The sequence below is a fragment of the Triticum aestivum genome, chromosome 5B (genome assembly GCF_018294505.1).
Source record: "Triticum aestivum cultivar Chinese Spring chromosome 5B, IWGSC CS RefSeq v2.1, whole genome shotgun sequence".
NCBI classification, from domain to species: Eukaryota; Viridiplantae; Streptophyta; class Magnoliopsida; order Poales; family Poaceae; genus Triticum; species Triticum aestivum.
Genome location: NC_057807.1, coordinates 172,592,258 through 172,664,346, shown reverse-complemented (window position 1 = coordinate 172,664,346; position 72,089 = coordinate 172,592,258).

Here is a 72,089-nt window from a genome sequence, read left to right as displayed (position 1 = left end):
ATCAGTTTGTCTAATTCACATCTAGATGTTATTTAAGGATATCACATCTAAGCTCCCATAAGTATATAATGTAGCAACAAGAAACAAAAAAAACTAGGACAAAAAAATAGCCTACAAACAGAGTGGACATCAACTTAGATGTGACATAACTATGTCACATCTAGATGTGTCCTAGACAGACCCTTAAAAAATTGTCTGCCAGTTTTCGTTTCTTTTTTCCGGGAACGCGCGTATTCTATTTAAAACCACTGCTATGGAGAGATTTTTTTACTCCATTATAGCCTCTTGTTTGATAGAGTTTCTCGCGTCTCGCTCTCTCACCCTCTCCATATCAAAACAAGATAGCAGTGTCCACTCTATCTCTCTCCTCACCGGTGGTCACAGATCCGGCCGAATCCCGTCCGCTACGGGAGGTGAGGAGGTGCAGCGTTGACGTTGTCGCCGTCGGCGACGGAGGAAGCCGATGCGCACCGTCCTCTCGGAGCCGGCGCTAGCGCGGACGAAGATCCTCCGTGCCTTGTTCGCTGCCGTCGTGTGGGAAAATCTCGCCCGCCCGCCTAAGCGACATCTCGCCCACCTGAGGTATAACTTCTTGTACTGGTCCAGCTCCCCAGGTCGCTGCGTGCGGGTTTTATTTTATGCGACTACTCCCAAGCTCCACATGTATAGTAGCTAGGGTTCATTGGTTGGTCCAACATCACCTACTAGTACTATTATAGAGGAAATGCCACTCAAAAAGTTGTCTTGATTTATGCCTCGGTGGAGGTATACATGTTGTTTCGACAAAAAGTAGTCATTGTCCATATGGTGGTAGTACTATCACTGGTTAAATGAAGAAATGGTTTTTCTCTCGGGTATCCTGGTTTACTTCCCATCAAGATAATTATGATGCTTCTGTTTGATGGTGTACTTTTCATTAATTCTTATTGACAATTGAGATGTATTTTATAATCTTGTAAAACAAAGTAACAACACTATATCCCTTTTTTATATTTTTGGAAACAGCGATGCATATCTCCATACCTAGGCATGTCTTCCTTAATTTTAGCGGAACTGCACAAAATTGGATGGCCATTGTTGTTCCACCTCACTGTCCTCTACCACGTGGTTCTTCCTTCCTCGAGCTTGATTACTGAGAAGAAACAGACCACAGTGAGGATTTGTCAAACTACATAGGTGCCTCACCCAAACTTGATGCCAAATGGATGATGCATCACCATGATGACCTATCAATGCTCATGGTTGCGCCTCATGGTTACGTCGGCTGGTGAAGCTGATCGATTTTCAATGAAAAACAACCTATCTTCCATTAGTGCTCTTTGCTTGTTATGCACAAAGATGATATCCTTCGTCAGTTCACCTTGGTTGCGTTGGAGACGCAGTCGTCTTTCACGTTGGTGCAATTTTATCACACAATTGGCTATGAACCAAATGTTTCCTCGAAGAAGGATCGACGTTGTACTAAGAGCATAAGTTTTGTATTGATTTCTAAGCCTTCTCACAACTTTGTCTCCAGCTCCCCTGTAATTTTATTTGTCCAGCTATTAACTTTGATTTAAAAAATGGTGTGGACTAAAAACCCGGATGGACGTAGTAGCCCTCCATTTTTATTTACTCCGCATATTAGATTTGACTGAAGTCAAACTTTGTAATACTCTCAAACCTTTCCGATAATTGAAATTAAAATTCTTTATTTGTACACACTCTCACACGTTTCCGATAATTTGGCGCATGTGTGGTTGTTCACTTAAGGGAGGGTAGTGTACCGCACGTGAAGGACAGTAAGTGCGACCAGGACGTGTGGGCGTGGATCGTTAGTTCATCGGAAGTAGTACTCCCTCCGTCTTGGTATGTAGTAAGTCATCTTACGAAAACCAAATAATTCCAAAACACTTAGGTGCGGTGCATTAACTTCTACCTCGTTTTTTGTTTCTTGACATTTCAACCCATAAGAGATAAAGGGTGTGCATGCTTTTAATGACTTGAGACTATCAAACACGACATGCAGTGGTTAATTCATTGCATGCAATACTATTAATTAGCAAATAAACATTAAGGTTTCTTGTTTTCCCCTACTCCTTGGTCATGGTGCATAGCCTAAGATGACTTACTCACCTAGACAGAGGGAGTAGTAGTTTTCTTCACTGTACGTTAAATAAAGAGTTTCATTTCGTACTTACACAATTTAAAACCATTGTTATGGAGAGAATAAGAAAACCACTCCACTATATATTAGTCGTATACATGAGAGTACTATATGGATGCAGCTTCATTGACTTGGTGCACCTGCCTTTGGGTTTATGACAAGTGGGCCTAAAATGTGGCTGGCTCACCTGTCATATAGCCAAAAGCTGGTGCAGTGAAGGCATCAGAGCTCAGTCTGTACTACAGTAGTATATATATATGATGGATCCTCAGCGCTTGTTCGCTAGGGTTTGCACTCTCCACACTCTCGCCGCACTACATATATGTATACATGTTGGAGGCTCAGCGTTCATTTGCTAGGGTTTGCTATATTCACAGTCTCTTACCCTCTCTTCACCAGATCTAAACAAGACTGCCTTTTGGCCTCTTGTCTCTCTCTCCCCCCTCAAAGCTGGCGAAGGAGGCGTCTGTATCCCGTCACACCAGGAAGGGGAGGAGGTGCAGCGTTCACTCTATCGCCTTCGGCGAGGGAGGCAATCCACTGCCGGCTGCGCTGTTCTCTTTCACCCAGCGCCTGTGCGGGAAGGCCACTGACCCCTTCTTCCTCGCTACCGTACGTAGTGTGGGTGGATCCAGCCTCCCGCCGCACGCCTTGACACATCCCGACGACCCTAAGGTATAAGTTTCTTTGAAACTATCATTGCTCTAGCTGCATGTGGATCTTTTTTGATCTGTAGTCGAATCTAGGTCTTGCTTCTAAGAGGAAAGAAGGGTGCGGTGGGCTGGAGCAAGAATCTAGGACGTGGTTCAATGAGGAAAGGAGGGACAGAAAGTAGTATAGACTGGCTATCCAACCGCTTTGTTGGTCGAAAAGGGAAAAAGGGGGTAACCCAGTACACACATTTGTAAGGAACCGATATCTTTGTTGAAAAGGGAAAGAAACTGGGGGGTTGGGTAGTTTGTGCAGGACTAGATTTGCTGCCCTCACATAGGAAAAAGGTTCAAAGAGAACAAATATGGGACCAACGCATATATGCTGCTTGGCTACATACTCTGCATCACCCATTTATACGTGTGGACGCACATGGTGCTGGCATGTCCCATACAGCTATTTTGTTGTTGTTAATCTAAGAATGCCGCCGGAATATTGAAGCAATGCCACTGTTAAAAGTAAATTACATTTTTAACGAATGTTGTTTCAAGAGAATGTCTCTGTTAATATGAATCAATGCAACCATTTTAGAAATGCTACTATCCTACTTTGTTTTCCATCCAAGATAAGTTAGATGCTTCTTTCTGTCACCGTTTGTTTCATCCTCCTTTATCGGCAAGTAATTGTTTCCTTTTTTGCCTCTGTTAAAACAGGGGTATCGATTCAACTTGGTGCTATTGCGACATTTTGCTTCGCTACTCGAAACACTTATGTTTTAAGAGTGTTTTGTGCAGTTCAACTTGAATGTCACACCGGTGACTTTGCTTAATTTTGGTGGAACTGCACAAAAGGAGATCGAGATTTGTTTCCAGTCTTCGTGGCGAGTTGTTTCAAATCTTGGTCTCATCCACATGATGTGCAGTGTGCTTTGAGATGTTGTGCTACTTGTTTTGGTACTGTTTTAAATAAATGTTGAATTGAAGCTATTGTATTGCTGTCTTTTCCCATTAAGTAGTGAACAAAAATGGGACCAACCCAGACATGATGCTTGTTGCTTTGTTACAACAAATTCAGCATCACCCCCTTTATAAGCCAGTAATTGATGCCACTCTCAGAATTAACTACTGAATCTTATTTCAAAACTGCAACACTTGTTAGGGATTGGCGGGATTACCATTTTTGTGGCCGCATGTTTCATCCTCCTTTATTAGCCAGTAATTGATTCCTTTTTTGCCTCTGTTTAAACAGGGATATCTATTCAACTTGTTGCTATTGCGACATTTTGCTTCGCTACGTGAAACACTTTGCTTGATTTCAGTGCAACTGCACAAAACGAGATTGGATTTCCTATTCGTGTTGGCAGATTCGTATTTTATCCTGGTCTTCTCATGAAAGGTCAGTACAGGCCTTCATCCACATGATTGTGCAGTGTACTTTGAGATGTTGTGCTACTTGTATTGGTACTGTTTTAAATAAATGTTGAATTGAAGCTATTGTATTGCTGTCTTTTCCCATTAAGTAGTGAACAAAAATGGGACCAACCCAGACATGATGCTTGTTGCTTTGTTACAACAAACTCTGCATCACCCCCTTTATAAGTAGATGGAAGCACATATTGTTGTTGTGCCCACTCTCCCCTGGAACTGTTTATGCTTTTCGTTAATCTAATGCCGCTGGTAAAATTAAGCAATGCCACTCTCAGAATTAATTAACTACTGAATCTTAGTTCAAAACTGCAACACTTGTTAGGAATGGTACTATCCTGCTTTGTAGTTCTTTCTACATGTTTAACCAAGGTATTGTTAAGATAATGTCTCTGTTAAAATGAATCAGTTGCATTGTTTTAGGAATGGTACTTTTCTGCTTTGTCGTTCTTTATACATGTTGAAACAAGGCATTGTTAAGATAATGTCTCAGTCAATATGAATGAATCACACTGATGGAGAATTGCTACTCTCCTGCTTTGTTTCCCATTAAGATAAAGTAGATCAGTAGATGCTTTTCTTCTGGGAGTACAAGTCATCAACCGTTATTTCTCAGTAATTGTTTCCCTTATACCTATTGTTGCTTACAGGGATATCAAAATTAAAGCTCGGTTTTATTCCGACTTCGATTTTAGTTGAACTGCACAAAAGGAGCCAATGTGTCCAAGGCAAACTGCTGCATTACTGGGTCCAGTTGGTCGTTCCACTTTGCAGAAAGAAGCAGTCACTGTTTGCGCTACATTACAGAAGGAATGACCGAGAAGCTTTACAGAGTATTATTAGACGCTGGTGACATGACTAGTCTGCAGAGAGCATTGGCAATTTAACAACACGTGGAGTGCACTGGGCAAAAAGTGCCCAAACAAGTACAAGAAGCTACGACAGGACTCCACGATCATAGGCATTACATATTTTGAATGGGAAAAGCTTGTCAAAGTTTAATCATTGATGTTAGCAAGAAGACGTTAGTTTAATATATTGGAATTGGAAAACCTTGTCAAAATTTGCTCATTGATGTTAGCCAGAAGACATGCATTTGATATTTTTGAGTGGGACGCCCTTGCTGTGAGCAGCGTCGATTGTTTTTTCCTATTCCTGTGTTCAGTTTAGAAGTAAATAGTTACTCTGCTGAGATATTCCTGTGTTAAGAGTTTGTTCTGAATATTGTCTATGTAATGCCAGGCCTTGTGTTTGATTGCAAAGTTGAGCTTGGAATGTTGTGGCATGCGGCATCACGAGCTGTTCACCGTGCCTCCTGAGAATAATGCTTCGTATTGTTTTGCATGTCGATCTAATGCCAGTGATTTGCTTGTTAAGAAGATCATCCTCTTCTGTTGTTTCCGTGCTTAAGAAGTTCATCGTCTTATGTTTCATTCATAGCCTATACGACAAGTCGGGTAGGTTAGACGTGAAACCATATGATCTTCCGACCAACTCATGATATTAGGCCGTGATTGGATCGTCGTTTTCCAACCAAAACCGCTTGTAAAACTGACGCTTGTAAATAAAAGCAGATGGTCTCGGGCGAAGCGCTTGGTTGGTCGATTTCGACTAGTAAAATATCGGAAGTACTTCACACACGATAAAAACGCTGAACGACACTCGGACGATTGCTAATCCAGCCGTTAGCTGCTGTTTCAGCCTTGCCCATGGATGGCATGATACGCACGTCGTGCATGTATCGTCTGGTAATGTCGTCCATATAGCAGTGCTCGTAAAATATACACTGGTCTCTCAAATTACACGCGTAACCCGCCGGTTTTACTTACAGACCTCGGGCCCTCGGTTTCATTACGCCTGTATTTTACGCGTTGTTTCCGATGACGAGTAAATTACACTTGTATGTTAATACAGGTTTGAAATAAACCAGAGCTCCCAAGCGCGGCCTTACCGTTTCATGCCGTCTCAGTTTCTCGAAGGTGCTCATAGGTGTCCGATGATCCTGGCTTCCTGAATGAGCAGCGGGCGCTGTATCAGACCATCCGTAGGGCCCGCGAGGCCCTCTCGTCGTCCTTCGAGTTGTTGCGCTCGCCGTGGCGCCGAGCATTGTTAACATCGTCAACGAACATGAGGATTCAGGAGATGACTTTATTTTGACTGGATGACACTAGGGACCCACTAGGGCCATAGCCGTACGTACGCAAGTGCCTCCTTATTATGTACAACTATATTTTTTTGCTTCCTCCTGGTTTCCTGACATCACGGTCCCACACCATTGTCAACCTATGTAGTCAATATAAACGAGAGAATTGCACAAGGTGCGGCCGACAGCTGGGACCAAGCAGCTCGAGCAGTATTTGTGTTTTTGAGGCGTGAGCACTGCAGAGTTTTTCTTGGCGATGATTTCGTTGTTGTTCAGAGGAGAGCAGGGTATTAACTGGGCGGGCTGTGGCCCGTCTAGCCCAGGCCAGATATCCAGCCCAGATACTAATTTTTTCAAGATGAAAATGGCTAGCCCAGCTATACTTTTTTTGAGGAATACCCAGGCAAGGTCAACTTGTTATTCTCCGCCCCGTTGGGCTGCAAATCTTTCCTAGGAGGGATGCATTAGGCTTAACAGGAAAATGGGCTTTAAAAAATAATAAATGGGATGTAATTATAAAAACTGGGCAGTAACTATAAAAAATGCACCAAACACGAAATTAGTTTATAAAATATTATTTATGGATTTTGAAAATCTTAAATTTTCATTGTTGCGCGCGCAATGTTTCGTTGGATTTTTACGTAATACAAATTTATATTTAATCTGACTAGAAATTTCGGGATAAAAATATTTCGGATCCCATCAAAATGTGGGAAATTTTATTGAATTCTGTCTTCAACGGTTGGTTGAAATTATTAATCGTTGTCCTAGCTAGAAAATGGGTTGTACTTCTAACAAACTGTAAATGGGCTGTAGTAAATTCCATTAGAATTCAAAAATGGGTTGTACATTCTTACAAATCGCAAATGGGCTATAAGTTCTCTGCCACACACTTGTGGGCCTACTAAGTTGATGCGTCCCCTAAAAAATAACTTGACGCGTATGCAAGGCTTTGTCAACTTATTATAGTCAACACACGGTTCTAGCAGCAGTGGCCGTTGGATGTCTATCCAACGAATGTCGTGCTTCTTCTTCAATCTCGGATATTCTTAGCTTCGGCCGCCCAATAAATGATTCCTCCCCCTGACATCTGGGGCACACCATTTTGGAGGCTGACCTATGGGCCTACTAAGTTGGAGCGCACCAAGGGCTTTGTCAACTTGGTCAATATAAACGATTCTAGCATCAGTGACCATACAATGTCCATCCAACGGCCGTAGTGATTCTTCAACCTGTGGTCTTTCTGCTCCAGCCGCCCAAAGCAGCGCCGGTCGTGCCGCCTGCTCCTGCCTATCATGGCCAGCTGTGCTGCCGCGGAGGCCTCACCGCCCCCATACTACTCCCACCGCTGGCTAGGCCATCCCTCCACTCACCCACACCCCCTGTTATTCTACGGCGATGGCAGCCTCACGCCGCAGCCGAACTAGTGAACCCTCATACTCCTCTCCGCGCGGGCTTCCACTGTTGCGTCTTCCCCGGCTCTGCGTCGTCCCCTTCCTAGGCCTCGCCGACGTCCACTGCCCTGGTGCTCTCGGCGTGGCGTGGTCAACGACCGACTTCCATCGGAAGAGTACTGTACGTGGAGAGGCTGACAGCTGGATCCATGGCGGCCGCAAAGAAGTGCCTCCTTATTACGCGCAAAATAATTATTCCTCCACCTAACAGCAGGGACCCACCAGACGGGTCACCTTATTTTGTGAAAAAAAAAACGTTTCCCCACTGACTGCTGGGACCCACTGGACGGGCCACCGTATTTTGTGAAAAAAACGTTCCCCCCGCTGTCAGCTCGGACCCACCGGAAGTGCCTCCTTATTACGCACAAAAAATGAATACTCCCCCTGCTAGCTGGGACCCACCTTGGTGGGAGGCTGACTTGTGGGCCTACTAAGTTGACGGGGACGGAGGGCTTTGTAAACTTAGTCAATATGAACGATTCTAGCTCCAGTGACCGTACGATGTCCATCCAACGCCCGTAGTGCTTCTTCAACCTCTGGTCTTCTTTCTCCAGCCGCCCAAAGCAGTGCCGGTCGTGCCGCCTGCTCCTGCCTCCCGTGGTCGGCTATGCTGCCGTGGAGGCCTCACCGCCCCCTACTATTCCCACCGCTAACCAGGCCCTGTGGCGACGGCAGCCTCACACTGCAGCCGAACGAGTGAACCCTCATACTCCTCTCCGCGTCGGCAACCACTGCCGCGTCTTCCCCGGCTCTGCGTCGTCCCCTTCCTAGGCCTCACTGTCGTCCACCGCCCTGGTGCTCTCGGCGCCGCGTGGACAACGTGGTCAAGGAACGACTTCCATCAGACGTGGACTGCACGTGGTGAGGCTGACAGCTGGGTCCATGGCCGCAGCAAGGAAGTGCCTCCTTATTATGCAGAAAATAATGATACCTCCACCTGACAGCAGGGACCCACCAGACGGGCCACTGTATTTCGCGAAAAAAACATTTCCCCCCTGACTGTTGGGACCCACTAGCTACATCTTCGCACGCAAGGAAGTGCGTCCGAAAAAAAACGATTCACCCCCCTGACTGCTGGGACCCACCAACTACATCTTCGCACGCAAGGAATTGCCTGACAGTCGGGACCCACCTGGTCGAAGCGTACGTAGCATTGTCATTCTGGTCGCGAACGTGTACGTAAATATATACTGGTCGATGTAGAGGCGCGCACGTGTCGTAGTAGAGGCGCGTACGTGTCGTAGTAGAGGCGCGCACGTAGCATGTACACGTACGCACAGCGGCTAGTGTGCAAGAAAGACAATACGGCCACGTATGTGTACATATGGGCGGGGTCTTGAACGCCTACTCGCGCATACGTACGGCCAGGGCTCGTGTACATGGCTGGGTCGGAACGGAGAAATAGCGTGGTCGTCGTGTTCATGGGGAGCCAACCGGCTGGGTCAGAATGGAATGCGTCATCGTGTTCATCTGGAGGGCTTGGACGGAACAAGCGATGGAAACGAGGCCTGGCGTACTGCAGAACGGAGGAAACGGCCTTGTGTTCAACCAGCCACGTTCGAAACGGGATCCTGTTCATCGGGAGGGGTCTGGCGTACCGCAAAACGGAGGAAACGGACCTCCTACGGTCGAAACAGGGGTCCTGTTGATCGCGAGGGGTGTGGCGTATCGCAAAACGGACGAAACGGGCTTGTGTTGGAGTGCTACGATCGAAACGGGGGTCCTTTTCATCGGGAGGGGTGTGGCGTACCGCAAAATGGGACTCCACGGGATACTGTTCATCTCCACCGTCAACCTCCTCCAGCCTCCACGGGCTACCGTCAACCTCCTCCAGCCTCCACGGGCTCCTGTTCATCCAGCCTCCACCGGACGCTACTCCACCGGCTACTGTTCAACCACCCCTCCACGGGCACCCCTCCACCGTCTACTGTTCATCTAGACCTCCACGGGGTCGTCCTGTTCATCCAGCCCTCCACACGATGGGGTCCTATTCATCAAGACGCAACGCCACCACTCACTATTCATACAACCCCCCCCCCCCGCAACGCTCACTGTTCATCCAATCGATCGGCTTCAGTTAGCAGCAGCAGCGAAGGAATCGCTCGATCGGGTTCAGTTAACAGCCATCAATCGATCGCTCGGGTTCAGTAACGCGTAACCTGCAGTGCAATTGCTCGGGTTCAGTTAGAGCCCAACGCCTTGCTCGGGTTCAGTTAGAGCCAACGCCTCGCACACACACGCGTACGTGTACGAGAGAAACGCACATCACTCAGCCCCCGACCACCCACCGTAACCGGGAACTCCCTGAAATTTTCCTCGCCCTCGCTTCTACCATGGTTTTTTCCGTCATGGGCGGCCCAAAGAATGTCTTGCAGCTACGTCTCCGGCCCGCCCAGGACGAAAAGCCCATTTTCTGTCATGATTTTTTGTCATAGAAGTAGGATCCCACCACATCTATGATGACACCGGGTTTTGTCACAATTATCGTCATAGAAGTGTCATATGTATGACATGAAAAAAATTCATTCGGCCCAAAATGTCACGGATGTGTCTTTTTTTTGTAGTGCATGCGCCTCGAGAAGCAGAGGGACTTCGGTGGTGTTTAGGTGTCCTCTGCATGGGCATGTCCATTTCCCAGTGCAACATGACCATTGGATCAAACTTAGATGGTGCAGATTAGTCACTGTAGCACAAAGCGTTTGGATGTGTTTGTTTGCATTCTCATCTCAATATAGTTGCTCCCTCTTCGTGTATGCTCATCTCAGCACCCCTCTTCATGCATGCTCCTAGTGTATTTGTGTTAACCTACCTGTGTGGACTCATGCACCCTTCATGCACTCTACCAAACACCCAAAAGTGGGTCGATAAGGGAACTTTTGCTCCCATCCCATGCATCCTTCATAGACCCTGCCTAACATTGATTCGTGCATCATATGGTACATATTCCATGGAGTACTGTAGCACCGTACTCTCTGTGCAATGTAGACCTAGTTCTGCTAACATTGATCTCACCGTTCATTCTCGACCAAACAGACAAAAAAGGGGTATGTTACATTAGTGTTCATATAGTTGACATGTGCACAACATCATTTGTTATCATCATATCTTACTACAATAGCAACAATATTATATAGTACTGAGATATTTACCACTACACATGCCTAGTAGTAGGAGTACTATGTAAGTTCAAGTGGTTGCCGTGTTTCGCACTCCACCATTGTAAGAGTGGAAACGCTTGCTATAATCATTTGTTTTCTTGAGAAACAGTGGACACGCTCACCATGCGGATCCTCCTCGACGGCCGACGGGAACCTTGCTACTCACTTTCGCCAACGTGTGGGATAGCCAACATCGGGGTCCACTTGCCATGCACTAAATTACTCAATAGTAGAGTGCACAACTGCACGGCAGACTACCCCAGTCGAAGCACCGCAGTAATGCCCAATGAGCTGTCAAATCACAAAAAACCCGACCTTTCCGGCAGTAAGTTGGATAGACGAGGCAACCATCATTTCACTCTTCTCCCTCAGCTTCCTCTCTTGAAGAAAACCCCAACTCGCTTCTCCCTCATCATGTTCCTTATTTCTTCAACAAAACCCCAACGCGCTTCTGCCATTGTTCTTCTCTCCAAAATAAGGAAGGTGAGCGCATTAATGGTGTTGATTCTGTCAAAGGCCCAGTCTTGCAACCCCCAGACTGATCCTATAACTCCCTCTCTGTTCTTCTTTTGGGTTTGTGATTATGGTTTCTTTTCTTTTATTTCTATTTGACAGTTTGTTGATGGACCCTGGAGCACCGACCAAAATGATGTCTATGGCTCTGTCCAAAATCGTCGAGGCTCAGGGTATGAAAAAGTGCAAGCACCCCGCCGAGACTACCGTAGACAAGCTCAAGGCTATCACCCTGTCCAGGCCCCCCTCTCCGGGATCCCTCATTAAGAAACTTCAGGTAATATCTCTTCTTGACGATCCTTTTGGCGATCTTGATCGTGTTTTTTCATATAACACGCAGTACTAGTACTAGTAGTACATTTTTTTGGGTGATCTTGCATGTGATATTTGTGTGCCAAATGACGGCTCTAAATTGCTCTTTTGACCAAAACATGCGAGAGGTTGACATACATATTATTATTGCACATAACACTGATTTCTTATAGATTACTTTCAACTACTTGATGAACATCAATGCTAGTTGTAGGAAATGCACTATTTTAGCTCTCATGCCTTTGAAGAGAGTATATTAGCCTGAGTAAGTTGTGTTATGGATAATTCAAGTAATCCCTCTGCTCTCATGCCTTTGAAGACATATTCTAGTGTTTTTGTTCACTCATTTCTATGCATATATATAGTGTCATATGGAGTAAAATATCGAAACTCATCTTATATTTCTGAACAGAGGTAGTAATAAAATATTTGGTTTCTGTTTGAATTACAACTAGGTCTGCAGTGGAGATGAAGTTCTCAAAGTCATGTCGTGTGAACTAGAAGATCTGAGGATGAGTTGTACTAATAAACTATCCAGCTGATGTGTTCTTGTCGCCACGTGTTGTGAACTAGTGTTTTCCTGTAGCATTGTTGTCAGGCATGTTCTCCAGGGTGTACTTCACCACAACAATTTCCTAGTTGTGCCTTCGATTATGAAGGGTGTGGTTCTTGTAAAGCTTCCCGACTTATCTGAGGCAGACTGTGTTCATCGCCATGTTTATGAGTGAAAGACCACTCTGTTAGGTTCTCCAAGGTTGACGAGATCGCGTTGGTGCCGGTAGACATCTCTCATGAAGTTCATGGCCTAGTCAATTATGTGGGGTACATCCCGTAGGTCGGTGGCAAGAAATAGTCTGCAGAGTTTAATTAGTGCTACTTTGCTTGTCTGTAGTAAGTACTATTGTTTAGTACTTGATTTGTGTGTGAACCCTGTATTGTTCAGTACTGCCGCTTTTGTTGTGTGGTGAGTCCTGAGAATAGTCTATGTTAATGTCTGTCCACTCAATTTAGTCTGTATATTTTGAAGTATCTAGATCATCTTTTTGTGAGGACGGTTTATCAGTTATGGTTACACTCCAATATCTGTATGCATTGCAGGGTTTATCGCACCCACCAGGATTTCCAGTCCCATGGATGTTTGGTCCATACGACTTGTCATGACCTTTGGACTGTCCTGCTTGTGGGAGTAAGCAAGGGGCCCTACATGCCACCCGTAACTGGATGATCAACCTTCAATTTATAACTTGAACATAGTGATTTCATGGTAAGGATTCACTCGTGTCACGTCAAGTAAATCTTATTGATTTACTATCTAAATCTTATTAATTTACTATCATGTTTTCTTCCTTTTGCTGCAATTTTACTCCAGGTTTTGCCATGTCACATTCGTTACAGAATAAACCGTTTGTTTTGCTTTATGATGGCTATTTTTGCAGGTTTCACTTCTTATGTCGTGTCAGTAACAAAGGCACTGTCCATCACTTATATTACTGGACACAATTCGATCAGTTTGTTGTCCGAGTACAATTTGAAGCCCTATGATGAACTGCAGTTTGGTTTAACAAACATGCCACAATTAGTCCTTCTGGCATTTAAAAGAAGTAAAGAAAAGACCGGATCAAGGTCACGGAGCCTAGTGAAGTTAGAAAGCTGAAGTATGAAATCATAGCAGACCAGAGACGATCGTTGTTGTCTCGCACATCAGTACCACCTTCAGCATTGGATCGAGCACCGGCACCATCTCAGACGGCACTGGCTCTACCACTCGCAGCGGCAGCAGCTCAGTCTGATCCACTAGAGGATTGGGCACCGAGTGCGTCAGCGGATCAAGCTGATCTACCAAAGGATCGGGCACCGACACGGGCACCTGCTCCGACACCGGCACCAGCTCCACAAGGAGCACCATCTCCGGCAGCAGTGTGGCACTACTAGTAGCACCGGCACGGGCACCAGCAACAGCTCCGGCACATGCACCAACAATTGATCTTGCACTTGCATCTACTCCAGCCCGTGCAGCGGTAACAGAACCAGCTGTTGCACCGGCAACAGACTGGACTGTAGTTCGCACTACATATACCAAAGTCCTTACAAAAACTGACATCTTCACCTTTTTGGTAAGCATTGGCCGCCCAAGTGCTTCGCTCTTTTTTTTCCATGTTGTTTCACATGATTCACTGTGTTGATCTAACTATTTGTGTATGTCTTCTTGTTTGCAAACAGAGAATTCCTAGAGCAACGAGGGAGTAGTTCAATAATCCGGGAAACCGCGGCCAAGTTTCCCTTACCATGCGCAGCCTTGGTGTGAATGAACCTGCTCAATATACCGTAAGTACAAAGGATGGTCGCATGATGATTGATGCTAAAGGATGGTCAAGGTTCAAAACTCTCTCAAATCTTATTGTAGGGGATGATGTCAAAATCGAACTTTCTCGGCAAGGAGAGCTGGTCCAAATCAGCACTGAAATTCTTCAGTAGCATCACGCAACTGCCGAACTAATCTATCCTCCGAGAGCTTTTTGATGTAATAATATGGCATGGTGAAACAAGTGTCCTGTGTGTACAAGTAGTACGACATTATTTATCACGTAGGATATCATGAAAGAATTACAACTCTGATTGCTGGTTAGGAAATGTCATTCCATTTCATTCTAACACCTGTCGTGCTTTATTTAATATTCTGTATTTGCCTTGCGATAGCATCTAAAACCAGCACTGTACCGATCACTTGTAATATGAAATGCGCTGAGTTAGAACACATGGGCCCCCAAACATGTAGGCTCACCGGCCTGTGGCCCAAAGTCCAGAACGGTGAGCTTTTCTGAGTATTATATTCTCAGCTGAACCCCCATATTATGTTATATATATTCCCCTTGATTTTTCTTATGTATAAATTTGTGATATAAAAGATTTTTATATTTCTTTACAAAGGGAGTATCACTCTGTCAAAAATATATTTATGTGTAACTAGTTACTCCTTCCTTTCTACTTCCTTTCGCTGATATGCGGGGCATCCGAGAATGGGGTCCACGTGCCATGCACCAAATTAGAGTGCACAACTGCACAGTAGACTCACCCTGGTCGTAGCGCCGCAATAATGCCCAATGAGCCATCAAATCACACCCTCCCACCTTTCCAGCTTTAGCAGTAAGCTGGACGGACGAAGCAGCAATATTTCACTGGGCCTGAATCCCCTTCTCCCGCGTCTTCTTGTTCAGAGAAAACCCCCTCTTAGCAATTGTGTAGGGTTTTCTCATGGAGAACCAGTATGAATTTTCCATCCATCCCCCATAAATCCTAGTACCTTGGTCGCACGTAATCCTAGGATGGCAGCCGCCGCCGTTGATGCATTTTTCTTCCAACTAAATCTAGTGTGTTTCATTTGCAGTGCCCAAAGTGTGAGGACCCTACAGGTTTCTGCGCCCTCAGCGAGATGCCACACTTGTTCCTTCTCATCCTAACACAGGATTTTTAAATGCGCACAGTATGTTCCTAGAATCCTCTTTTCTATCTGGGAGGGGGGGGTTTGAACATGATGTCGACTAATTTGGAAATTTGGGTTGCTATATTTGGATAAAAGGTACTAGTACCATGGTCAACACTGACATGAAAGAGGAAATTATTTCTAGATTTGGATAGCGAATAAATTGTGTTTTCATATTATTTTTCCTCCAGTGCATTCCTTCCTCTGCCAGAACACATGTACTCAAGATGGTCGGCCTTGCCATAATCGAATACACCAGTTTAATGGTCACATTAAAGACAAGCCATGGATATAAGTTCCGAGTTGGGTTGATGAACCAAGAAGATTGCTGCTTTTTTATGGCCGAACTTGGATAAAATTTGTCAAGTGTTATGGACTGAAAGTTGGCGCATGAATGTTGATGGAAATAGCAGAACCTGGTCTCATCTTCACTATGATCTTCCACCCCGATGTCGTTCCATTAGTACATCCATGTTAGTTTTGTATCTGGTTCTTGCATGTTGCCTCGATTACTTCTAAATCCACCTATTATGTCTAACTAATCACAATTTAACTTTAGAAGTAGCAAAAATTTGTGATTCCCTTCTCTCACAAAGATGCTACTTCTAACTAATATTTCTTATAATTGGTGGCACATGTAGGTTATGTCAAAGTTAAGCATGCTACTCGTTTGTTATTCTATAAGAACTCGACTATTACTGATAGCACTGATGTTGACTGGGAAGACATCCACCAGTTCCTACACTTTATTGATCATCTTGAGGTCTGATACGTCTCCAACGTATCTATAATTTATGAAGCATTCATGCTATTTTATTATCTGTTTTGAATGATTATGGGCTTTATTTTACACATTTATATAATTTTTGGGACTAACCTATTAACCGGAGGCCCAGCCCATATTGTTGTTTTATTGCCTGTTTCAGTATTTCGAAGAAAAGGAATATCAAAAGGAGTCCAAACGGAATGAAACGCTCGGGAGCATGATTTTTAGGAAGAATATTATCTGGGAGACTTGGAGCTCACGTCAAAAGATCCTCGAGGACGCCATGAGATAGGGGGGGATCCCACCCCCCTGGGCGCGCCCTACCCTCTCGTGGGCCCCTCGAGGCTCCCCCGACCGACTTCTTTCGCCTATATAAGCCTACGTACCCTAAAAACATCGAATATCAAGATACATCTGGAGTTCCGCCGCCGCAAGCCTCTGTAGCCACCAAAAACCTCTCAGGAGCCTGTTCCGGCACCCTGCCGGAGGGGGAACCCATCAGCGGTGGCCATCTTCATCATCCCGGTGCTATCCATGATGAGGAGGGAGTAGTTCACCCTCGGGGCTGAGGGTATGTACCAGTAGCTATGTGTTTGATCTCTCTCTCTCTCTCTCTCTCTCTCTCTCGTGTTCTCTCTATGGCACGATCTTGATGTATTGCGAGCTTTGCTATTATAGTTGGATCTTATGATGTTTCTCCCCCTCTACTCTCTTGTAATGGATTGAGTTTTCCCTTTGAAGTTATCTTGTCGGATTGAGTCTTTAATGATTTGAGAACACTTGATGTATGTCTTGCCGTGTTTATCTGTGGTGAAAATGGGATATCACGTGCCACTTGATGTATGTTTTGGTGATCAACTTGCAGGTTCCACCCATGAACCTATGCATAGGGGTTGGCACACATTTTTGCCTTGACTCTCCGGTAGAAACTTTGGGGCACTCTTTGAAGTACTTTGTGTTGGTTGAATAGATGAATCCGAGATTGTGTGATACATATCGTATAATCATGCCCATGGATACTTGAGGTGACAATGGAGTATCTAGGTGACATTAGGGTTTTGGTTGATTTGTGTCTTAAGGTGTTATTCTAGTACGAACTCTTGAATAGATTGATCCAAAAGAATAACTTTGAGGTTGTTTCGTCCCCTACCATAATCTCTTCATTTGTTCTCCGCTATTAGTGTCTTTGGAGTGACTCTTTATTGCATGTTGAGGGATTGTTATATGATCTATCTATGCTATTATTGTTGAGAGAACCTGCACTAGTGAAAGTATAAACCCGATGCCTTGTTTCCTATCATTGCAATACCGTTTACACTCACTTTTACCACTTGTTACCTTGCTATTTTTATATTTTCATATTACAAAAAAACATATATCTACTATCATAGCGCACTTGTATCACCATCTCTTCGCCGAACTAGTGTACCTATACAATTTACCATTGTATTGGGTGTGTTGGGGACACAAGATACTCTTTGTTATTTGGTTGCAGGGTTGCTTGAGAGAGACCATCTTCATCCTACGCCTCCCATGGATTGATAAACGTTAGGTCATCCACTTGAGGGAAATTTGCTACTGTCCTACAAACATGTGCACTTGCAGGCCCAACAACATCTACAAGAAGAAGGTTGTGTAGTAGACATCAAGGTCCTCGTGGGGCGTTTCAATGGTGGAAGGACACGTGGGATATGTGTGCCACTGGTGCACACGTTGAATAGGTCCAACTGTGTCGAGAAAGTTATGGTACGAGCTGTTTTCTGTTATATATGTAGTTCATAAACTCTTGCTTATACATAGTTTTACAGCTATGATCTTCTTGAGACAAAAACTGCCCAGTTATATTGTTCCTGTACATATGCCTGAGCATGGTCGGGTCAGACTTGCGCTTGGTCAGAACATGATGTTTATGTCGACCAACTCCATTTCCCTAGGAGGTTAAAAGATACTTATTCATGGGTGGTCTCAAATAATGAAGTCACGTCCATCTTGGAGAATAGGACAGAAGGTTATGCTCATGCTTTTCCATTGCTCTAAAGCAAATATCCTATTTATTGACCACATTGCGAGATGAAGCCGCTTTCAGAAGGTTGTGGATGCGCGGGGTGGCGCCAGGGCCTTGTCCTGGGGCTTGGTGGCCTCACCCTTGGTTAACTATAGGCAAAGTAGCACTGTTCGAGGCATGCTTTGTACGGTTGAACATGTATAAGTACTCATACTACTTTCAGCTATGGTTGTTAAGTGCCCCTGCGGGTTTCAGTTAAGGTTGTTAAGTACTAATGCTGCTTTTACAGTCTGTCGTGTTTCTTTAGTCTCGTCTTCCTCCAGCCGCCAAAACCAAACCAGCGCCAGCAGGCCCACCTGCTTCTGCCTCCCACGGTTGGCTGCGCCTCAGCACACGCATCACCGCCCCACCATCTCCTGAATCGTTAACGCCGACGTCCGAGGCCTCGCTGTTGTCCTCCACACGCTTTGGTGTGCTCGCTGCGGTGCTGTCCTCTCGTGTTGTCAACATGGTCAACAAACAAGCGGAATCGGGAGAGGACTATACGTGGAGAGGATGACAGTAGGGGGCCACCATGTCCATGGCCGTACGCAAGCAAGATCCTCATTTTTGTTATATACTCCATTGTAAGCATATAGAAAAAGAAAATGCTTCCTCCTAGTGGTTTGCTGACATCTTGGATCCACGACATTGTCAGTGTATAGTCAATAGACAAGAGAACAACACAAGATCGGCTGACACCTGGGACGTAGCTTCTTGAGCAATATTTTTTTTTGTTATTGTTCAGACGGAGCAGGGTTTCAACTAGGTTGTGGCCCGTCTAGCCCAGGCTTCTATTTTACGTTGACCACATGACCAGCCCAGCTATTTTTTCTTTGTGAAAATGAGCCTAGTTTATTTTTCTGAAGAATATCCAGTCTGGGCCTACTTCTTTTTCTACGCCTTGCTGGCCTGCAACTCTTTCAACACGGCTGCAAATCTTGAAAGTAATATGAAATGTGCTGTAAATATAAAAAAACACGACAAATTGGCAATTACTTTCAAATATCTAAAAAATTTCACATTTTTAGATTCCAATTTCACTGGGCTTTAACCTAATTTAAATATATCTTCAAAGTACTTTAAATCTACCTGGCGAAGGCCTCTCCATTCGAGCAGTGGTACAGGAGACCCTCCTCGGAGGGAAGCGCGGCGGGGGCTGGATCACCTGTCAGGAGCTTGAGCATGGTGGTCAGTGTCTTCGAAGGAAGCGAAGACACTTGAAGCCTCATAGGATCGTTGGGAACCGTGAAGGCCCACATTGGGCGCGAATGGTGCTGGAGTGGTGCAATGCGCCACCGGACGAACTCCCTCGCCACCATTGGCTCCGTCACCCCTGCCTTCTTCAGCTTGGCCAACCTGGACCAGACGCACCCAAGCCATCGGTCAGCCAGCTCCATGTGTCCCCAGCCGGAGCTTGGGACCACCGTCGTGCTTAGAAGGAGGAGCAGGGGGCTAAGCACGGTGGCATCTACATACACCCACCACTTCCATAATCCCCTTGCATTGGTGCGGAGAATGAAGTCAATGTCGGAGCTAGTCGCCACCGCCTGGAACGACATGCACCCAGAGCGTTGTCAGCCATCGACCAGATGGAGTGAGAAGAAGTGGCGGAACAAGGCCACCGACGGGGCAATACCCATGAGGGCCTCGCACAAGAAGGCGAAGGTGGAAAGTAGGACGATGGAGGTGCGATCCCGATGCAATGCCTGAATCTAGTAATGTGAAAGCACGACGATGAGAAATCAGAGAAAGGAGGGACCAGGTCGGCCATGAGGGCGTGAAGATGAAGAGGAATTTCGGTGGCCCACATGCTGATCAAGGCCCGAGAGGCAGGACAGACCTTCGTCCCCTTCCACTCGTTGGAATCAGCCGCTAGGGACAGGCGGACCTTGTCTAACCCTTCCTGGTTGATCACTATCGACCGGTCCAGCGCAGGCTCCAACCATGACGAGGGCTCTTCGGCCGCGCAGACTCCACCCTTCTTCTACGACCTTGGAGCCATGGCGGCGGAGGAAGATTGGCAGGGGTGTAGCGTATGGAGGATGGCGCACAAGCTCGTAGGGGAAAGAGGAAGCAGAGGATGAACGCGGTGGGCTATGATGGCAAGGCTGCATTGGCAATAGGCAGTTATCAAATCAGACGGATGTCGAGGCGGCGTGGGGAAGTGGAGACACCCACGTCCTGTCAAGTGCCACGCGTCAACTTGGACCTCAGGCGATTGGGTCCCGTGGCTCTTCTCGATTTCCCTTTGGCATCGCCTCGAAGCCAAGTGCGAGCGCCCCTTGGGCCTGAGGGCTACTGTCGGCGTTCTGGGAACCAGGGTACTCAGACTTGCCTACCTGCGGCCCACAGCATGGCTCCATCGGCGACCTGGTACGACCCATCTTCAGCATCGACGAGCCAAGACCCTCGCAAGGGGCCAAGCCTCACGAGGCGGACGACATCAAGACCTCCTGAAGGAGCGGCCTCCCCAGGCGGCCTCCTGAGGAGTGGAGATTTCTATGCAAGCACTCACCTCATGAGGCTGAGGTGATGCCAGCCATGACGACCAAGGCTAGGCGGGCGCCAGCGGGCACAAAGCGGCAGGTTTCCTCTTTGGTGCTAAGGAGGCAAGCGCAGGCGCAGAGTCCCAAGGAATCAACCAAAGGTTACCGTTTGCGTGCAACAAGACCAAGACCACCAGAATGGCAGGATGGACGTCATCGTCGAGCCCACCGTTATGTCACAACTAGAAGCTTTGTAGGCGAAGACCACCTTTTGTCAGGATAAGATGTACTAGTTGTCTCCCTTTAAAATTGGCCACTGTGGGATCCCTTCCCGCCTAAGTTTTGGGGGAAGAGGACCAAGGCCACTATAAGTATAGCCTAGCCACCACCATAGGAGGGACCGGACCCCCGAAGGACAAATCCCTTGAGCTCACATCCACCCCCAGAGCAGACCTCGCGAGGTTGTTCTTCACTGTACTAGTTCATCCTCAGCCCTCACGAGGCTAATCCACCACAAAGCAGGAATAGTATTTTACACCACAAGGTGGCCCGAACCTGGGTAAACTGCCGCGTCCATTTCCTTTCCTGTTCGTCGAGCTAGGCCATGAGAGCAGCAAGTTGGCTGGCTAGAGAGGTTTAGTTCTTTGCACATGCCCCAGAGTTTGAACCTTTCTTGGGTCTACAGAGCCCTGAATCCAACACCACTAGCTACTGTTCATCCATGGGCTACTGTTCATCTAGCCTCCACCAGCTACTGTTCATGGAGCCTCCACGGGGTCCTGTTCATCCACCCCCAACTGGCTCAGGTGTGTGTGGAGGCCTCCTCGATCGGGATCCTGTTCTTCCAACAGGAACGGCCTCTACTACCACAGGGTCGTGTTCGTCCAACCCCCACCTAGAACTGTTCATCCAGCCCCAATAATGGTCATTGTTCATCAAGAGGCAGCAGCAGGTTCGATCGGCTTCAGTTAGTAGTAGTAGCAAAGGAATAGCTCGGGTTTCAGTTAACAACTAGGGATTAATTTCTCAGGTTCAGTAACGTAGCTAGTGTAATCGCTCGGGTTCAGTAAGTGAATACCTCGCTCAGGTTCAGTTAGAGCCCAACGCCTCGCACACACGCGCGTACGTGTACGAGGGAAACGGGAAATCCCTCAATGCATCGCCCGGCCCCGACCACCCATCATAACTAGGAACTCCCCAAAATTTTCTTTGCCCTCGCTTCTACCATGATTTTTTCTGTCATGGACGGCCCAAAGAATGTCGTGCAGGTGCATCCTCGGCCCGCCCAGGACGAAATGCCCATTTTCTATCATGATTTTTTGTCATAGAAGTAGGAGCCAACCACATCTATGATGATACGTGCTTTTGTCACAATTGTCGTCATAGAAGTGTCAGAAGCATGACACACACAAAAATTGTTCGGCCCAAAATGTCACGGGTGTGTCTTTTTTTGTAGTGATAAGAAGCCAAGGTTTCATTATCATTAAATTTGCATGAAAAGGGAAGTTGTGGAGCGTTCATCCTAGAGTAACAAGTATAATCATATCTCTGGCATAAATTCCAAGCATACCAATGCAACATATCAATTTGATCCCATAATAATTTCCCTTTATATGTGAAGCGATAATCCCTAAAGTATTCACGTTGATCCAACGTGTCTCCCATTATCATGTTGAATGGGAGTTTCTCAGGATTATCAAAGTAGTGTTTAATATTTCTCACATAACGAGCATCGAGGGTTTTAGGAGGTTCCCCATCTCCATGAGTAGCAAGTACAACTAATTTTTTTGGTGTTTCGTGTTCCATATCCATAACTAAAGATAGAGAACAACTTAGAATAGAAAATAAAAACTACTTAGTGATGAAGCGAACAAGCACACACAAGAATATTCACCCCACGCTATTGGTCCCCGGCAACGGCGCCAGAAAAAGGTCTTGATAACCCACAAGTATAGGGGATCATTTGTAGACTTCTTCAATAAATAAGTGTGTCGAACCCAATGACGAGCTAAAGGTAGAACAAATATTCCCTCAAGTTCTATCGACCACCGATAGAACTCTATGCACACTTAACGTTTGCTTTACCTAAAACAAGTATGAAACTATTTAGCAAGAATAAAACTACGAGTACTTTGCGAGAATAAAAATACAAATAAATTGCAAGAAAATAAAAGTAGATAGCTTTTGTCAACAAGAAAGTCATTTGTCTCTAGGCAATTGATAACTAGACCGGTAATCATTCTTGCAATTTTACATGAGGGAGAGGCATGAGCTAACATACTTTCTCTACATGGATCATATGCACTTATGAATGGAACTCTAGTAAGCATCCACAACTACTAAAGATCATTAAGGTCGTAAAACCCAACCATAGCATTAAGTATCAAGTCCTCTTTACTCACATATGCAACAACCCACTTGTCCGTGTTTAGGCTTCTGTCACTCCGGCAACCGACAACAAGCAAATTATGAACGTATTGCAACACCCTATAGTGGGGACCCCTCATGTTTGCGCGAGACGGAGGTCACCATAGGACAGCACCATAATAAAATATACACTCAAACCAACCACGATCATCAATTAGCCCATAGGACAAAATAGATCTACTAAAACATCATAGGATAACCACATATCATTGGGAAATAACATATAGTGTTCAGAACCATGTTTAAGTAGAGATTACAGTGGGGAGAAGGGGTGTTACACTTTTGCATAGAGGGGGAGAGAGTTGGTGTTGACGGCGACAAAGTTGTTGGTGTACATCGACATCATGATGATTGCCTCGGCGGCGTTCCGGCGCCACTGAGAGAGAGGGCGGGAGAGTCCCCCTCCTTCTTCTTCTTCCTTGGCCTCCCCCCCTAGATGGGAGGATAGTTCCCCCTCTGGTCCATGGCCTCCATGGCGGCGGAGGAGCAGGAGCCCCTCCTAGATTGGATCTCCCTCTTTGTTCTCTTCTGTTTCACGTTCATGTTTTCTGGCCGAAAACCATTTCTTATATTCCCGAAGATCCGTAACTCCGATTGCGCTGAGATTTTAACATGATTTTTTTCTGGATATAAGCTTCCTTGCGCCCGAAGTAGAGATCCAACCGATGTTTAAGGAGCGAACAACCCATCACCATGCGCCTGGGATGCCTGGCACACCCAAGTGTCTTTATAATGCCTGTGGGCCCCCGTTTGTGTTGATTCCACCTCCCAAAAATCACAAATATTTCAAAATAGTTCTATGTAAATTTTGATCGCGTTTGGACTTTGTTTGATATGGATATTTTGTGACGCACAAAAATGCAAAAAAAAAACAAGAACTGGCACTGGGCACTGGATCAGTAAGTTAGTCCAATATATCATACAAAATGTTGCCAAAAGTATGTAAAAGTTGTATAATATTGCCATGAAACAATCAAAAATTATAGAAACGATGGAGACGTATCAGGATGCCTGCTGAGGGGGGATCAGGAGGCGATGGACTCACGAGGAGTCTTGCCCTTGGCGCTTGCTGGTGGGACACTTGTAGGGATCTTGTCATGTGTCGCGCCCTGGACCGAAGGCAAACGGGCTTGGGTACTCCCAGTCCCACGGGCCCAACAGTTTTTAACTTAGGTGAAAGCTGGTTCGTAGCGAAGCCTCGAGTGAGAGGAAAGTTTGTCACTTGGAGCGTTTTTTAACTTAGGCGAAAGCTGGTTCACAACTAAGCCACCGATAGAGAAGAAAATTCGTCACTCGTAGTGGTTTTTAACTTAGGTGAAAGCATATTCGCAGCTAAGCCCATGAGTGAGAGGAAACTTCGTCACTCGGAGTGGTTTTTCACTTAGGCGAAAGCCGATTCACAACTAAACCACCGAGTGAGAAGAAAGTTCTTCAGTCAGACTGGTTTTCAACTTAGGCGAAAACTTGTTCGCAGCTAAGCCTCCGAGCGAGAATGAAGTTTTTCACTCGGAGTGGTTTTTAACTTACACGAAAACCGGTTCACAGCTAAGCCTCCGAGTGAGAGGTAAGTTCGTTACTCGAAGTGGTTTTTAACTTAGGCGAAAGTTGGTTCACAGCTAAGTCCCCGAGTGAGAGGAAAGTTCGTCACTCCAAGTGGTTTTTAACTTAGGCAAAAGCTGGTTCGCAACTAAGCCCCCGAGTGAGAGGTAAGTTCATCACTCGGAGTGATTTTTAACTTAGGAGAAATCTGGTTCACAGCTAAGCCCCCGAGTGAGAGGAAAGTTCATCACTCAGAGTGGTTTCTAACTTAGGCAAAAGCTGGTTTGTAGCTAAGCTCCCGAGTGAGAGGAAAGTTCGTCACTTGGAGTGGTTTTTAACTTAGGAGAAAGCTGGTTCCCAGCTAGGCCCCCGAGTGAGAGGAAATTTTTTTCCCTCAGAATGGTTTTTAGCTTAGGCAAAAACTGGATCACAGCTAAGCCCCTGAGTGAGAGGAAAATTCGTCACTCAGAGTGGTTTTTAACTTAGGCAAAAGCTGGTTCGCAACTAAGCCCCTGAGTATGAGGTAAGTTCGTCACTCGTAGTGGTTCTTAACTTAGGTGAAACAACACGACGACCTCTCAATGTTCCTTGTCAAGGGCCCGTGAGTTGATTATCACCCCCTCCACGGAGTCCTTCTCCCCAACAGAAGCAAAGGCGCAGACGTGAAGCAGGGCAAAGTAGGGACATCAACCCATGCTTCAAGGCCGTATGTAAACCTTTCATCTGTAAAACTTTTTACCTTTTTTATAAAGTGCCTGTAACAAATGCTTTGGCAGTTCGAATTGTACGAATAGACGTCATGACATCATGAGATTTTTGGAAATAAAGACCACCTTTTACGGTCATCATGCGGTCATTTACATTGCACTCATTTTGTCCGCTCTTCGACACTGCTATAAACTAGTTTGCCACAATTTTTCCTCAAACGATGTAATCAGCTAATAGACCGGCGGCTCGACCATAATACTCACCCTATGCATCCATTCTGGCACTATCTTTTTTCTTTGTGTTTGGCGTCTCGGATATTGCATTATATGCATCCGTTTCGAATTATGTCTTGGGTCAATAGTTGGGTTGCCCGGATCCTATGCTTACCTTCTTATGTTCCACTCGTTCGGCTAAGAAAGTAAAATGAGAACCACTGCAATTGTACTTCTGGCTAGCCTAGTTAAGTACCTCAATGGAGAAAGCCGAAAACTAACCATCATAATAAGCGAGAACTAGTCGGCGATCCGATGACAAGTGTTAAACTAAAAATCAATGGCGATTACCCCGTGTTATATGAAGGGTTTGTCTTTACACAAACCACGTGACAAAGGCATGTGCCTTGGCTCTACCGAACCTCACAAAACACAGGGGGCTAGTCACTAGCCCCCGCAGTCAAGCTCCTATGGCTAAGTGAAGGTAATAAAGCTGCATAGTCCGATTGTCTTGTTCCCCTCACGCACAACCGCCTCCGGGCACCGAGACATCGGCTAAGGGTCACAGTGCGAAGGATGAAACCCCTCGTAGTATCTACATGGGAGCTGAAGCCAACGACTGGCAACTTTCAGACTCAAAATGGCCGCACTGGAGTCAAAATAAAATCAAAACGGATTCATGTATACTAAACCATACAAAGGGCCGCATTATAAAGCAAAATGTCTAATTGTCATTCAGTACATGATAGTTCACTACAGGATTACATCTTTGGGGCACCGGTCCTCTATCGCCCGAGCACCATCCATAACAATGGGGAAATACTTCTCAGTACGACGATGCTCCTTTCCAAAAGGCAAGGGACTAGAGGCCATCTCAACTGGCTTGATTTTAGGCCAGTGCACCATGGTCTTCGCGGAGGCCATCCAAGCTCCCTCGATGCACATGAAGCGTTTCACAACGTCAACCGAGAGGACGCGTCGCGTAGCTTCTGCACCAGGCTAAAGTAACATCTCTGTATTGGGTTTGCGGGCCACAACTGGACACAAAGGTCCTTCATGGTTGGCTCAGCCATCCGATGCGGCTTCATCAGCTGCTTCATCTGGTTTCTTAGCAGGGGAGGGTGTTCGGGCACCTCGAACTGTGCCCAGAACAGCATGTGTTCGGTATCACCCTCCCGAGCTGCATATTGCCTTGCTGCATCCGCCGCACTCTTCAGGAGCTCCACAAACAGGCCTGAGGAACGCCAAACTCATGTGAGCAATGTGAACTTGTGGCCACCAAAGACACTCTACAGTAAGTACGGCTTACCATCAGCAATTTGCTTCACTTGATGGAGCTCTTCTCGGGCACCCCGCGTCTCCGTCCTCGCCTCCTGGACCTCCTGCTGCACCTTCGACAGCTCAGAAGCCTGATCTTTATTCTTCTACTCAAGGTCCTCACATTTAGTGATGGCATCCTTGAGCTCTTGCTGCACTTCGGCCACTCTGGCCGCGTGCTTCGCACTCACGGTTTTCCCCGTCTTGAGTTCCGCAGCTACTTGCTCGGCCATCGCCTTCAGTTCGACCGCCTCCTCCTTAGCCTTATTCAGTTTGGCCTTGAGGCCCTCGACCTCCGCGGCGATACCTTCAAACATAATTAAGCACCTCTTGCTTAGGAATAATACCGAACACTTTGATCGACAAGAGAAATGTAAAGTAGCATCGGGCTAACCTTGCGCTTCGTCAAACCGCTTGTTGACAAGGTCGAGCTCCTCATCGGAGCTTTTGAGCGTCTGATTCATCTCATCCAGCGTCGAGGTATTAGTAGAGGCCACCAGAGATGCGGCCTGCAATAACAAAAAAAATCACATAGTTCAGACTCCCGAGTCAAAGATTTTCGATCCTCTCCCAGGTTTTTCAATCCTAACGAAGTCTCGGGGGCTGCTATATACAAGGAGTGTACAACTTTTCTCAAGAAATCCGCTTTATGAAAAGAACATTACATGGCTTACCTTGAAGCCCGTAAGGAGGCCACCGAAGGCTTCCTTCGCTACGCTCTTAACGGACCGGATACTTTGCAACACGACGCCCATAAGGGCGCGGTGCTCCGCAACATTGGAGGAGCTGTTCAAGGCCTCCTCCATCACATTTAGCCACCCAGGCGCAACTTGATCGCCGGTGTTCGGCACTAGTGGCTGGGCTCTGGCTCCCCTTTCGGTGGAGGGCGGAATTGACGTCTCCGATGACCTTGGGGGCTCCAAAGCCATCTCTCAGGAGGGCTCAGACTGAGCGAGCTCCCCTTCCTTGTTCACCAGGAGGGATCCCCCCTCCTGGTCTTTGGTGACCGTCCTGTTAGCCTCAGCCATGATCTCATCACCACCACCTCCTATGTCCGGGTCGGGAGGGGTCCTTCGGGATAGTGCCTCCCCGGTCTCCTTGACAACCGGGGGAGGTGTAGAACACGATGCGGTCCCACTCTCTGCCAGTTCGGCTGGCGCAGAAGTCCCCTCTGAGGTTTGGTTAGCAGGGTGGACGTGCGGTGCGCTGCAACATGAAAGGAACACGTGCTATCAATAATAGAATAGCGAAATAAATGCCTGGAGAATATCTGGATTCATACCTTTTGGCAGGGGGCTTGACCCTGGGGTTCCTCTCCGGAATCTCTTCGGACGCCACAGACTCCTCATCAGAATCCGAGCTGTCATTAGGCAAGATCAGCTTGGGCCTACACTGCTTCTTTGGGGCACGAGGAGGCTGCTCCTCCTTAGCATCGTCCAACGCCGCCCTCTTCCTCTTACGGGAGGAGTAACTCTCCTCCTCGTCCTCTTCATGCTCCCCCTCTTGAGTGGAGGGAGCCTGGGTGTCTCTGGATTTGCCGCCCGGATGCGCTCTTGAGCGGAGGCCTTCCCTGGCTTCCTACGCATATTTCTTCTTCTTTTCCTTCTTCTCTGGTGCCTTGTACGGCACCACGCTCAGTATCTCTTCCAGCAGAGCCTACCGGGGGTCTTCGGGTAGTGGGGCCGGGTTGTCGATCTTCTTAGCCTTCTCGAGCCAGCCCTATGGAAGTAGGAAAGAAAGGATTAAATCTCCTGGAATGCAAACATCTGAACATAGAGCAGATAGAAATTTGCTACCTCCTTTTGGGGGTGAGCAGCGTCGAGGCCGATGTCCTCCTTCTTGGCCGGCCACGCCTTCTGAGGCTTAAACATCACCTTCTACAGCTTTTCATGGGTGGTGCCATAGAAGTATTGCACTGTGGCCGGATCCTTGAGTTCGTAAGTCCACATTGGGGTGGCCCTTTGTTGGCAGGGGAGGAGGCGGTGGCAGAGCATCACCTTAACCACATTGGTCAGCTTGGTGCCCGTATTTATCATGTTGGAGACGCGCTTCGGCAGTGAACCCACCTCCGTAATGGACCCTCAATCAATACCCTTCTTGGTCCACGAGGTTAGCCTCGCCGGTGGTCCAGATCTGAATTCGGGAGCCGCCATCCAGGCCGCATACCGTGGCTCTGTGATGTAAAACCACTCCTTCTGCCAGACTTTGACAGTATCTATGAATGTGCCCTCCAGACACTCGACCCGGATGAGTTTACTGATCATCACCCCATCGCAGTCTTCCTGTTGGTCGTCGACTATCTTCGGCTTGACATTGAAAACCATTAGCCACAAGCCGAAGTGCGGCTGTACTCGCAAGGACGCCTTGCAGATGAAAATGAAGGCTGAGATATGAAGGAAGGAGTTCGGGGCCAGATCATGGAAATCCAACCCATAGAAGAACATCAGCCCCCTGACGAAGGGGTGGAGCGGGAAGCCCTGTCCCCAGATGAAGTGGGGGATTAACACCACCCTCTGTCCTAGCCGAGGCATGGGGACGACCTGGCCCTCCTCCAGGGCCTGGTGAGCGACTCCAGCCGGTAGATAGCCGGCTCACTTTAGGTCCTCAATGTCGTCATTAGTGATGGTGGAGGCCTCCTACTTGCCCTAGGCACCGGATCCGGCCATGGCTGAAGTAAGGGAGTGGCTTGAAGGGATTTCTTGTGCAAGAATGGCACGGGGCGCGGGAGCTCCATGGATCGAAAAAGTGATGGCGAAAGGAAGAGGAAGGTGTACACCGGTAATGGTGGCCGTTTCCCTTCTATAAGCTGCCGAAATACCAAATTTCCTTTTAATGCTGCTGCAGGCCTCGCCACTTCCCGATATACTCATGAGGTTATGCGCGAGTGGGATAATCGAAATCATTTATCATATCCCTTAAAAATGGGGCACGGTCCCCACCTTGATGACACATGCCAATAAAAAGGCTACCTCTAACCGCGCATCAAGTACTCACAACGGCTCGATGCTTATGACCGGACGTGACCCTTCGCCGAAAGTTGTAGACACTGTTCATACTTGAGCAGTTGGCCTTCGAGGCTAAGTAAAACCAATAATCCGGAATCTAGATACAACTTAATTGTGCACATGGCCGAACTCAGCCGAGTGATTTTTGGAGGCTCGGTCGATGGGAATTATTCCAAACATACAGGAGGAGAACTCGCCCACAAGCCGGAGACTGCATATGCGGGAGGAACGAGACGTCGACGTTGGAGGCTAGTTCAGGGGATACATAGGGAGTCCTAGATTAGGGGGTTTTCGGTCTGCTAGCCTAACCCTTGTGGGTCGGATATATTGGGCCACGTTGTTGATACTAGGAGGTCGAACTATGAGGAGACCCCGTATTCGGACATGAGGTTTTTTGGTGCCTTGGTGTGTCCTCCAAGTCAAGATAAGAAGATTCAGCGTGTTTATTCCTTTCTAGTAACCGACTATGTGTAACCCTAGTACCCCTGGTGTCTATATAAACCAGGGGGTTTAGTCCGCAGAGGCTATAACAACAACCATCATCATACTACCCTAGGGTTTAGTTCATCTGATCTCGTGGTAGATCGACTTTGTAATCCCCATACACTTTTCAATGTAATCAAGCAGGATGTAGGGTTTATCTCTTAGAAAGGGCCCGAACCTGGGTAAACATCGTGTCCTTCGTCCCTTGTTCCCCATTGATCCAAGATCCACGGCTCGGGCCCCCCTACCCAAGATCCGCCAGTTTTGACACCTACACCCTCTTCTTCCCGCTTCACTGTGAGGGCGATGCTGACAACTCAGGATGTGGCCGCAATGTACAAAAGCAATGTCTCTTTGCTATTTGGAGCAGCAAGCACTGGCTGTGTGTAGAGCAGGGCTTTGATCTCAACAAACGCTGCCTAAGCTTCAGGAGTCCACTCGAACAAATCAGACTTCTTCATCAATCGGTACAGGGTAGTGCCTTCTCACCGAGGCAGGAGATGGACTGACTGAGGGTTGCAAGGCAACCTGTAAGTTTCTGCACTTCGTGAAGCCGTTCAGGGCGCTTCATTTGGACTATCGCACCAATCTTTTTAGGGTTGGTGTTGATCCCTCGTTCGGAAATGAAGAATCCGAGTAATATACCCTGTGCACCCTGAAAGTGAACCTTGCTAGATTTAACTTGATGTCATATCACTGCAGGTTTGCAAAAGTCTCGGCGAGGCCAGTCAGCAGGTCAAAACATTTCTTGAACATGACCACAATGTCATCCATATAAGTCTCAATATTCCAACTGATTTTCTTCTGCAGGCACTTCTGAACCATGCGCATAAAGGTAGTGCCGGCATTCTTGAGATCGAATGGCATGGACATATAATGGAAGCACCCGAAAGGGGTGATAAAATCCATTTTCATTTCATCTGGCCAATACAGTTGGATCTGGTGGTGCCTAGTGTACACGTCGAAAACAGACAGTCGCTCGCACCCCGTAGTGGAATCCACTATCTAATCTATGAGAGGGAGTGGGAATTGATCCTTGGGACAGACCTGATTGATGTGCTTGAAAACAATGCACATTCGGAAAGACATGTCTTTCTTAGGAACCATGATGATGTTGGCGAGCCACTCGGAGTGGTATGCTTCACGGATGAACCTTAAGGAGGGCTTGAATCTACGTGAGGCCTTCTCCTTTCTCTGATTGCGACGGCTGGATGGAATCTGCTATCCGGGTAGCTGCGACAAAATTCTGGACGGGTGTGTGAAATACCAGATAATTTCGTTGTTGCTCACTCGGAAACAACTGCCATTGTCGTCGACTGGAGCTGGATTGTTGTTGCCGGCATGCTTGAGCTTCGAGTGACTTCTGGAGCTCCTCGAGACGAGTGCATTTAGCCAAACTGTCTTGGTGCATGGCTTCTAAGGCCTCAGCCTTGGGAGTCATCCCACCAATATGCTTCTGAAGGGCCTACTCGTTCCTGCGCTACAACTCCTCCCTCTGCTATTGAGAGGGAGGATCAGGGTAGTACTCATTGTTGCGGCAGTTCTCATTGTTTCCAATGTCGTCTTGTGACCGGCCATTGACCCCCGTGTCGGTGTCAATACTGGCGGATCTCGGGTAGGGGGTCCCGAACTATGCGTCTAAGGCTAATGGTAACAGGAGGCAGGAGACACGATGTTTTACCCACGTTCGGGCCCTCTCGATGGAGGTAATACCCGACTTCCTGCTTGATTGATCTTGATGATATTAGTATTACAAGAGTTGGTCTACCACGAGATCGTAGAGGCTAAACCCTAGAAGCTAGCCTATGATTATGATTGTTCCTGCCCTACGGACTAAACCCTCCAGTTTATATAGACACCGAAGGGGGCTAGGGTTACACAGAGTTGGTTACAGAGAAGGAGATCTACATATCGGAATGGCCAAGCTTGCCTTCCACGCAAAGGAGAGTCCCATCCGGATGCGGGGTGAAGTCTTCAATCTTGTATCTTCTTAGTCCAACAGTCCGGCCAAAGTATATAGTCCAGCTGTCCGAGGACCCCTTAATCCCAAACTCCCTCAGTAGCCCCTGAATCGGGCTTCAATGACGATGAGTCCGGCGCGCAGATTGTCTTCGGTATTGCAAGGCGGGTTCCTTCTCGGAATACTCCATAGAAGATTTTGAGCATGAGGATCGTGTCCGGCTCTGCAAAACAAATTCCACATACCACCGTGGAGAGCACAATATTCCACAAATCTAACCTGCTAACAGCTTTTCATAACATGATATCATGCCATGTCCCGGTCATTATTCGAATCGTTCTTCACAACCTGCCACCGCACATATCGCGAGGCAGTTTTATCGACATGTATTTTCGAAGCAGAGATCGTGTCCCCTCATCACGGGATTCTCATCAATACGGGTGTGGGTAACCCAACCGTGCCATCAATCATGGCGCTTGGGGAATAAGTGACTTTAGCGGGCAAGTGGGGAGTCGCAGGATCTTTGCTGCCTTTATAAGGGGATAAAAACTCCCTTCTTCACCCATGCCTTCTTCTTCCTCTGCTTATCTATTCCTTTTTGCTCGAGCCCTAGCACCCAAGTGCTCGCCTTCTCCACCCAAAAAGGCTTCCCGAAAATGTCCGGATCTGGAGTAGGAGGCAAGTGGATGGCCTCGACCGTCCGGGAGAAGGATATCAAAAAGCTTAGGGGGCGGGTATTTGGCCATGAGAATTGGCCACCGTCTCCCGACGGTGGGACAGATCATCCCTACTCCGGAACCCCACGAGAGGGTGGTATTCCTCCCCCATTTTGTCTGCGGGATAGGGTTTCCCCTTCACCCATTTGTTCGCGGCATCATGTATTGTTACAGGATTGATTTTCATGATCTATCCCCAAATTCCTTCCGCAACATCTCGACATTCATCATCATGTGTGAGGCCTTTCTCCGCATCCCGCCACACTTTGGCTTATGGCTGAAGGTTTTCAATGTGAAGTCCAAGGTAGTGAGCGGCGAGCACGCTGAGTGCGGAGGCGCCATGGTGAGCAAGATGCCCAATGTTACATGGCCAACAGGTACTTTCAATGATTCCGTCAAGGAGTGGTACCAGCAGTGGTTTTACATCACTGAGCCGCGTGGCAAAGAATGGGCCGCTGCTTCGGAATTCAGATCCGAAGCCCCTCTACGACTCACGTCCTGGCCTAAGAAGGGCCTGAACTGGGCTTCGTCTGACGAACTATCAGTGCTCCAGACGCGCGTCGAAGATATGGAAGACAACAATATCAAGCTCGTCAATGTAGTCCAGGTGATGTTAGTTCGCCGGATTCTACCTTGTCAACACCGGGCTTGCAATCTATGGGAGTTCGACTCGGCGAAGCACCAGACCCTACAATGGATCTAAGCTAGAAACAAGAACACACAAGGGACACAAGATTTATACTGGTTCAGGCCACCATTGTGGTGTAATACCCTACTCCAGTGTGTGGTGTGGTGGATTGCCTCAGGGGCTGATGATGAACAGTACAAAGGGAGAATAGCCTCGCGAGGGGCTGTTCTTGAGCTGGTGTGATGAACTGCTTGGGTGAGTTCAGTCGCTTCTCTATCTTTGAACGATCTGTTCTCTAGCTGTCTCCAGATGCCTCTACCTTGTGGGTGGTTAGTCCTATTTATAGAGGGAGGCCATGGGCCTCTTCCCAAATAATGAGCGGTAAGGGCGCCAACAGTTGGCCATTTTGAAGGGGAACATCTAGTACACTTATCCTGACTAAAGTTGGTCTTCGGCTGCCAAAGGCTCTGACGATGACGCCGCCTTGGGCTCCACGATGACCTCCATCCTGCCGTTCTGCTGGTCTTGGTCTTGTTGCACCGAAACGGTAACCTTTGCCTGATGCCTCGGTCTGTCCTTGCCCCCTTTGTACCAAAAGGGAAACAAGGACACTACGCAGGCCGGCACCCGCCTGGCGCTCGCCTGGTCTCGATTGTCTTGGCTTGCGTCACGGGCTCCTCGGGAGGTACCCTGCCTTGATATCTCCGCCTCCTCGCGAGCCTGCCTGAGGAGGCTGCTCCTGAGGAAGCTTCCTGTCGACTGCCCCGCGAGGCTTAGCACCTCGCGAGGGTCTTGAGCTTGAGCTGATGAAGGTGGGTTGCGTTGGGCCCCCACTTGAGCCACGCCACAGGCCGCAGGCAGGCAAGTCTGGGGACCCCCGTTCCTAGAATGCTGACAGTAGCCCCCGAGCCCAAGGCGCGCCCGGACTTGGCTTAGCAGAGAAGCGAAGGGGCAAGTGCGAAGTGCCATGGGCCCCAACAGCCTGCGGCCTTGGGCGCCGCATGGCGGTTGATTGGACGTGGGCGTCTCCGCTTCCCACGATGCCTCATTATGCGCCTGGCTAGGCGGACCCGTGGTTGCACACAGCTATTCCCCTTTCGCCGCCCGCGCGCTTCCTGCCCTTCCTCCTTCCTCGAGCTTCAACCACCACCTCCAATCCAACTCGAACTCTCTCCCCCCTTCCCACTGTCATGGCGCTGAAGAAGGAAAAGGGGAAGGAGCCCGCATCTTCATCTCGCTCGCCTCCGTCGGTGGCCCCCGCTGTTGCCCGGTCCATCACACTCAACCCCGAGGCCTTGCGCAAGGTCCGTTCTGCTCTTGCCACCATCTTCAACGAGTGCGGCCGGACCACGGTCTGGCATGCGTCCCATGCTTCCTTTGATAGGGTCATCACGGAGGTCCGGTTCTTCGCCGGCGCCTTGTGGGCGGGTCTGGTTCCCCCTTTCTCTGCTTTCTTCAATGTGGTGCTCTCCCATTATCAGAACCACATGATGCACCTCGGGCCTGAGTCCATTACCCTCCTGGCTATCTTTGCTTTTGTTTGCGAGGCAATGGTGGGCATTCCTCCTTCTGTCGCCCTGCTGTGCCACTTCTTCTCTTTGCGCCCGAGCGACCCCACTCAATGCTCGGGGTGTGTGAGCTTCCTCGCCGTGCCAGAGACGGCTGCTTCAGGGATCGACTTCGGCCTTCCTCCTTCTGAGGCCAAGTTCAGAGAGCGGTGGCTGTATGTGGATGTTGGGGTGCCCAGCCCCCTGCTCTCGCACCCAACCTCGCCTGCTGTTCCCAACTCAGGCTCGGGTCATGAGGCTATCGCGAGCCCCCGGCTCGTCTTCGTCTCGCGCCGCTTCGAGACCTTGAGGGAGTTCAACGTGACGGCGCCCAAGGTGGTGAAGGAGTTCCTCCAGTGTTGCATTGCTCCTCTCCAGCGCCACTCTCGCCGGATGTGGGACTTTGAGGGGCACAAAGACCGCATGTGGCTCCAGGAGGAGGACCTGGCGCCTGAAGCGCTGAGGACGGTGCTCAAGGTCCTGACTGGCGATCCTTCCCCAGGCAGCCTTCGACATGTTGGTGCCCTCCTGTATCTTTGTTCGGGCAGGGCCGATTTCATGAAGCAGATGCCCAGCTTCGACGAGTGGGGGCTGCGCCCGGCTGGCCTCAGGGGGCCCCGCGAGAATCCTGTCGCCGCGGTTGCTCTTCCGGTTGCCCAAAGCGGCCCTGTCTCAGGCGATGGAGCGGGGAGACGAGAACCGTCGGGAGCTGAAGGGGATGATGTTGAGGTGCTGATGCCGCGTGGAGCTCCGGAGGCGGCATCTCCTAAAGCACACCCTGAAGCAGTGGCAGGCGAGGAGTTGCAGCCTACGGCTCCCGAGGTTGGGGCTCCCGAGGCCCCGGTCGTTCCTCATGAGGCGGTGCCCGGTGGCGCTCCTCAGGCCGGTCCCCTTAGCGCTGACCGCCTTGACGCCTGCTCCATGCCATACACCGACCCCTGCGCGAGTGCTTAGGCTGGTTTCGCGTAGATTTCGAGGCCCTCCGCAAGAGGAAGGAGGCCTTAGGTGGTGACGATCTCCCTTGCCGCCTATTGAAGCGCAGGAAGTACTTTCCCATGGACGAGTAAGTCCTCATCTTTCTTTGCTCCTTTATTTCTCTGTTCTTGTAGCTAATCGCGGCCTTTCAGGGCCCTTCCTGCTGAGTTTGCGGAGACGGCCAAGGAGCCATCCCTCCAAGCTTTGTCCTCGCTGCTGACCCTTGGCGCGCCGAGCTCGAGCGGCGCCCCTGCCGCCCGGCCAGTCAAAGAAGTGGCACGTCCCGCTGGGCATCTCGACCCTGTGCGCCTGCTGTCCTCCCATCACGAGTTCTCTTGGGGCACAACCAGCTTGCCCCGTGCTCCTTCCTTGATCGTGAACGGCGATTGGCTGAAGTCAGTCTTAAGCTCCTCTTCTGGGGACCGACCAGTGCCAGGCCGGGCTCCTGGAGCGGCCCGTCCTGCGATTGCTGGGGCACCAGCCCCAGCCCTGCGCCGGGAGGGGGCATGCCGCCCTAGTGCCCCCCGGGTTCGCCAGTGGCGGAGGGTGACGCAGAAGACGTACTCAGGCGTGCCCGCGAGCACCGCGCCCTTCGCCAAGAATTCCTCTAGGGGGCGGCGGATGTAGTGAGCTGGATCGGGGCGGAGATTGCCGGCGAGGATGCGCGCCTCGAGGCCAAAGGCTTGCACCTCGCTAAAGAGAGGTGCAAGCTGAAGGTAGCCGTTGCCCTTGCGCGTCACCAGCGTGACCTTGACAACGCGAAGACTGAAACATCACTGGCGGCCTCGCGAGAGGCCTGCTCTCAAGCCGTCGAGGAGGCCCGGGAAGCAGACCGACGGTGCAAGGATGCGGAGGAGCGCGTGTGGGAGCTCCAAGCCTGGAGCAACTGTCTGGAGGAGCAAGTGATACTGTGCCAGGCGGCCCTTGTGTCGCTGAAGTAGGCTCCCGTCGACTAGGCCGAGCTCCAGAAGCGCGAGGAAGTGCTTACGCTGGAGGCCGCCGAGCGCAACCTTGACCTTGAGCGGTTGGAGATGAGGGAGCGCCTGGTGGCTCAGGCGGAGGATGACGTCACCTCGCGCGAAGCCCGAGCCCAGGAAGAGGTCGACCGCCGTGTGGCGGAAGCTCGCTCGGATCTCGAGCGCCAATACAAAGCGAGGTTGGATCTGATCAGGGCCGAAGTTGAGGGCAGGACCGTGGCCCTCAGGGCCAAACTGGCTGAAGTGACGCGGGGTGCGGACTCCTCCGCAGCCGCCCTTGGAGCAGCGCAGGCAGAGCTGGCTTCTTCCCGCGCCGAGCTGCTTCTTCTCCGATAGAGGGTTGATGGCGCCGAGGCCATTGCCCGGCAGAACGAGGACGAGATCCGTTAGAGGCGGGTTCTGGAGCATGAGCACGCCCCCATGCTCCGAACGCTCAGGGAACGGGCTAAGATGGCCCTAGGCAACATTTGCGAGGCTGCTGCTGAGGTGCCGCATGAGACTAACTATGCCGGCAACCTCCAATATTTCACTGACGTGGTGACGCTTCTGGAGAACCGCTCCAAGAGGTCTCGTTGGCTCGTTGAGGAGAGGAGCTGAGCCTTGCTCGGGCGTGCCTTCTCCCGTGTCTTCAGCTATCTGCAGGACAGGGATCGCCACTTCGATTTCGATGCCGCCATTGCACCTGTGCCCATAGCCATCCGGGGTGACCTGGCACAATGGGTGGAGGACAACATGGACGCCCTCATCACAGCCTTCGCATCTGATGATGATGGCATGATCGTGGCCGTTGATGAAGGCGGCATGGTGGACGCTCCTGGCGCTGGCGGAGGTGTTGGCGGTGATGGTGATGATGCCAGTGACACCAGCGACGCCTCCGGAGGCGCCCCAGATGACGCGGCGAGTGATATGTCCGACTGATCGTACATCACCGTTGCTTACCCTGCATGAAGAAGGTTCGGGCTCGGCCCTGAAGACTATAAGAGCATTTTGGGAGGGGAAGCCCCTCATGTAAAGGTTTTCGATCGATATCCTTGTAAGCATAAAGCTGCGTGTGGGCTTAGCTACAGGCCCGGTGATGGGTCAGCTGACCTGTTTACCTTTTGACCCCGATGAATCCCGAGCGGGCCTGTGAGGGCCGCAACGCCTCGAGTGTCTTCTGGGTGATCCCATTGATCCTGCGATGAGAACCTCCGGAGAGGGTGTGGCGATAGCGGTCCGAATTGTAGACGTGCTTGGCCTGGCCCGGCTCGCGAGGGGCTCGCGAGGGGAGGCAGCTGACGCTAACTTGGACGTAAATTCGAAACCAGAACACGAGAGATTGCTCGAACGAGACTAAGCACCCCTTCCCCAGACACACGCAAGTCTCAAGCTCAAATCCAACTTAAATTCAAATCGAGGAAACTTGTCAACCGAGGGAAAGGCAAAAAAGCAAAAAGCCGCGTCCGGCACCTAGTCTAGTCTTCGACGTCTTCTCACCAGCGCAGAGCTAAGTGCTGCCACTGGGCATGCGCGGGAGCCCCCGAGGCCTGAGGGTGGCTCTCCGGAGACTCCGGGGCGTGTACAGCCCCACTCATTATTACGTGAGAGTGTCACGGGGCGGCGAGCTTCACAGGTACTGGGCCTTCTTCACAGGTACCTGCCTTGCTTCATATCGCCAGACAAGGGCCCCGCCTTGCGCCATACTCTACCGCCATTGACGGTGACTGGAAACCAAGGACGACGCCAATGGGGTAGAGCGGTCGCCAGCGGTTCCCCCGACGACCACGGTTCCTCTCCGGGGGCAGGCCTTGCGGCACCTCCCCGGCAGAGGGCCTACCTCTGGAGAACGCCTTGCGATGAGCGCCGCTGGGACAAACCCGGATCTCGGCCCCTCTCTTGCAGCCCCCGGTGCCCTCCTCCAGAGGGGTAAGAGGCTGCAGCACTGGGTCAGCCATCTACCGCGTCGACATGTACCTCCTACGACCCATGGTTAGCATAAGCTTCCTCCTGAGGAATTAGTAGTACCAGATAGTTGCTGCCACCGGCGCGGCTGTCGAGGCCCTCTTGGGGCTCCTGAAAGAGCTCGGCTTCTGGTGGCTCCTTGCCCCAGCCTGGCCCGAGGAATGATCCATGGTCTTCTTCCAATGAGCACTCTCGATCCACCATGTGGGGCACATAAACTTCTGGGACCGCCGCCCCGCGGTTCTCGCCGTAGTGCCCCACATGCCACGCAGTCCGGCCTGTAGCATTGTCTTGAGGGTGATGGCGCGATGGCCCGCCGAGGCCGAAGACCGCGCCGTGCGCTCCTTCGCCGGCTAGAGATGGGGCCGGCGCGACTTGGCGCCCGGTGCTGATGGCCGGGTTGGTGTTGAGTAGGGCCTGGAGTCCGCTCGGAGTTGCGTGGGCACGTATGGGGCCACCATACGGCCTGCCCTGGACCTGGGGTGGCAGTTGGATGCAGAAAGGAGGCGCTCCTGAGGCGGCGGCATCCAGGAGTTCAGCTACTCGCTCCAGCAACACGTCTCGGCCGCCCTCCAGCAGTCGGCACCGTACCAGCTCTCAGGCCACCGTGAGCGCGGCCCTGGAGTTCGCCTGCTCCCGTCGGGTGTGTGGCGCTGTCGCCGTGGCGTGGTTCGAAGCTCTTGCTGCTGACCGCACCAGCCGCGGTGTGAGGGCAGGCAGCGTTTGGCCGCATCTCCCGCGCCCTGCAGCACCCTGCGGAGCGCGAGATGCCTGAGGCGCAAGGATGAGGTCTCCCTGGGCCGGCGGCACGGTGTGGATGGGCCATCAGGGCGGCGTGGCGACGAAATGCGAGGTGGCGGAAGAAGGATTCCGGTGCACCCCTACCTGGTGTGCCAAATGTCGGATTTTGGGTTCCGGTAGACCCTTGAGGTTCGAACACTGGGGTGCGCACGAAGATCTTTCCCCTACCAGCTCACGCGTCGAAGTCTCGCAATGGATCTAAGCTAGAAAGAACACACAAGGGACACGAGATTTATACTGGTTCAGGCCACCATTGTGGTGTAATACCCTACTCCTGTGTGTGTTGTGGTGGATTGCCTCAGGGGCTGATGATGAACAGTACAAAGGGAGAACAGCCTCGCGAGGGGCTGTTCTTGAGCTGGTGCAATGAACTGCTTGGGTGAGTTCGGTTGCCTCTCTCTCTCTCTGAACGATCTGTTCTCTAGTTGTCTCCAGATGCCTCTACCCTGTGGGTGGTTAGTCCTATTTATAGAGGGAGGCCCTAGGCCTCTTACCAAATAATGAGCGGGATGGGCGCCAACAATTGGCCATTTTGAAGGGGAACATCTAGTACACTTATCCTGACTAAAGTTGGTCTTCGGCTGCCAAAGGCTGTGACGATGACGCCGCCCTGGGCTCCATGATGACCTCCATCCTGCCATTCTGATGGTCTTGGTTTTGTTGCACCGAAACGGTAACCTTTGCCTGATGCCTCGGTCTGTGCTTGCCCCCTTTGCACCGAAAGGGAAACAAGGACACTGCGCAGGCCGGCGCCCGCCTGGTCTCGATCGTCATGGCTTGCGTCACGGGCTCCTCGGGAGGTACCCTTCCTTGATCTCTCCGCCTCCTCGCGAGCCTTCCTAAGGAGGCTGCTCCTGAGGAAGCTTCCTGTCGTTTGCCCCGCGAGGCTTGGCCCCTCGCGAGGGTCTTGATCTTGAGCTGATGAAGCTGGGCTGCATTGGGCCCCCACTTGAGCCACGCCGCAGGCCGCAGGCAGGCAAGTCTGGGGACCCCCGTTCCCAGAACGCCGACAGCTTTATTCGCATATCCTCGGGAAAACGCTTAACGTATTTCCCATCAATTTCCTAGGGCTGGGCGAAGAAGGCGGGGCGGATCTACTATCCGGCCCCGTTGCCAGAAGAACCGGTCGGCCCACTTCTGATGAAGATGCTGGTCCCGGCGCCTTACAAGGTGCCGAAGAAGAAGGCCGAAAATGAGCCCAAGAAAACCAGGGCGGCCTCCGTCGCCCTGGTGCTCCGAACACAAAATCTGGAGAATCTAATGCCCATTCTTCCTCCGAAGAGGACGAGGAGGAGGAGGAAGATGAATCCCCCGTAGGGGGAAGAAAGAAAAGGACGGCCTCCACATCCTTGGAGGCCGAGTCACCTAAAAGGGGAAAAGCTCCCCCCTTCTAGAGGAGTCCACTGCCGCCGCCGATAGCAGCCCAGAGTGGGATCCCAGGGCCCAGCCCCTAGTGAACTCGTGAGTATAAAATCCGTACATACTTATGCGTACAGACTTGTCGTGGCATAACATTTAAATCTGAGCCATACTTTTTACAGTCCTGCGAGGTCCCGCACCGAACAACCCTCGTCGGAGGATTTGCTGGCTTCGGATGCTATGGAGAGCGGGACACCCCCGAAGGCCCCCTTCCCCAGACATGTGATTAACACTGAGGTTTTGTCCCAGAAGGACCTAGGCCGCGGAGGGGGGGTGAATATTGCAAAGGCGGCGCCAGGAGGCCAAACTTCAAGGTCCGGACACACGGGAGAGAAGGTTCCCGTGGATGTCGAGGGCTGGGGTCGTCTTGAATTCGGCCCCCAGTCGGACACGATTCTGGGGACCAATAAGGCCCCCGAATCAGACAGGTGGCCTCCGTCGGCTGTCGGGGGTGTGTCTGTGCCACCGGCAACCTTTGTCCAACCAGAGGTGCCGGATGCTTTATTAGCGGCGCTGAAGAGCGCATCCATCGTTGATGAACACCATGCCCTTATGGGTGCGGTGATTGAGAAGATTCAGTCCGCTGAGAGTGGACTGAATGAATCATGTATCAGCCTCATAAGAGGCTTTGAGGTATGTTTTATGAGGTTTGAAAGCGTGTCATAGTATAGATAGCAGCGCCTGATACACTGTTCGGTGAAAGAAAGAACCGGACAGAGGATCAAATTTACGTTCGCATGAGATTAACTTGATGACATCTATCTCTTTTTAATAAGTAGGCCTCTGTAACGACTACCTCTTCTCATGATGCAGAAGTATCTGGACTGAGGCATAGTCTGGAGCGGACCGAAGGAGAACTTGGCCGAGTGAAGAAATGGCTGGATGATAATCAAGGTATTCAGAAACCTTGTTCATTTTGCACAAATGAATAAGTGTGCATGATGAACATATTTGTATGATGTGAACTAGGGGCGACGACCGAAATTGAGGCTCTTTATAAGGTTGTGGCCGAAGCCGAGAAGAAGGCAGCCGCAGAGCAGGCTCTCCGTGAAAAGCACGAGGCTAGAGTTATTGAAGCTGAGTGGGAGCTTCACGAGGCCGCAAAGAAATGCGACACCTTGGAGCAGAGTTTATCAGGGAAAGAATCAGAACTCTCCTAGGCTCACCAAGCCGCAAGTGATGCCCCAGGGGAAGCCCAAGGTGCCCTAGAGGAAATCCAGGAGGCGAGGAAGACTGCGGCTAGTAAGGTTTTTCCTATACAAAGTAGGTATTTAAGAGGAGAAAATCAAGTTTGATAGTTTAAATTCTGATTTCTCCAGGGGTATTTGCGGAGTTGCCGTGTAGTATATCTGATGCCGCCCAATTCTGTCGAGTCGAAGAAAGGAATATTGCGGATAAGCTCTTCTAGATGCAGTATTTGGCGCCGAATTATCCGGTGCCTTTCTCCGATCAACTGAAGCAGTTGATCGAACTGCATAAGGCGGCCGAGCTAGCCATGAAGGATTTGGTTATCCGACTATGGCCGGCTGAGCCAATTCTGAGCAGTTACTTTGGGCTCGTGAAGCGCCTAGTGAGCGCCTGCCCTCGACTCGAAGTCATCAAGAGGATGGTCTGTATAGAAGGTGCACGAATGGCCTTTGCCCGCGCAAAGGTACATTGGGGGAAGATGGATCCGGAAAAGCTGATGATCGAGGGACCGCCGGAGGGGAAGGAGCACCGCAAGCCCGAACTGTATTATGAAGGTGTCTTGAAAGGAGCCCGCCTTGCGGCGGCGCAATGCACCAAGGACATTATATTTCCATGAATATGGTCATGTTTGTCATTTGTAATGTTTGAACAAGGTCATTTCTATTATTTATTGCTTGTCATTTGAAAGTTTTTCCTCCTGTGCGGCCGTTTTATATACTAATCCTAAGAGTTGGCCAGTCATCGGCTTCTGCCCCCACGTAGTAAGTACGAGGTGTTCGGGATAAACCTGAGCACTCCTTATCCCAGTTTTGGGTCCTTGAAGGAGGTGCTTAGCACAGCGAACCAGGCAATCGGACTATAGGGCTTTATCACTATCACTTAGCCATAGGAGTTTTAAAAGGAAGGTAGGCGCAGCCCCTGGTGTTCGGAAGACCTCATGAGGGGCTCTATAAGCGCCCGATCGAAAGAAAAGTCGATCCATCGCCCGTTGCATTGGTTACGGATTATGCGGAAGAAATTCTTCAAGATTTTACAACCTCTTGAACAGCTGACCAGCTCTCGCTGCATCATGACAGTCAGTTTTTGGCTTTCTCTACTGAGGTGCTCGTCCGGAAGAACCGGGACACAATCGCAGTAGTTCTCCAGTGCTACCTTAGCTGATATAGCGGAACGTAAGGTACCAAAACATAGGAGCCGGGCAAACCCAACTATTGACCCAAGACATGATTCGGAGCTGATGCATATAATGCTATAAGTTTGGGGTGCCGAACTGCCGTGAAGGTGTTCGGACTTTTTTGCCGTGGTATGGGTATAATGAAGCCCCTGGCATATTAAGGCATATCACGATAAGCAGCTACCTTTTAACAAAAGAGTTTCAATAAGAAATAGCCGTAGATGAGCATCATATAAATCCACATGTTGTATTTGAATAATACGTCAATGCGTATGAGTACAAGTAATGTGATAAAAAGAAATATGATTGCGGAACCTGCTGAAACCAGGCGGGAGGAAGTCGTATGCGGATCCGGAGTGTAGTCGGATAATCATAGAGGGGAATATCTAGAGATCCCCTTACGCGCTCGAACTGTTTCCACGCCATCCATCCTGGCCTACGTAAAGCTGAACCTGCAAAGAAAATGCAAGAAATGGTTTTGCGCCATAGAGCGGTTGAGCCACGGTATGTGTCTTGTCTTAACTTTTTCCGGAGTGTTTTTAATTAAGCTCCGGGCGAGCCAGGCTATCCTACCGCTTAGTAGTTTGGACTCCTTTGGCGGTGTCTGGGATCTTGGCCGTCGACTCGAGGTTCGATTGAAAGGTGCCATCCGTTGCTCTTGCTGTTAAAGCGGCGGTAGACTCTTCGGTAGTGAAGGGGAGTTCGGCCCTGCCATTAACCATGATGACGCTGCATGGACCGGGCATCTTGTGTTTGCCGAAGGCATAATGTGGCACCACGCGGAACTGAGCGAATGAGGTTCGCCCGAGCAATGCATGATAGTCACTGCGAAAGGGGACGTTGTCGAAGACCAACTCTTCGGTACGGTAATTGTCCGGAGATCCGAAGACCACTTCCAGTGTGGTTGAGCCCGTGCAACAGGCCTCTATACCTGGTATGACATCTTTGAAGGTGGTTTTTGTGGGTTTGATCCTGGAGGGGTCGATGCCCATTTTGCACACTGTATCCTGATAGAGCAGGTTAAGGCTGCTGCCACCGTCCATAAGTATTCGTCTGAGGTGGAATCCGTCAATGATGGGGTCGAAGACCAATACGGCCGAACCGCCATGACGGATGCTAGTAGGATGCTCCTTGCGATCGAAAGTGATCGGGCAAGAGGACCATGGGTTGAACTTTGGGGCGACTGGCTTCATTGCATAGGCATCCCCTAGTGCATGTTTCCACTTGGGAATGTGGCTTGCGTATATCATATTCACCGTTTTCACCTGGGGAGGGAATTTCTTCTGTCCTCCTGTATTCAGTGATTGGGGCTCCTCGTCGTCATCATTGCTTTGACACCCCTTCCCCTTGTTTTCGGCATTTGTCTGAAGACCCAGCATTCTCTGTTGGTGTGATTGGCTGGTGTTCTTGGGGTGCCATGAATTTGGCATGGACGGTCGAGTATGCGGTCCAAACTAGATGGGCATATTTTTTTGTAGAATGGCTTTTTCTGCTGACCGGACTTGGAGCCACTGAATCTGGCATTGATTGACATGTCTTTGGCACTATCACCGTTTTTGCGGCGCTTGTGTTTGTTGCGTCGTGGTTTGTCGTTGCTATCCTTGGCTTTTGATGTGCCAGGATTGCTTGTTGTGTTGTTGCTATGAGCAAACCAGCTATCCTCGCCCGCACAAAAGCGGGTCATGAGTGTTGTGAGGGCTGCCATGGAATTTGGCTTTTCTTGGCCGAGATGTTAGGCAAGCCACTCGTCGCGGATGTAATGCTTAAAGGCCGCTATTGCTTCGGCATCCGGACAGTCGACAATTTGGTTCTTTTTGGTTAGGAACCGGGTCCAAAATTTCCTGGCTGACACTCCGGGCTGTTGGGTTATGTGACTTAGATCATCAGCATCCGGTGGTCGCACATAGGTGCCCTAGAAGTTGTCAAGGAATGCATCTACCAGCTTCTCCCAACTCTCGATGGAGTTTGCCGGCAAGCTATTCAGCCAATGCCGAGCCGGTCCATTGAGTTTTAGTGGGGGGTACTTGATAGCGTGTAGATCATCTCCGTGGGCCATGTGAATATGGAGGAAAAAATCTTCTATCCATACTCCGGGGTCTATAGTACCATCGTATGATTCGATGTTCACGGGTTTAAACCCTTTTGGGAATTCATGATCCATTGCTTCATCAGTGAAGCATAGGGGGTGTGCGGCGCCTCTGTGTCGGGCTACATTGTATTCTGTCCGGCCTGATTTGTTAGTGTATCCGGTGTGACGGTCCTCGTCACGCGTTGGGGCGTGCCCCCGTGATCCGTTGATCGATCTTGACTGTCCTGCTTTGTTTTTCAATTTGTCTCGCAGGTCATGCGTGGATCCCCGGGCCTTCGTGTTTTTGCTTGTTTGGCATCGGGGTGCGGGCTGGACTTCGGGCTGGTACGCTGCTTTGTCGTGGACACGTGTTGGCCGGTCAGCCGCATCATGCGCTGGTAGTGTGGGCTTTAACACCCCCTCCTCAAGTTGAGGTAGCAACCTGCGCTTTGGGTAACTTTCGGTAGGGCGCTCGAGTCTGTATTCCTCGGCGGCCAGGACCTTGGTCCATCTATCAGTTAGCAGATCTTGATCAGCTTGAAGCTGTTGCTGCTTTTTCTTCAGGCTTTCTGCAGTGGCTATAAGGTGGCGCTTAAAGCGCTCCTGCTCGACAGGATCCTCAGGCACGATGAATTCTTCGTTGCCAAGGCTCACTTCATCTTCGGAGAGGGGCATGTTGTTATCATCCTCCGATTCTCCATCTGTTGCCTGTTCTTTAGGGCTAGCTTGCCCATCTTCTTGCTCCACCTGCTTGAAGCCTGGCTGAGCAGGATTGTTTTCCTCTTCGGCACCATCTGGATTGTTATCATCTCTTGTGCCGGTATCACTATTTTTGTTATGGCGGGGCTTGGCGCGGCGCCTGTGACGCTGGTGCCTAGGTTGCTTCTCCAAGGGATTATCTTCAGTTGCCTCATCGCCATTGTTTTCTTTGGGAGTGTCCACCATATATATATCATATGATGAGGTGGCTGTCCAGCGCCCTATAGGCGGTGGTTCCTGTTCTTCTCCTGTGTCGTCATCCATACCGTCGATGTCTTCAGAGTTGAAGTCAAGCAAATCGATTAAGTCATCGACAGTGGGTATGAAGTGGGTGGTGGGTGGGGAACTAATTTCGTCGTCCGCTTCCCACTCGAGCCGGACATAGTTGGGCCAAAAGTCTCCCGACAAGGAAAGAGACCTTAATGGATTTAGCACATCACCCAAGGGTGAGTGCTGAAGGATATCCGCGGAGTTGAACTCCATGACCGGTGCCCAAACAGATTCGATAGGCACGGTCGTACGCGGTTCGGATCCTGTAGCCGGAGTCGAGTTCGAGGGTCCAATGATACCGGCCTCGTAGGAGGTGGGGTTAGTGTTCGGCTCCAAGGCCCATGAGTATGAGGCCTCCATGGTGGGCCCATCCACCCGTCCTTGGAGGGTGCAATCTGCTCCGGAGTGATTCCCAGGGCCACCGCAGGTGCGATCTCCCGAACACTATCTGATGGCAGATCTAAGTCATGCTCGTCGCGACTGTTCGGCATACCTACCATGGGCTCGAATCCGTCGAAGATTAAGTCTCCGTGGATATCGGTAGTATAGTTCAAGATTCCAAACCTGACCTGATGGTCAGGGGCGTAGCTATCGATCTGCTCCAGATGGCTGATAACCCACTAGTATAGGGGATCGCAACAGCTTTCGAGGGTAGATTATTCAACCCAAATTTATTGATTCGACACAAGGGGAGCCAAAGAATATTTTCTTGAGTATTAGCAGTTGAGTTGTCAATTCAACCACACCTAGATAACTTAGTATCTGCAGCAAAGTGTTTAGTAGCAAAAGTGGTATGATAATAAAGGTAACGGTAGCAAAAGCAAAGATAAGTGTTTTTGGGGTTTTGTAGTAGTTGTAACAGTAGCAACGGAAAAGTAAATAAGCGAAGAACAATATATGAAAAGCTCGTAGGTAATGGATCAGTGATGGATAATTATGCCGGATGCGATTCCTCATGCAATAGTTATAGCATAGGGTGATATAGAAATAGCTCCAATTCACCAATGTAATGTAGGCATGTATTCCGTAAATAGTCATACGTGCTTATGGAAAAGAACTTGCATGACATCTTTTGTCCTACCCTCCCGTTGCAGCGGGGTCCTTACGGAAACTAAGGGATATTAAGGCCTCCTTTTAATAGAGAATTAGACCAAAGCATTAACACATAGTGAATACATGAACTCCCCAAACTACGGTCATCACCGAGAAGTATCCCGATTATTGTCACTTCGGGGTTGTCGAATCATAACACATAATAGGTGACTATAGACTTGCAAGATAGGATCAAGAACACACATATATTCATGAAAACATAATAGGTTCAGATCTGAAATCATGGCACTCGGGCCCTAGTGACAAGCATTAAGCATAGCAAAGTCATAGCAACATCAATCTCAGAACATAGTGGATACTAGGGATCAAACCCTAACAAAACTAACTTGATTACATGGTAAATCTGATCCAACCCATCACCGTCCAGCAAGCCTGCGATGGAGTTACTCATGCACGGCGGTGAGCATCATGAAATTGGTGATGGAGGATGGTTGATGATGACGACGGCGACGAATCCCCCTCTTCGGAGCCCCCGAACGGACTCCAGATCAGCCCTCCCGAGAGAGATTAGGGCTTGGCGGCGGCTCCGTGTCGTGAAACGCGATGAAACTTTCTCCTTGATTTTTTTCTCCCGAGACGGAATATATGGAGTTGGAGTTGAGGTCGGACGAGGTCCAGGGGGCCCATGAGATAGGGGCCGCGCCCTAGGGGGGGGCGCCCCCCTGTCTCGTGGACAGGCCGTGGGGCCCCTCGCACTAATTCTTTCGCCAAAAATCCTTATTAATTCCAAAAAGTGCCTCCTGGATTTCCAGGACATTCCGAGAACTTTTCTTTTCTACACATAAAACAACATCATGGCAGTTCTGCTGAAAACAGCGGCAGTCCGGGTTAGTTTCATTCAAATCATGCAAGTTAGAGTCCAAAACAAGGGCAAAAGTGTTTGGAAAAGTAGATACGTTGGAGACGTATCAATGGACAAGCGAGTCGGCCCGCAGTACGAAGCTGCCGAATACGAAGATCTGTCCGGGGAGGAAGACCTCCCCCTGAACCGCGTCATTGAAGATGATTGAAGGAGCCATCAAGCCCTATCACGACAGCACAGTGGAACTCTCAATGAAAGCACCAATGTCGGTGTCAAAACTGGCGGATCTCAGGTAGAGGGTCCCGAACTGTGCGTCTAAGGCTAATGGTTACAAGAGGCAGGAGACACAATGTTTTACCCAGGTTCGGGCCCTCTTGATGGAGGTAATACCCTACTTCCTACTTGATTGATCTTGATGATATGAGTATTACAAGAGTTGGTCTACCATGAGATCGTAGAGGCTAAACCCTAGAAGCTAGCCTATGATTATGATTGTTCCTGTCCTACGGACTAAACCCTCCGGTTTATATAGACACCGGATGGGGCTAGGGTTACACAGAGTCGGTTATAGAGAAGGAGATCTACATATCTGAATTGCCAAGCTTGCCTTCCATGCAAAGGAGAGTCCCATCCGGACACGGGACGAAGTCTTCAATCTTGTATCTTCATAGTCCAACAGTCCGGCCAAAGTATATAGTCCGGCTGTTCGAGGACCCCTTAATCCCGGACTCCCTCACCCCGCGCCTCCGTGGGTATACCCAAGGGGACCATGGAGGGAATCCTCCATCAGCACCTCTGAAGTGGGGTCATTGCTCTTACACTCGGACCCATCGTGCCATGAAGGGAAGCGAACAAGTTGAGGATGGTCTCATCGGGCTCGATTGCTGCGATCTGCGAGGCCGCAACCTGAAGGGCCACCGTGTTCTTGATCCACCATTGGAAACACGAGCATCCAGAACGCTTGTGATGGCAACTGGTACGGGAAGACTGGTTGCCAAAGGAGAACGCTGAAAGTGCCCACACGAAGTGTCGGATGTTGGGTTCCGGCAGACCCTTAAGGTTCGAACTCTCGGGTGCGCGCGAAGATCTTCCCCCTACCACTCCACGTCCGATCGCCTCACGAGAATCTAAGCTAAAATGATGAACAACACGAGGGACACAAGATTTATACTGGTTCGGTCCACTGTTGTGGTGTAATACCCTACTCCAGTGTGTGGTGTGGTGGATTGCCTCAGGGGTTGATGATGAACAGTACAAAGAATGAACTTCCTCGCGAGAGGTGTTCTTGAGCTGGTGCGATGAACTGCTTGGATGAGTTCAGTCGCCTCTCGATCTAATGAGTACTCGATGAGATGTCTCCCCAACTGTGGTGGCTATCCCTATTTATAGAGTGGCCCTGGTCCTCTTCCCAAATATTGAGTGGGAAGGGCGCCAACAACGGCCATTTTGAAGGGGAACATCTAGTACAAGTTATCCTGACTAAAGTTGGTCTTCGGCTGCCAAAGGCACTAGCGATGACGCCGTCTTGGGCTCCACGGTGACCTCCATCCTGCCGCTCTGCTGGTATTTGTCTTGTTGCACTGAAATGGCAACCTTTGCCTGATGCCTCAGTACTCCACATGTGTGCTTGCCCCCTTTGCACCAAAGAGGAAACAAGGATGCTGCGCGGGCCGGCGCCCGCCTGGTCTCAATCGTCACGGCTTGCGTCACGAGCACCTCGCAAGGTACCCTGCCTTGATCTCTTCGCCTCCTCACGAGCCTGCCTGGCGAGGCCGTTCCTGAGGAAGTCTTGTGTCGTATGCCCCGCGAGGCTTGGCCCCTCGCGAGGGTCTTGAGTCTTGCGCTGATGAAGATGGGTCGTATTGGGCCACCACTCGAGCCACGCCGCAGGCCGCAAGCAGGAAAGTCTTGGGACCCCAATTCCCAGAACACCGACAGTAGCCCCTGGGCCCAAGGCGCGCTCAGACTTGGCTTAGCAGAGAAGCGAAGGGGCAAGTGCGGAGCGCCGCGGGCCCCATCAGCCTGCGGCCTCGGGTGCCATGTGGCGGTTGATTAGACATGGGCGCCTCCGCTTCCCCACGCTACCTCGGCAACTGCTCGACTGACAAAAACGTTGGCCTGGGGTTAGTCTTACTGTCATTACGCTCGTTCGCCTTGCTTCAGATCCCCTTCTTGCTCTTCTCCCTCCTGCTTCCAAAATCTCCAGATTCGCCGCAGCCTTTCCCCTCCGGCGAGCGATGGCACCTCGCAAGACCCCAGCTGGGGCCACATCAGCCTGGTACTCGCTGGCTCTGGTCTCCCCCAACGTAACGGAGAAGAATCTCGCCCTCACGCGCCAGATGGTGGCGGCGCAGAGCAACGAGATGGGGGAGACTGCGCTCCGGCTTGGCTCCGCCCGACAGGAGGACAAGGGGAGCACCTTCTACCCCCTCTTCATGAGCGCCGTTATTGCTGGTATGGTTCCTCCTTTCTCTGAGTTTTTCCTTGTCGTCCTTCGCCAATATCAGCTACATGCTTTGCATATCCATCCCAACTCCATTCTTCTCCTGTCGATCTTCGCCTACTACTGTGAGGCGCATGTTGGGGTGATGCCCTCTGTTGCCTTGCTGCGCCACTTCTTCTCCCTCCAGGTCACCGGTGTCAGGACCCCGACTCAATGCCACATCGATCTAGAATGTAACACCTCATATCACTTTGCGGCCTCACGCACGGTATTCCACGGGTGTCGCCTTACCTTTGCCCGGGACCGTTTGCGCCTTTTGGCACACGTATATGATAGTGTTGCTAGCATCCATATGATAAGGATCCGGGGCTGACATGGCTAGTCGTAAACCCAAAGTGGCACAAACTTACAGGGACAGGCATCCATGACCCAGCATCGAATGTGTCGGTCATCAGCGAGTGAAACCAGGCTGTAGCACTGGGCTAGCAAGACTCCGGTGAACCGGGCTGTAGCGGGCTAACAGGACTCCGGTATTCATCGCGTGACATTTCCCCGAAGGGACAGACACAGGAACGAAGAAGGACACATGCCAACTAGCCTAAGTGTTTCGGAGCAGTAGCAAGCTACCATGGCTCAGTGGAAGCACTAGGAGACATTTCCCGGTAAGAGAGGCTACTAAGGATAAACAACTAGATAGTAAAATCCCACACATACCAAGCATTTCAATAACATATACACAATATGCTCGATATGTGCAACTACAACATGGCATCACAACATGACTCTACAACTCAAGTATTTTATTCAATAGGCTCCGAGGAGCGAGATATTACAAACATGGGTCTCTCGACCCAGCATTTAGAGCATACAAGTCAAAGCACATGCGGAAGCTTAACATGTTTGAGTACAAACATCTACAAATGAAAAGGCTGAGAAGCCTGACTATCTACCAGATCCTGCCGAGGGCACAAGATCGTAGCTGAGGTAACAAGCTAAACGTCGAAGTCCACGCGGAACTACTAGTGAGACGAAGTCTCCTGCAAAAACATAAAATAGGCAAACGTGAGTACAAATGTACCCAGCAAGACTTACATCAGAACTAACTACATATGCATCATTATCAACAAAGGGGATGGTGGGGTTTAACTGCAGCAAGCCAGCTTTGACTCGGTGGCTATCCTGAACTACGACTGCAAGTAACTCTTTTGAGGTGGCGCACACGAGTCCACATATTCACCATATCAATACACCACTATGGATCCGCTCCCGTCTCCCTACGAGAACGCCATCCATAGCACTCACGCTTATCTTGCGTATTTTAGAGTATCCACTTTCACTTGTCTATGAACTGTATAGGCAACCCAGAAGTCCTTTACCGCGGACACGGCTATTCGAATAGATGATGTTAACCCTGCAGGGGTGTACTTCTTCACACACGCTCTCACCACTTACCGCTGTTTACACGACATGTACTCGGCAACCTTCAAGCGGAAGCCCAACGTGGGTGTCGTCCACAGCCTACCTAAACACTCAAGTCTCTATCCAGGTTTATCGCCTATTCAGGTTCCATCCGCAGGGAGTCCGGCCGAGGTTTCCACATACGGCCCCGAACGATGTGTACAGGGTTCCGTGACACCAAACGGGCGCCCGCATACCCGGCCACGTGCCTACCGCATCACAGCCCACCCCTCCGGTCAGCGCTGCCCACGGCCTCCAGCATACTACAAACACCAGAAACTACTTGCAACTCCTGGACAGAGGACAAGGGTGATTAAGAAGCCGAGAGGGTCCATTGGTTTCGGGCCCAATGCGTGGTAGTAACTGTTTCATGGATCACAAACACAGAACTCAGTTCCTGAGGACGGCTTCAATGAGACAACCCACCATGTACTCCTACATGGCCTCTCACCGCTACCTTTACCAAATCGTGTTCACACACTTAGCTCACACACAGTAGGACATGTTCACACACCTCTAATTCATCCCCGATGAATCAGACCTGACTCAACTCTAAGCAGTAGCAGGCATGACAAACAAGCATGAATGAGTAGGCACAACAGGGCTCAAACAACTCCTACTCATGCTAGTGGGTTTCATCTATTTACTGTGGCAATGACAGGTCATGCAGAGGATAAAGGGGTTCAGCTACCGCAGCAAGTAACAGATGAATCGTTGTTGTCCTAATGCAGTAAAAGAGAGCAGGAGCGAGAGAGTAGGATTGTATCGGAATGAACAAGGGGGTTTTTGCTTGCCTGACAGAGTGGTAGTGGAATACTACCCTTCAGTTGGATACTCGTGAATATCCTCGGAGGCAGAACCTACCACGAAGAACACATCGAAACACAATCACCACATGGCAATATGCAACAATATGATGCATGCAATGACATGGCAAAAATGAGTGTGTTTGGGCTAGTGCAACTTAGGACAATAGTTTTGAGCACATTTGAATCAAGGATTCAAATGCTAGCTCATAATAGGAGGTCATATAAGTGCATTTGCTTGTTTCACCTAAACAGCAAGGTTAAAGTGTTCTGACATGCATGAAACTAGTACAGATGGAAAGATTGGATTTTTCTGATCAAATTTCATATATAAAACTTTGCATTTGGAGTTACAGATCAATTTTCTATGAATTTTTGAAGTTGTACTATTTTCTGGAATTTCCTGTATAAGAATAATTCCAGTAATTGAATTAATGCGTCAGCATTGCGTCAGGGTGACGTCATCAGTCAACGGAGCTGGTCCAGGTCAAACTGACCAGTGGGTCCCGCGTGTCAGTAGTTAGTTAAACTAACTAAAATTAGTTAGTGCTAACCCTAGGTTAATTAGCAGAGCGGGCCCCACTTGTCATAGACTCAGGGGGTAGTCAACCTGGGCCCGCCCAGTCAAAGTCAACGGGGTCAAACCCGCCGGCGTTTAGCCGCCGGCGAGGCCAGACGCGGCGGTGGGAGTGCGTTTTCGTGCTCCGGCGACCAAATGGACGGTGGAGACCATTTACGCGTAGCTCGGAACGAGCCGTGGTCGTCTTGGTGCAGTGGTGTGAGCTCGGGCTGGCCGGGGGACGTAACGCCGGCGACTGACCTTGGCAATCGCGGAGTCGGGTGAAGTCGAAACGCCGAAGCTACGGGTACGAAGAGGCGCGTGGGTGGTGGCTTACGGGTTCCTGCCGAGTGCGGGGAGTGTGTTGAGCATGGGGTGTGGCCAGTGGGTGGCCGGAGTCACGTCGGCGACGAGCTCGGGTGGCGGCCGCGGGTGGGGAGCTTCGTTTTAGTCGCTACGGTGCACAAGAAGGCAAACAGAGAGGATGGGGAGGCACGCTGACCTCACGGCTGTCACGTAGGAGCAAACGGCGCGGTCGGGGTGAGCTGATGCCGGCGGCGGATGGCGAGCGGATCTGCCGGCGGTGCTCCGTTGAAGTCGAGCTTAAAGAGGACGAAGAGGGCGCGGCGAGCGCTCGGACTCAGGGCTACTCGACAGGACGACCAACGGGAAGCTGTTGGACTTGGTGGCGCGGCGCGGGGACGACGAGGACGCGTGAACTACGGTGGCGCGGGCGCAGCAGCGTCGACCATGGTGCGGGAGAGCGAGGGAGAGAGGCAGGGGGCGAGTGAGGTGTCCACGGGGTCGGGGCGGCGACGTGGAGCTCACCCAGGTGTCCAGGGGCGCGGGCGGCAAGCAGGTGGCGCCGTGGCGAGCTCGTGCTCGCCGGCGTCACCTCTGTGCCTGCCTGGCGAGGACGAAGCAGCTGGCTGGCATGGGCCAGCACAGTGCTGGGCCTGCCAGGTGGGCTGCAGGTGGGCTCGGCCAGGTAAGTTCCCTCCTTCTCTTTTATTTTCTGTTTTTCTATTTTTCTGTAACTGTGTGGCTTTATTAAAAATACTTAGGCATCTTTAAAAATCCTGAAAATAATCAGGGGCTCTGTTTAGATTATTTCCAACAGCCCACACTTATTTTCAGAATTATTTGGGCATTTAAAATATTTTATAGCATTTATATGCCCAAATGCAAATAGTAATGATTTAATCCAATGACCTTATGTGTCCTAGAAAAATGTGAACCCATTTTGTCAGAGGTTCTAACCCAAAACAAAAAGGGTAGACTTTTTAGAAGGGCATTTCAGGTTCATTGAAAATAATTTTAGTAAACCCTAGTTGTTTTCAGGGGGGTGTTGGGGGTTCTGCCATCCCCATTTCAAGTTTTCTGGAAAGGTAAACATGATGCAACACTCTAATGCATGAACCAGCTAGGATGTGACAACTCACCCCTACTAAACAAGAATCTCGTCCCGAGATTCGAGACGTGAGGTAAGAAGATAAAGGGACACAAGCTGATACGATCTTCACGATCCAGGTTGCACTTCATAAGGACGTTGATTCGATCACCATCATTGTCTCGATGTCTTGCTCTGAGAACTCCAACTAACATGACTACGAGAGGGAAAGAAAGACTCTAGAAGGATCGATCTTATCGAAGGTCGAACAACTTAGGATCAACTCACGGAATGAAACATAGCAACATCTCTCAAGCTGAGATATAAAGCACACATCTAGAGGGATGGAGGGAAACCGATGACGAGGTCTCACTAGGTAGACAACGATTCCACACTTAAGAGGGTGGTGAATGGTTGTTAACGTAGCGAGAAGTTGAGTTGCCATGATACTATAACGAGTCATCTTACAGGAGTGACTCATCGGTTATTACCTTAAATGGCAAAAGAATTACCTTTGATACATGGATCATCGAAACTCTCTAAACTAGCCTAAGGCAATTCCCATATGATCGTTTGATGGAGTTCGAAGGAGTAGCATACTCGAACCAGGATAGACAATGTGGATTACCTTGTTGAAGACAACACAAGGGGTGATTTGCTTATCACCGGAAATGGATGGAACCCATGTGGAATGGCACATTGGGGGTGCAAGCTGGAAAGGAAAGCAAATGCTGGGAATGATTCTAGTGACTGGGGAAACTCAACAGACGAAAGTGAGCCCACTGTTGAAAATTTTATAGCATAACCGAGAAAAACTGGGAGCAATCCCAGTTAGTGCCAGTGATAACACCTGGTGCTTGTGCGTGCTCTCAAGAACTTTAGCATTTCCATATTCATCATGGTTTTACCAACATCCGTGTCAAGGATCCTGGCAACACGACATACTACCATGATGAATGGTGATGGACGATGCAGATGCAAAGGAAGATAACACCTTCTCGGATTTTTACAAAGCGAGGCCAAGGGAACGAAATCTAAATGATCGACCGAGAGACATTTAGCACTTCGCTTCTAATGTTCTCCTTGATGTGCTAGCGTAACCCATTTATTGATAAAGTTTGGTATCTATAACATCAAGTAACAGGTCGGACTTCGGAAGCTCAAGAATCCATAAGGAATAGCTACGGAAGTAAATCTTGTGAAATCCATATGGGGAGGTGGTCAACTTCTTCAACCAAGATACTACAATAATAGGCCTTCTGGCTAGGTGTGTTGGCCACGACATCCACGTTACCAGGTTACAGAATATTATAATTCTTGGGACATGTTCCAACCATCATATCTGCCTGAGCTTCAGATTTGGTTGGTGTTAGAATATTCCAGACTTATCAAGTCTAGAAAGAAAATTAAAGTTTGCAACACAAATCGACGAGATGACGTTGCAAGATTCTCGGGAAATGAACTACAATAGCAAGCTCCAAAACATGAGCTAGTTCTGCTAAACACATGTGAACACGATGTCATAGACAAGCATGACCACATAGTAGTCTTATGATAAAACACTACCGAGTTCAGGTGGGGAACCGTCATCTAGGGTAACGAAGTCTTGTGCGTGACCTAGGATTAGCACAACAACTCCTTTTCCTTGAACAAATCAATTAGTGGCTTGGTGTGCTAGGGATGCGTATAGAATGAAGGTTGCAAGTCTTCAAACCACAGAATACTTCGCACGTATGCATGACTGATCTGGGGTGATTCCAGAGGAAGAAACATTGAATTTCTCGGATTCACGGCGGCAACTTGCATCACATGCACATGAACCGGAGAAAATCACTCCTTACATCCGAACATATGCTTCATGAGCTAGCATGAAGAAATGCTTTCAAAAATTTCCAATACTAACTTACTGTTCAACAAGATTATGGAGAAGATAAGGATGTTGTCGATGGGCTAACAATTTATCCAGGTTTCTATATAAATGGAATTCCACAATTATGTGAACATGGTGCTAGCATTGGTCAGAACCAAAAGATATAACGGTGTATGCTCGAGAAATCAACCACGAGTAAGACAATATTACGAATATCGTTGGTTCTGATTTGATTTGACGTTAGCCCATACTCAAATCAAAGATTGGGTAAGACAATAGCACCGACAATTTATCACGAGGATCAATCGATGATAATATCATCTTTCTGCAACACACACACAAGATATCCCTTAAGACGAGCTAATTCGGGCAGGCTTTCATCCTCCAACTCTCAAAGTTGTTGTTCAGCTTAACCAGCTAGCTCAGGGGTACCCAACACAGATTCTTGGAGAAAGGGTGGTTACAGGAAACCAATTTGATCACAATTCAACATAGCGGTCAGGTGACAACCTGGTGATACTTCCGAGAAGATATTCGGAAAATCACGAACCACCGGTATGTTCCTAAGCTCGAGAACAATCTTGCTTCTCAGGGAAGATGATATGATCCAATAAACAAGGATTGACACTATCCTAACTCATTGATCGAAAAGTGCACCGGGAATAAGGAGTAGGTAGCACAATCTATCTTAGGATGATGATTCAAGAACCAACATGCTAAGAATGAAATTATTGTCCTTTAACTACCAAGCAACAGAGTTGCTAGGAGTATAGATTTCACACATCACGATTCACTTGTCGGCGTTCTGGTTACAATAACACAGGGACCAAGGAATGAATAATGATGGCGAGAAGTATCACTGCATCACGAGTTCATAGAATGGTGTGCAAGTCCCATGACATTCCTGACATAAAGTGGGTAATACTCCAGGTTAGAACAGACCAAAAGCTTGATTCCATTTTGATATGCAGAATACAACTGCTTTGACCCAATCCTGGATATGGATGAGGTACTGGAGTTTGTTTCTCCTAGTCATTCCGGATAGAATGGCTTGACAGACCACAAGGGTAATAGGCATCGATGAACGATTGCACGCATACCCTTGACTATCAAATGATAGACGGGGGTCAGAATACAACTAGAGAGAACAACTCAAGGAGCATATAACTTTCTGAGTTGTGGATGCATAGGTTAGTATGTTGAATCAAGTTCAACAGGTTTCTTCCGGATAACCCATGCAGAAAAGTAGAACAGGCAGAGCCGCAATATAGAATGGAGAACCCATCGAGAGCACTCCTGTTGTGATCTTTGATCCAACAAACATCTGTCGTAAGTGGTTCATAGTATTTGGAAGAAGGAAATACCACGGACCTCGAGGACTAATGCAAAGGTTACTAATTTCCTAAAGAAACTAGCAAACACTATCAACATGAGGTAAGTGGGGTGAATCTCGGGTTCAAAACCCAGAAGTAGAATGCCTACTAACTAAATGGCATCACGGGATGCTTTCGAGAATGATGGCCAGAATCATCACACTGGGGACACAAAGCATGGCTAAGATTACAAGTGACACTCTAAGACACCTAGGGTGATAATAATAACTCCAACATATATTTCAAGGTAACAGAGTACCTCAACTCACCGATCGGTGTGGTTGATCTGGCCCAAAGGAACATCGAAACAAGAGGAAGGGATTTTGCAAATGCTTCAGACTATTTAGAAACCTGGGATGACTCGGACAACATAATGGCTGTAAATGCTTAAAAAGATTTGAGAATGCTACAAAAAGGTGGCATAACCACTCAGAAGCACAATATCAAGGTTTCGAGATCAACAGTTAACATACGGAAGTAGTAGGAGCTGAACTGAGGCTTGAATTCAACAATCCTATAATTCTACGGATTAGTAACACGTGATCCTGATAGAAAGAAGAGATAGCCTAGTTTCTTAACCCCGCAGGAAAAGATAAGATGACTCGGATCAGAAGGCATAAGGTAAAGGAGTAAAAAGACTCTTACGTTCCAACCCACAACCAATTCCCCTACATATAACTAAAGCATTTCTAGACTCAACTTTGACCAGTTTGGCTTGGTAATCCTATAGGCAGTCAGGCTCTGATACCAAAGCTGTCAGGACCCCGACTCAATGCCACATCGATCTAGCATGTAACACCTCATATCACTTTGCGGCCTCACGCACGGTATTCCACGAGTATCGCCTTACCTTTCCCTGGAACTGTTTGCGCCTTTTGGCACACGTATATGATAGTGTCGCTAGCATCCATATGATAAGGAGCCCGGGCTGACATGGCTAGTCGTAAACCCAAAGTGGCACAAACTTACAGGGACAGGCATCCATGACCCAGCATTGAACGTGTCGGTCATCAGCGAGTGAAACCAGGCTATAGCACTAGGCTAGCAGGACTCCGGTGAACCGGGCTGTAGCGGGCTAACAGGACTCCAGTATTCATCGCGTGACATTTCCTCGAAGGGACAGACACAGGAACGAACAAGGACACATGCCGGCCAGCCTAAGTGTTCCGGAGTAGTAGCAAGCTACCATGGCTCAGTGGAAGCACTAGGAGACATTTCCCGGTAAGAGAGGCTACTAAGGATAAACAACTAGATAGTCAGATCCCACACATACCAAGCATTTCAATAACATACACACAACATGCTCGATATGTGCAACTACAACATGGCATCACAACTTGACTCTACAACTCAAGTATTTTATTCAATAGGCTTCGAGGAGCGAGATACTACAAACATGGGTCTCTCGACCCAGCATTCAGAGCATACAAGTCAAAGCACATGCGGAAGCTTAACATGTTTGAGTACAGACATCTACAAATTAAAAGGCTGAGAATCCTGACTATCTACTAGATCCTACCGAGGGCACAAGATCGTAGCTGAGGTAACAAGCTAAACGTCGAAGTCCACGCGGAACTACTAACGAGACCGAAGTCTCTCTGCAAAAACATAAAATAGGCAAACATGAGTACAAATGTACCCAGCAAGACTTACATCAGAACTAACTACATATGCATCATTATCAATCAAGGGGATTGTGGGGTTTAACTGCAGAAAGCCAGCTTTGACTCGGTGGCTATCCTGAACTACGACTGCAAGTAACTCTTTTGAGGTGGCGCACACGAGTCCACATATTCACCATATCAATACACCACTATGGATCCGCTCCCGTCTCCCTACGAGAACACCATCCATAGCAATCACGCTTATCTTGCGTATTTTAGAGTATCCACTTTCAATTGTCTATGAACTGTTATAGGCAACCCAGAAGTCCTTTACCGCGGACATGGCTATTCGAATAGATGATGTTAACCCTGCAGGGGTGTACTTCTTCATACATGTTTCCACCACTTAGCGTCTGCACACGACATGTGCTCAGCAGACTTCAAGCGAAAGCCGATGTGGGTATAGACCACGACCTACCTAAACACTCAAGTCTCTAGTCCAGGTTTATCGCCTATTTAGGTTCCATCCACAGGGAGTCCGGCTGAGGTTTCCACATACGACCCCGAATGATGTGTACAGGGTTTCGTGACACCAAACGGGCGCCCGGTATACCCGTCCACGTGCCTACCGCATCACAGCTCACCCCTCCGGTCAGCGCTGCGCATGGCCTCCAGCATACTACGAACACCAGAAACTACTTGCAACTCCTGGACAGAGGACTAGGGTGGTTAAGAAGTCGAGCGGGGTCATATTTCAGAGCCCACTGCATGGTAGTAGCTGAATCATGGATCACAAACACACAACTTAGTTCCTGAGGACGGCTTCAATGAGACAACCCACCATGTACTCCTACATGGCCTCTCACCGCTACCTTTACCAAATCGTGTTCACACACTTAGCTCAAGCACAGTAGGACATATTCACACACCTCTGATTCATCCCCAATGAATCAGACCTGACTCAACTCTAAGCAGTAGCAGGCATGACAAACAAGCATGAATCAGTAGGCACAATAGGGCTCAAAACAACTCCTACTCATGCTAGTGGGTTTCATCTATTTACTGTGGCAATGACAGGTCATGCAGAGGATAAAGGGGTTCATCTACCGCAGCAAGTAACTGATGAATTGTTGTTGTCCTAATGCAGTAAAAGAGAGCAGGAGCGAGAGAGTGGGATTGTATCGGAATGAACAAGGGGCTTTTGCTTGCCTGACGGAGTGGTAGTGGAATACTGCCCTTCAGTTGGATACTCGTGAATATCCTCGGAGGCAGAACCTACCACGAAGAACACGTCGAAACACAATCACCACATGGCAATATGCAACAATATGATGCATGCAATGACATGGCAAAAATGAGTGTGTTTGGGCTAGTGCAACTTAGGACAGAATAGTTTGAGCACATTTGAATCAAGGATTCAAATGCTAGCTCATAATAGGAGGTCATATAAGTGCATTTGCTTGTTTCACCTAAACAGCAAGGTTAAAGTGTTCTGACATGCATGAAACTAGTACAGATGGAAAGATTGGATTTTTCTGATCAAATTTCATTTATAAAACTTTGCATTTGGAGTTACAGATCAATTTCTATGAATTTTTGAAGTTTGTACTATTTTCTGGAATTTCCTGTATAAGAATAATTCCAGTAATTGTCACAGCCCCAGTTCAGGCCTTGCTTGTCTTTGCATTAGCTCCCAGGCATCATGTTTAAATTTCTCTTAAATATGAAATGGGGATGACAGAACCCCCAGCACCCCCCCCTTTTTTAACCAAATAGGGTTACTGAAACCTTTTTCAATGAACCTGAAATGCCCTTCTAAAATGTTCATCATCTTTGCCTTGGTCTAGAACCTCTGACAAAAATGGTGCACAATTTTCTAGGACACATAAGGTCACTGAATTAAATCATATGCTATTTGCAATTGGGCATTTAAATGCTCTATATTATGTTAAGTGCTCAGTTAATTCTGAACTTAAGTGAGGGCTGTTAGGAATAATCCAAACAGAGCCCACAATTATCTTTAGGATTTTTTAAAATGTTTTGGTATTTTAAATAAAGCCTCGAAGTTACAGAATAATAGAAAAACAGAAACTAAAAATAGGAAAACCAGAGAGAGAGAGAGCCTACCTGGGCCACTTACCTGGCGCTCACCTCGCGGCCCAGCACTGTGCTGGCCCATGGCCAGTCAGCTGTTTCCTCTTGCCAGGCAGGCAGAGAGGTGAGCGCCGGCGTGCCCAAGCTTTCCACGCCGTCACCTGCTAGCCGCCGAGCCGCTGGACGCGTGGATGAGTTCCTCCTCGTCGCCACGCACCCCCTGGAACCCCTCGCTCACTACCTCGTCCCCATCCCCTCCTCTGGTTCTCTCCCCTGCACCGCCCGAGCGCAGCCGTCGCCACCGCCCGTCGTTGCTGCGACCACCGGTCACCCCACACCTCCCCGACGCGTCCCAAAGCTCCGCCTCGACCTACTCTTCCTCCTCACCGCGCCAAGCGACGCCGGGAGCCCTGCAGTGACGCCGTCGTCTTCAACCTTCGTCTCCGAGATCGCCGGAGATGCTCCGACGCCGTCCGGCCTCCCCCGAGCACACTGAGCTACTGATCGACCTCGCCGTGAGATCCTCTGCCGAACCCCTCTCTCCCCGTGCTCTATTTCCCTCTCTAGCCGCCATTCCCTTCGAGCCCGAGAGAACTCCGCCTCCGGCCATGTCGCCGCCGCGGCCACAGCCGCTGCCGCTCGCGTCCGAGCCCATCAGCATGCTCAGCACACTCCCAGAAGCCGAGCACACCCACCAGATCCTCCTCCCGTACGCAGTAGCGCCGAACCCGAATGCTCCCGTGCTTCGGCCGCCGCCAAACCTCGACGCCGGCATAGTTCCCGGCCACACCGGCTCCAACCAGTGGCACCACTAGATGCGGCACACTCCCAGGAGTCGAGCAAGCCTAGCCGCGCATCGAACCATCGCCGGTGGGCGATTTCCGAAGATCTCCGCCGCGGTTTGTGTCACCGGCGGCTAAACGCCGGTGGGTTGACGTGGCTATGACATTAGCTGCTAATGACCCCTCTAATCAACCCCTTAAGCCACTGCCATGTGGGCACATGCGCCTGTTTAGTTTAGATTAATTTTCCTGTTTAGTTTAGATTAACCCAGTGGGACCCACGCGTCAGCTTTGACCGCGCTGACATGGCTGTTGACTGGCCCCACCTGTCAGTGTCACTAACCAGCCCCAGTCACTGACCAGTGGATCCCACAGGTCAGGTTTGACCTGGACCATCGCCTTTGACCTGCTGACATCACCACGACATCATGCTGACGCATTAATTCAATTACTGGAATTAGTCTTTTACAGGAAATTCCACAAAATAGTCTAAACTTCAAAAATTCATATAAATTCAATCGTAGCTCCAAATCAAACAAATTATATATGAAAAATGATCAGAAAAATCCAATCTATCCATCTGTACTGGTTTCATGCATGTTAGAACACTTTAGCCTTGCTGTTTAGATGAAACAAGTTCATGCACTAATATAACCTCTTAAAATGGGTTTGCATTTGAATCTTTGGTTCAAATGGACTCATCTCAATCTGTTCTAGCTGGCATTAGCCCAAAACACATTCATATTGCCATGTCATAGCATGCATCATATTGTGCATTGCATTGATCGTGTTTCTTCTCTGTTTGCCGGTGTTGTTCCCCCTCGGTAGACGTTGTACTGACGTTGTGATTGTTGACACTGATGAAGACTCAATGCTATCTTCAGAAGTGCCAGGCAAGCAAAACCCCCTTGTTCATTACGATACAATCCCACTCTCTCACTCCTTCTCTCTTTTACAGCATTAGGACAACAACGATTCATCTGTTACTTGCTGCGGTAGCTGAACCCCTTTATCCTTTGCATGACCTGTCATTGCCACAGTAAATAGATGAAACCCACTAGCATGAGTAGGAGTTGTTTGAGCCCTGATGTGCCTACTCATTCATGCTTGTTTGTCATGCCTGCTATTGCTTAGAGTTGTGTCAGGTTTGATTCATCCGGGATGAATCAGAGGTGTGTGAACATGTCCTACTGTGTGTGAGCTAAGTGTGTGAACACGATTTGGTAAAGGTATCAGTGAGAGGCCATGTAGGTGTACATGGTGGGTTGTCTCATTGAAGCCGTCCTTAGGAACTGAGTTCTGTGTTTGTGATCCATGATTCGGCTACTACCATGCATCGGGCCCTGAAATATGACCCCGCTCGACTTCTTTATCACCCTTGTCCTCTGTCCAGGAGTTGAAAGTAGTTTCTGGTGTTTGTAGTATGCTGGAGGCCGTGTGCAGCGCAGACTGAAGGGGTGGGCTGTGATGCGGTAGGCACGTGGCACGGTGTACCGGGCGCCCGTTTGGTGTCTCGGGAACCCTACACACATCGTTTGGGGCTGTGAGCGAAACTCCGGCTGGATCTCCTCGCGGATGGAACCCGAATAGGCGATAAACCTGGACTAGAGACTTGACTCTTTAGGTAGGTCGTGGTCTACACCCACGTCAGCTTTCGCTTGAAGTCTGCCGAGCACATGTCGTGTGCAGACGCTAAGTGGTGGAAACATGTATGAAGAAGTACACCCCTGCAGGGTTAACATCATCTATTCGAATAGCCGTGTCCGCGGTAAAGGACTTCTGGGTTGCCTATAACAGTTCATAGGCAAGTGAAAGTGGATACTCAAAAATACGCAAGATAAGCGTGAGTGCTATGGATGGCGTTCTCGTAGGGAGACGGGAGCGGATCCATAGTGGTGTATTGATATGGCGAATATGTGGACTCGTGTGCGCCACCTCAAAAGAGTTACTTGCAGTAGTAGTTCAGGATAGCCACCGAGTCAAAGCTGGCTTGCTGCAGTTAAACCCCACCATCCCCTTTGTTGATAATGATGCATATGTAGTTAGTTCTGATGTAAGTCTTGCTGGGTGCATTTGTACTCACGTTTGCCTATTTTATGTTTTTGCAGAGAGACTTCAGTCTCACTAGTAGTTCCACATGGACTTCGACGTTTAGCTTGTTACCTCAGCTACGATCTTGTGCCCTCGACAGGATCTGGTAGATAGTCAGGATTCTCAGCCTTTTTCTTTTGTAGATGTTTGTACTCAGACATGTTTGAGCTTCCACTTGTGCCTTGACTTGTATGTTCTGAATGTTGGGTCATGAGACCCCTGTTTGTAATATCTCACTCCTTGGAGCCTAATGAATAAATACTTGAGTCGTAGAGTCATGTTGTGATGCCATGTTGTATTTGCACATATCGAGCATATTGTGTGTATGTTATTGAAATGCTTGGTATGTGTGGGATCTGACTATCTAGTTGTTTATCCTTAGTAGCCTCTCTTATTGGGAAATGTCTCCTAGTGCTTCCACTGAGGCATGGTAGCTTGCTACTGCTCCGGAACACTTAGGCTGGCCGGCATGTGTCCTTCTTCGTTCCTGTGTCTGTCCCTTCGGGGAAATGTCACGCGATGAATACCGGAGTCCTGTTAGCCCGCTACAGCCCGGTTCACCGGAGTCCTGCTAGCCCAGTGCTACAGCCTGGATTCACTCGCTGATGACCGACACGTTCGATGCTGGGTCATGGATGCCTGTCCCTGTAAGTTTGTGCCACTTTGGGTTTACGACTAGCCATGTCAGCCCGGGCTCCTTATCATATGGATGCTAGCGACACTATCATATACGTGTGCCAAAAGGCGCAAACGGTCCCGGGCAAAGGTAAGGCGACACCCGTGGGAATACCGTGCGTGAGGCCGCAAAGTGATATGAGGTGTTACATGCTAGATCGATGTGGCATTGAGTCGGGGTCCTGATAGCTTTGGTATCAGAGGTTGACTGCCTGTAGGATTACCAAGCCAAACTGGTCGAAGTTGTGTCTAGAAATGCTTTAGTTATGTAAGGGAATTGATTGTGGGATGGAACGTAAGGCTCTTTTTACTCCTTATACCTCATGGCCTTCTGATCTGAGTCATCCTCTACTCTTCTACGGGGATTAAGAACTAGGCCTTCTCATCTATCTATCGGGATGACGTGTTACTAATCCATAGACTTATAGAATTGTTAGTTTCAAATCTCAGTTCAGCTTTTACCACTCCGCATGTTCATAGCTGGTCTCAGAACCTTGATATTGTGCTTCTGAGTGGCTATGCCACCATTTTTGTAGCATGTCTCCAATCTTTTCGAGCATTTACAGTTTTTATGTTGTCCGAGTCATCCCAGGTTTCTAAATAGTCTGAAGTATTTGCAAAATCCCTTCCTCCCGTTCCGATGTCCCTTTGGGCCAGATTAACCACACTAATCAGTGAGTTGAGGTACTGTGTTGCCTTAACATATATGTCGGAGTTATTATTATGACCCTAGGTGTCTAGAGTATCACCTAGTAATCTAGCCACATTTTGTGTCTCATTGTGATGACTCTGGCCTTCATTCTCGAAAGCATCCCGTGATGCAATTTAGTTAGTAGGTATTCTACTCCTAGGTTTTGAACCCGATATTCACCCTACTCACTTCATGTTGATAGTGTTTGCTCGTTCCTTTAGGTTATTAGTAACCTTTGCGATAGTTCTCGAGGTTCGTGGTATATCATTCTTCCAAATACCATGAACTACTTATGGCAGCAGTTCCTTGTTGAACCAAAAGATCACAACAAAAGTGCTCTCGATGAATTATCAATTCTATGTTGTGACCATGCCAGTCCTACCTCTCTGCATGGGTTGTCCGGAAGAAACCTGTTGAACTTGATTCGACATACTAACCTATGCATCCACAACTCAGAAAGTTATATGTTCCCTGAGTTGTTCCCCTTAGTTGTATTCTGACCCCCGTCTATCAATTGATAGTCAAGGGTATGCGTGCATTCGTTTATCGATGCCTATTACTTTTGTGGTCCGTCAAGCCATTCTATCCGGAATGACTTGGAGAAACAAACTCCAGTACCTCATCCATATCCAGGATTGGGTCAAAGCAGTTGTAATTTGCAGATCAAATACTAATCCAGCTATTGTTCTGTTCTACCTTGGAGTATTACTATCTTTATATTAAGATTGTCATGAGAACTGCACCAACTCTCATGAATTCTTAACGTAGTGATACTTCTCACCATCATCATTCATTCCTCGGTCCTCGTGTTGTTGAAGCTGGAATGCCTATAAGTGAACTGTGATGTGTGAAATCGATATCCCTAGCAACCTCGTTGCTTGGTAGTAAATGGACAATATTCTCATTCTTAGCGTGTTGGTTATTGAATCATCATCCTAAGATTGATCGTGCTACCTAGTCCTTATTTCTGGTGCACTCCTCGATCAATGAGTTAGGATTATTCAGTCCCTTGCTTATTTGATCATATTGTCTTGCTCTGAAAGCAAGATTGTTCTCGAGCTTAGTAACATATCGGTGGTTTGTGATTTTCCGGATATCTTCTCGGAAGTATTACTAGGTTGTCCCCTGACCGTTATGTTGAGCTCGTGATCAAGTTGGTTTTCCTCTAAACCAGTCATTCTCCAAGAATCTATGTTGGATACCCCTGAGCTAGTTGGTTAAGCCGAACAACAACTTGGAGAGTTGGAAGATAAAAGCTTGTCCGACTTTGTTCATTTTAGGGATATCCTTTTGAGGGTGTGTTGAAGAAAGATGATATCTTCACCGATTGGTCCCTATGATCAGTTGTTGGATCTATTGCCTTGTCAAATTTTTGACTTGAGTATGAGCTATCGTCAAGTCAAGTCAGAACCAATGATATTTTTAATGTTGTCTTACCCGTGGCTGTTTCCTCGGGCATACACCGTTATATCCTTTGGTCTGACCGATGCTATCGCCTTGTTCACATAATTATGGAATTCCACTTATATGAAAACATAGATGAATTGTTGTTGATCCCATTAGCAACATTTTTATCTCCTCCATGATTCGTGTTGAACATTTAGCTAGTATTGGAAACTTATATAAGCATTATCTTCATGTTTTGTTCATGAAGAATATGCTTGGATGAAAGAAGTGACTTCCTCTGATTCACGTGCATTTGGTGCAAGTTATCGTCGTGAGTTCGAGAAAGATTGTTTTTGTTTTCTTTGGAATCATCCCAAGTCAGTCATGCATGTGCGAAGTATTCTATGGTCTGATTGACTGATCATCTTCATTCTATACGTATTCCTAGCACACCAAGCCACTGGTTGATTTGTTCAAGGAGAAGAAGTTCCTTTTTAAGAGAAAGACTTATGCAAGGACTTCGATATCCTCGATGATGGTTCCCCTCCTGAACTCGGTAGTGTTTTATTATAAGACTACTGTGTGGTCATGTTTGTCTCGGACAACGTATTCACATGTTGTAGCAGAACCAGCTCATGTTTTGGAGCTTGCTATCGTAGTTCATCTCCCGAGAATCTCGCAATATCATCTTGACGATTTGTGTTGCAACCTTTCCTTTTCGGACATGTTGTCTGAAGTATCCTGTTACTAACCAGATCTGAATCTCAGGCAGATATGATGGTTGGAACATTCCAACATTTGTATTTTGTTCCTAGCTTGCACCGTCTTTGTGCCATTTCACCATGGGCTGCCTTCTTAGTAATTCTTGTTCAGGATCATCCTCAAAAGTGGTCCTACCATGGGTCCCATCCATTCCCGATGATAAGCAAAAATCATCCATTGCGTTGTCTTTAACAAGGTAATCCACATCATACATACTCGTCCGAGTATGTCACTCATCCGGACTCCTTCAACTGAATGATTATGATTTTCCTTAAGTTGGTATAAAGAGTTTCAATGATCTCTAAATCAAAGGTAATACTTTTTGCCACTTAAGGGGATATTTCTACGAGTCACCTTCCCTAAGGTGCATCATTATGGTATCATGGCAACTCAACTCCTCGCTACATTGACAACCGTTCACCATCTTCTTAGGTGGGGAATTATTGCCTACCTAGTGAACCTTTGTCATGTGTTTCACTCCATCCCTCTGGACGAATGCTTTGTGTCTCAGCTCGAGAGATATTTCAATGTCCCCCTCCCTGAGTTGATCATGAGTTGTTCGACCTTCAATAAGATCGATCCCTCTAGAGTTTTCCTTTTCCCTCTCATTCTCATGTTAGTAGGAGTTCCTGGAGCAAGACATCGAGACAATGATGGTGATCGAATCAATGTTCATTTGAAGTGCACCCTGGATCGTGAAGATTGTGTTTGTTTGCGTTCCTCTTCATCTTACCCTACGCTTGAATCTCGGGACGAGATTCTTGTTTAGTGGTGGTAAGTTGTCACAGCCCCAGTTCAGCCCTTGCTTGTCTTTGCATTAGCTCCCATGCATCATGTATAAATTTCTCTTAAATATAAAATGGGGATGACAGAACCCCCAGCACCCCCCCTTTTTTAAACCAATTAGGGTTTACTAAAACCTTTTTCAATGAACCTGAAATGCCCTTCTAAAATGTTCATCATCTTTGCCTTGGTCTAGAACCTCTAACAAAAATGGTGCACAATTTTCTAGGACACATAAGGTCACTGAATTAAATCATATGCTATTTGCAATTGGGCATTTAAATGCTATATATTATGTTAAGTGCTCAATTAATTCTGAACTTAAGTGAGGGCAGTTAGGAATAATCCAAATAGAGCCCACAATTATCTTTAGGATTTTTGAAAAATTTTTGGTATTTTAAATAAAGCCTCGAAGTTACAGAATAATAGAAAAACAGAAACTAAAAATAGGAAAACCAGAGAGAGAGAGAGAGAGAGAGAGACTACCTGGGCCACTTACCTGGCGCTCACCTGGCGGCCCAGCACTGTGCTGGCCCATGGCCAGTCAGCTGTTTCCTCTTGCCAGGCAGGCAGAGAGGTGAGCGCCGGCGTGCCCAAGCTCGCCAGGCCGTCACCTGCTTGCCACCGAGCCGCTGGACGCGTGGATGAGTTCCTCCTCGTCGCCACGCACCCCCTGGAACCCCTCGCTCACTGCCTCGTCCCCATCCCCTCCTCTGGTTCTCTCCGCTGCACCACCCGAGCGCAGCCGTCGCCACCGCCCGTTGTTGCCGCGACCACCGGTCACCCCACGCCTCCCCGACGCGTCCCAAAGCTCCGCCTCGACCTACTCTTCCTCCTCACCGCGCCAAGCGACGCCGGGAACCCTGCAGTGTCGCCGACGCCGTCGTCTTCAACCTTCGGCTCCGAGATCGCCGGAGATGCTCCGACGCCGTCCGGCCTCCCCCGAGCACGCTGAGCTACTCATCGACCTCGCCATGAGCTCCTCTGCCGAACCCCTCTCTCCCCGTGCTCTATTTCCCTCTCTAGCCGCCATTCCCTTCGAGCCCGAGAGCACTCCGCCTCCGGCCATGTCGCCGTCGCGGCCACAGCCGCTGCCGCTCGCGTCTGAGCCCATCAGCGCGCTCAGCACACTCCCAGAAGCCGAGCACACCCACCAGATCCTCCTCCCGTACGCAGTAGCGCCGAACCCGACTGCACCCGTGCTTCGGCCGCCGCCAAACCTCGACGCCGGCATAGTTCCCGGCCACACCGGCTCCAACCAGTGGCACCACTAGATGCGGCGCACTCCCAGGAGTCGAGCAAGCCTAGCCGCGCGTCGAACCATCGCCGGAGGGCGATTTCCGAAGATCTCCGCCGCGGTTTGTGTCACCGGCGGCTAAACGCCGGTGGGTGGACGTGGCTATGACATTAGCTGCTAATGACCCCTCTAATCAACCCCTTAAGCCACTGCCACGTGGGCCCATGCGCCTGTTTAGTTTAGATTAATTTTCCTGTTTAGTTTAGATTAACCCAGTGGGACCCACGCGTCAGCTTTGACCGCGCTGACATGGCTGTTGACTGGCCCCACATGTCATGTTGACTTCGCTGACGTGGGCGTTGACCGGACCCACCTGTTAGTGTCACTAACCAGCCCCAGTCACTGACCAGTGGATCCCACAGGTCAGGTTTGACCTGGACCATCGCCTTTGACCTGCTGACATCACCACGACATCATGCTGACGCATTAATTCAATTACTGGAATTATTCTTTTACAGGAAATTCCAGAAAATAGTCTAAACTTCAAAAATTCATATAAATTCAACCGTAGCTCCAAATCAAACAAATTATATATGAAAAATGATCAGAAAAATCCAATCTATCCATCTGTACTGGTTTCATGCTTGTTAGAACAATTTAGCCTTGCTGTTTAGATGAAACAAATTAATGCACTAATATAACCTCTTAAAATGGGTTTGCATTTGAATCTTTGGTTCAAATGGACTCATCTCAATCTGTTCTAGCTTGCATTAGCCCAAAACACATTCATATTGCCATGTCATAGCATGCATCATATTGTGCATTGCATTGATCGTGTTTCTTCTCTGTTTGCCGGTGTTGTTCCCCCTCGGTAGACGTTGTACCGACGTTGTGATCGTTGACACTGATGAAGACTCAATGCTATCTTTAGAAGTGCCAGGCAAGCAAAACCCCCTTGTTCATTACGATACAATCCCACTCTCTCGCTCCTGCTCTCTTTTACTGCATTAGGACAACAACGATTCATCTGTTACTTGCTGCGGTAGCTGAACCCCTTTATCCTTTGCATGACCTGTCATTGCCACAGTAAATAGATGAAACCCACTAGCATGAGTAGGAGTTGTTTGAGCCCTGATGTGCCTACTCATTCATGCTTGTTTGTCATGCCTGCTATTGCTTAGAGTTGTGTCAGGACTGATTCATCCGGGATGAATCAGAGGTGTGTGAACATGTCCTACTGTGTGTGAGCTAAGTGTGTGAACACGATTTGGTAAAGGTATCGGTGAGAGGCCATGTAGGAGTACATGGTGGGTTGTCTCATTGAAGCCGTCCTTAGGAACTGAGTTTTGTGTTTGTGATCCATGATTCAGCTACTACCATGCATTGGGCCCTGAAATATGACCCCGCTCGACTTCTTAATCACCCTTGTCCTCTGTCCAGGAGTTGCAAGTAGTTTCTGGTGTTTGTAGTATGCT